Source organism: Lagenorhynchus albirostris, chromosome 9, assembly GCF_949774975.1.
Source record: "Lagenorhynchus albirostris chromosome 9, mLagAlb1.1, whole genome shotgun sequence".
NCBI classification, from domain to species: domain Eukaryota; kingdom Metazoa; phylum Chordata; class Mammalia; order Artiodactyla; family Delphinidae; genus Lagenorhynchus; species Lagenorhynchus albirostris.
The window spans coordinates 5,216,557-5,273,712 of NC_083103.1; the positions used below are offsets into that span (position 1 = coordinate 5,216,557).

The following is a 57,156-nucleotide window of genomic DNA, read 5'->3' on the forward strand; positions in this document are numbered from 1 at the left end:
TCTCAGCCCCACTGGGGCTCCCTTGGGCGTCAGGCCAAAGCCCGGATGGGCTCCAGGCCGCAGTCAGCCCTGCCGCAGGCCTTCCCATGGACGCCCCGCCAGGGTGAGCCCGTGGGCCAGGCAGGGGCAATTCCAGGGCAGCTCGGCCCAGGCCCAGGGAGAGTTGCTGACTTTCTCGGGACCTCTGTCTCCTTGTGGGGACTCCACTGCACAGGCAGCTCAAGGACTCTGGGGAGTGGGCTTTGGGGTGATCCTCGGTGGGGCCTCACTGTCCCAAACCCCAGCTCATGCCGCTGGACTCGGCCTTCATCCGGAAGGAGCCCTTGGGCCCGGGGCTCATCATCGCCCCCTGGAACGACCCCCATACCTATCCCTGGTGCCCCTGGTGGGCGCCCTCGCGGCAGGTGAAAGAGACCCTCCTCCTTCCTGCCCCCTGCCAGTCCCCCCAGCCTCGTGGCCTCACAGCCACCCACAGAACCAAGAAAGAGGGGCACCAGGTGGCTAAGAAGGCCTGGTTCCCATCTGGCCCACCATCCCCAGGCTGTGTGGCCTTGGGGCCGGCAGGGCAACTCTCTGAGCCATATTCTTCCCCTGAAGGTGGAGTGAGGCCCGCACCTGCCCTGCAGGTGTGAGGACTGAATGGAGACGGGGAGTGGCTACAACTTGCCGCCCCCCTCCTGCCCCACCCCGCCCTGCCCCTCAGGGAAATGTGCGCTGCTGAAGCCCTCGGAGGTCAGCGAGAGCACTGAGAAGGTCCTGGCCGAGGTGCTGCCCCGATACCTGGACCAGGTGAGGGTGGGCCTGCTCCTTCAGCATCTGCGTCCCACACCCGCACCCCTGCCGGTAGGAGGTCCTGCAGTGTCCCCTGAGCCGTCTGTCCCCCCTTGCAGAGCTGCTTTGCCGTGGTGCTGGGCGGGCCCGAGGAGACGGGGCAGCTGCTGGAGCACAAGTTTGACTACATCCTCTTCACAAGTGAGGGTGGCCCCGACCAGTGTCCTGGGGGAGAGGGACATTGAGAATGGGATGGAGAAGGCCGTGGAAGGAGGAAGTGGTGGCCAGTGGGGTGAAGCGTCCCAGGTGGCAATCAACCCAGGCAGGTGGGCCTGGCACGGTGGGATCCGGGTGCAGCAGGGCAGGGGGCATAACCCAGGGGGTGAGCCAGGATGGGCTGGGAAGGTGGTGCCTGAACCATCTGGCCAAGGGCAGTTGAGGCTTGGGGTCAACTCTCATGTCCCCAGGAGGCCCCCGAGTCGGCAAGGTCGTCATGGCTGCTGCCGCCAAGCACCTGACGCCCGTCACGCTGGATCTGGGGGGCAAGAACCCCTGCTACGTGGACGACAACTGCGACCCCCAGACCGTGGCCAACCGCGTGGCCTTCTTCCGCTATTTCAACTCCGGCCAGACCTGCGTGGCCCCCGACTATATCCTGTGCAGCCCCGAAATGCAGGCTCGACTGCTGCCCGCCCTGCAGAGTGCCATCACCCGTTTCTATGGCGAAGACCCCCAGAGCTCCCCAGACCTGGGCCGCATCATCAGCGAGAAGAATTTCCAGCGGCTCCGGGGCCTGCTGAGCTGTGGCCATGTGGCCATCGGGGGCCAGACCGATGAAAGCGATCGCTACATCGGTGAGTCCCGCCCTCCCTGCCACTGTGCCCCACTCCCAGCCCACCCCAGCTAAGGCCCCCCCACGCTGGGGGCCACAGCTGGGCCCCGAGTCTGGGCCCAGCCTGTAACCTCGGGCCCTGAGGCTCCCCGACCCCACTGCTAGAGCCCAGCCTGGTCCACGGCTCTGGTGCCATGATTCCGTGACACCAGTGTTCCGCGTTGCCGTGTCCGAGCCTGTGACCCCACGACTCAGCCCTCTGGCCCAGGCTCTGGATCCTCCAAGCTCAGACCCCAGAGTTCTAGGGCTCAGGTTCCAAACTTCAGCCCCAAGATCTGCTGCTCCACGGGGCCGTGACCACAGGTCCTATGAGCCCACGATTCCTGGTTCTGAATTTCAACAGCCCGTCCTGAGCACCCGCTACGCTGTGAACAAAGCAGCCCCAGTCTCCCGGGCCGAACGGCTCAGAGCGTGACGCTGCTCCCCAGCAGGCTGGGACCCGGGACCTCAGGTCCGGTCACCCTCTGACTGTAAGACCAAGGCTGAGGGGTTCTCTGGGCCCCACGGGCCCCGGTCAGGCTGGGGAGCCCCTCAAGGTCACTTCCTGGGGGCTGTGGGGAGATCACCTTCCCCAGAACGTCCCTGAGCCTGGAGCCCTGGGTCCCTGGGCCCTGCCTGCCCGAGGCCCCACCCCTGGGGCTGAGCCGCGCCCTGTGCCCGGGCAGCTCCCACGGTGCTGGTGGGCGTGCAGGAGACGGAGCCGGTGATGCAGGAGGAGATCTTCGGGCCCATCCTGCCCATCATGAACGTGAGGAGCCTGGACGAGGCCATCGAGTTCATCCGCCGTCGGGAGAAGCCCCTGGCCCTGTACGCCTTCTCCAACAGCAGCCAGGTGGGGCTGGACAGAGGTGGGAGCAACAGAGGGGCCCAAAAGGGTGAGACCGGTCACCTCCCCTTTCCCGGCCCACTTGTGAGGGTTAGGGCAGCAGGTGCCTCCTGTGTGACTATAATCCAGGCCACTGGACAACGGCTCCCTGCACACAGGTGCCTGGCAGAGACGGGGGGCAGCGTCAAGAAGCTGGCAACACGTGGCTGGCCAACTGTCTGCCCTGGCCGGGGCAGCTCCCGCCCGGACGACGAGGTGCCCTCTCTATCTGTCCTGCCCCGGGGCGGCCCTCTTGTCCTCAGTCGTGCAAAAGTTCTGTGTGGGCGAGCAGAGCCCCTGAAGGGGGAGGGGGCAGAGCCAAGGTGGGACCCGGCAGGCAGAGCCAGGCTGGCTGCCATGGAGCCTGTGCACTGCTGCTGCTGTGACTCTGGGTGCCGCTTCTCAGGGCCACGGACTCCCCTCTGTGAGCTCAGAGGGGCGACACTCACCGGATCAGCAGCGGCCCCTTTGGAGGCAAGGAGGGCTTCATCTACCCGACTCTGCCGTCCCTGCCACTAGGGGGAGTCGTTGAGCCCTGCCCTCCTTCACCCTCCAGCCCCAACTCCCAGGGAAGCTCAGGTTGGCACCCCAGACCCAGGAAGGCCCAGTTTTGCCTTCCCTCACTGTTGATCCAGGCCCCAGGCCTCTCAAGGCCTCAGTTTCCTTACCTGCAAAATGGCTCTTAGAACGGCCTGGCTTTCCCTGAGCTCCCTGCTGGGCGGTGGGCTGCTGCTGAAGGGCCCTCACTTCCGTGCCCATGCACACAACCGCGGAATGGGCAGCTCCCACGGCAAGTTCTCCTTCGACGCCTTTTCCCACCACCGCGCCTGCCTGCTCTCCCCCTCGGGCCTGGAGAAGCTCAAGGACATCCGCTACTCGCCCTTTTCTGCCTGCACACAGCAGCTGCTCAGCTGGGCCTTGGGCAACCAGCACTGCCTCCTTCTGTGAGCACCCTGTCCATCTCCAGTGCCCCATCCCCACGACCCCCCTGTCCTGCTGTTGCCCAGGTGCTCAGTGGCCCCCCAAAGGCTGGTGTCCTGTCCAGGAACACAAAGATCCTGCTCCTGGGGCTTTGTCTGAACAGACCCCTGGCTGGGCAGGACCTCTGGGACATTAGTCCAGCCCCTTTCAGGGCCAAAGTCCCCTCTGCAGCCTCCTGACAGATTTGTTGACCCTCTGCTTGAACATATCTGATGACAGAGAACTTACCCCCAAGGTTGGGCAGCTCTGGTGGTTAGAAAAGACTCCCTCACGTCAGATCTATAAATAAGCTCCCAAAATACAGAGTGATTTCTAACAGCTCCAGTCACACCTGGTTTGGGGAGCTGGGTTTGTCTCACCTGAAGTGATCTGATCTTGAACTCAGGTCTGGCCAGTCGCTGGTGTTGGCCTGAAGTGCGTTATTTACAAGGACTCTGATGGTGTGTGTGGAATCTATAGGAAGGAGTGCAATGGTTGATTAGTGATGTCTGCTATGGGCACAGGAGGGGGTTGTGCTCATGCTGGCCACATCGTCATTCCTGCTCTAATCTCCCAGAGAGAGGTCAGGGCGGGCAGAATCTAAATCTGGTCTCTTCATCTGACACATGGGAAAACAGATTTAGAGCCAGGATAGGGCTGAACTGAGTTTATACGGTAAAGCAGGGCAGAGCTGAGTGACAGTGGGATTTATGGTCTCGTGGCCCTCATCTGGCTCACCCAGAACCCTACCCGTCCCTGCAGTAGCTCCGTCACCTAGAAAGCTTGGGTTTGCGTCAGTCCATGGCCATATTGTTACTGGGTGCCTTTGGGCAGGTCCCTTAACTTCTCTGAGCCTTACCTTGTAGAATGGGGTTCCCACCTACCTCTTACAGTTGGTGTGAGTGTTAAATGGAATCATATGTGTCTGGGGCCCAGGGGCCCCCACCCCGGACATAGTAGAGTCCAGACTCTCATGTAAGTTAAGCCAGCATTGGGCAGAGGCCCTGGCTGCAGAGGTGCCCCGGCCACACACCTCCCAGAGCTTCCCAGGGCTCTGTCACAGTCACAGTTTTTGTGACAGCAGCCTCTGCTTGTCCAGCAATCATGGCATGCTGCTGTCCCCAGGCTTGGGGGTGGTCCCAGGGTCCCTTAGATGCTGGTTCCACCCTGGGAACAGGCCACAGTCCAGAGTGGGTCATTAAGAAAAACAACAATATGGGGTGATTCCTCTTCCCACCCCCACCCCAGGACACTAGGCCAGCAAGAAGGAGTGGGCAGGGTGGTCCTGGGGTCATAAAGGAACACCTGATATGAGGGTGCTGTGAAAGGCTGACAGGAGGGGGTGAGCAGAGGCCAAAGTGGGACTCAGAACCCGGTCAGGATGGTAGAGGGACAGGCAGGGGCTCCAAAGCCCCTGGACAGGGACTTCCCTGGCAGTCCAGTGGTTAAGACTCCATGCTTCCACTGCAAGGGGCGCGGGTTTGATCCCTGGTTGGGGAACTAAGGTTCCGCAGGTCGCGGTGTGGCCAAAACCAACAGTAGCGGCAACAACAAAAAACAAAGTGGCCCTTGGGTGTGGCTCCCAGGTCACGTGGCTCTCCTGAGCCGAGACTTACAATTCTGTGGGATGGTTCAGGTTCTGACCCCGCTCTGGGCCTCAGTTTCCTCAACTGCAGTGAAGAAGTTGGACCTTTGGATACTCACGATGCCTCTGCCCTCCATCAGGCCAGGGTCTGCTGCGCACGTGTCCGTTCTCCAAGCTTGCACCTGCCCCTTTGCTCCCTTACTCCTCACAGCTGCCCGGACCCAGGAGGGAGCCTCATTCCCATATCACAGGCAGGAGCCAAGGCCCAGAGAGGGCACTGACTCCCCAAGTCACACAGCTTGTCAGGGAGGGGTGTCAGAGCCAGTGGGGGCTGGGGGCCCCCTCTACTTCCTGGGGCTCAGAGGTGTGACTCAGCAGGCCCACCTCCAGACTGTTCTCACTGCTGTGGCTCGCACACATGTTGGTACACGCCTCACAGATGTGAATACACAGACCCTCAGACACCAGCGCACACACACATGAGCTTGCACACTCAGTTGGGATTGGGGGCTGCTGTTCCTGGGAGCTCTTGCCCTGGCTCCCAGATGCCCTCCCATTCTATAAACACTTTCTGAGGGTGTGGAGAAAAGGGGAGCCGCCTATACTTTTTGTGGGAATATAATTCAGTGCAGCCACTATGGAGAACAGTATGGAGATCACTTAAAGAAACTAAAACTAGAGCGACCATATGATGTAGCAATCCCACTCCTGGGCATATAGCTGGAGAAAACTTTAATTCAAACAAATATATGCACCCCAATGTTTGTAGTGGTATTATTTACAATAGCCAAGACAGGGAAGCAACCTAAATGTCCAACGACAGATGAATGGATAAGGAATGTACAATGTAATGTACAAATGTACAATGGAATATTACTCAGCCATAAAAAGAATGAAATAATGCCATTTGCAGCAACATGGATGGACCTAGAGATTATCACATGAGGTGAAGTAAGTCAGAGAAAGACAAATATTATATGATATCACGTATATGTGGAATCTAAAAATTAGTACAAATGAACTTATTTACAAAACAGAAGCAGATTCACAGACATAGAAAACAAATTTATGGGGACCTCTGGTGGTCCAGTGTTTAAGACTCTGTGCTCCCAATGCAGAGGGCCCAAGTTCGATCCCTGGTTGGGGAACTAAATCCTGCATGTATGCCGCAACTAAGAGTTCGCATGCCGCAACTAAGACCCGGCACAGCATAAATAAATAAATAAATAAATTCAAAACAAAAACTAAAAAAACACACAAATTTATGGTCACCAAAGAGGAAGTGGGGGAGGGGTAAATTAGGAGTATGGGATTAACATATACATACTACCATATATAAAATAAAAACAAGGTCCTATTGTATAGCACAGGGAACTATATTCAATACCTTGTAATAACCTATAATGAAGAATTAATTTAAAAAATTAAAATAATTTTTAAAAGAATATATATATATATATAACAATATTGTAAATCAACTATACTTCAATTTAAAAAATAAATTAATTAAAAATATATATATATATACCTTCTAAGAGGGTGACGCTAGACCCCAGCCAGGGGAAGTGAAACTTTCCAGGACCCCCTAAGGCTGTCCTCCCCAGAGCTGGGGTCCCACCACCTCCTGGCAGGAAGCATTCTGGTCTCCAGCACCCCCCAGGTAGCCAGGGCTGGTGCTCAGACCCTTCCTTCCTTCCCAAGAGGCCCAGCACCCAGAGAACAGCAGAATCCCGGCAGCCTGGGGGGGCCTCTCAAAGACTGCGGCTTCTGCCTTAGAAAGCAGGGCCTCGAGGCCCCTAGCCTGAGCGAAGCGGGGAGCAGGGACCCGGAGGGAGGCAGACACCCCACTGACTCCTTCCACCACCCCTGGCCAGGGGGTCGGCCAAGTCGCTCAACCTCCCAGAGCCCAGGTCCAGCCCCACGAACAGAGCGAATGGTAGCTATCCTCCGTTTGTGGCGCCAGGGCCGTTGCCCATGAAGATTCAGTGACCCCACCCCCCCAGCTACCCTACTGAGGTACCAGCAGGCCTGACAGGTCCCACAGCTCCACCTATGGGGGTGAGCAGGAGAGCAGGAAAGTGCAGGTGAGCCCAGCCCTCACGAGGAGTTGCCTGTGATCTGAGCAGCTGCAAAGAGGGCTGGCCTAGAGGGAGCCCCAGCTGCTGGGCCCGGTTCTGGAGCTGGGCTGACACCTCCTGGGAGGACTCAGCCTGGTCGTGAGGAAGGCCTGGGACCAGACGCCTGGGGGAGGCCCAGCTTCAGGGCCCCAGTGCTGGTACACAGGAGGCACTGGTGACCTGACGGTCACTGCCCAGCAGTGCCTCCCTACTCAGGGACCACGGGACCACCCTCGGCTCCGGGGGAAAGGACAGGACTTGGGGCCCCGTGCGGGGGACTTAGCCTTCATCCTTACCCCCTTGTCCCTTGAGAGCAGCAAGAGGAGAGTGGGCTCAGATTGGACACCTCCCAGGTTCCAATTCCAGTTCTGCCTCTAGTGCCCTGGGTACCCTTGGGCATCCTGTCTGAGCCTCAGTTTCCACATCTATAAAATGGACCTGAGGGTCATTTCCAAAACAAAGCAAGTTGAATCACTTGAGTCATACCTGTCCCTGAAAACGATCAAAAACAATGAAATATTTAGAAATTGTTTAAAGCACCAAAGAGCTGTAAAGCTGGGACCCCACAGCTCATAGCCCTTTAGGGTAAAGGGTGGCCCAGGAGTGACCCTGGTCCTCTGAGGGCCGCAGGGACAGAAGCATGTTGCTGAAGGGATGGAGGGAGGGGGATATTCCTCATCTGGGTGGCCACCAAGGCACCATCTCAACAGGCAACTTGTGGTGGCCTGGTCTGGTGGTGGCCCATGGCTCAGCCAGTGGTGGATTCCAGGCCTGCCCTCCCTTGGCTGGACACCTGGGCAATGAATGGTCTGCACTTGGCAGCCCTCCAGGGCTCTCTCTGGGGGAGTACTCTTTTTTTTTTTTCTCTCTGGGGGAGTACTCTCCATCTCAGGCTTTAAAGAGTCCCTACAAGCAATTTCCCAAAGCCTTGTGCAGCTCCCCAGCGGGAGCCCCAGCTGGGCCCAGGAGGCGGGAATGCTGAGATTCCCAGAGGAGGGACCAAGGGCAAGAGCAGGGGCGTGGCCGCAGGACCTGGACTCAGTGGACCACGGCAGCAGCAAGCAACAGTGTGAGGTAGAGGCAGGCAGGGAGACCCCAGCACTACTGACCTCAGGGTGGACCTCAGCCCATCACCCACTCCTGCCCCCTGCTCTCTACCAACTCAGCACAGACACTTCCTGCCCAGGGATCTCCTGGCCCATAAATACCCATCGTTCCAGGAGGTGCACATCCCAGCCCTGGTGGCCCAGGCAGCTGAGACCTGCACTGACAGGTAACCACCCCTTCTTCCCTAAGGCCCCTGCACCAGCTCAGAGGAGCATGGGGGAGGGGCAGGAAGGAACAGGAGTCGCCTGGAACCCGACACTCCACAGCCAGCTCCTGTGACACTGTCCACTTCCCCTGCTGTGCCCGGTTTCCCCATCTATAAAATGGGAGCACAGCCCTCTTGCTATAGGGAGTGTGCCTTGGTGAATCCATCTTCCCCAGTCTGGGCCCCTTTTCTCAACTTGGGAGAAAGAAACCCCTTCTCTCCAAAGGGAGCAGAGAAATGATCTCCTCAGAGAAAGGCAGGGGAGGGCAATGCTTACCCTCAAGGGAAGGGTGCCAATGGAGGGACTGCAGGCACCAGGAGGGACCAACCCGGGCCACTGGAGGTGCAGGTGGGACACTGCTGAGCTAACATCCAGCCACGGCTTTGGACAAGCAACCGCCCCGCCGGGCTTGGGCTCCTCAGGCCTCAGGGCTCACCACCACCAGCCCAGCTCTAACCACTGGGCGTTGTGCTGGCGCCAGGGTTGCCTAAGCAGGTCCACCCACCAGGTGCGCCACCCCACACGGCGACGTGCTGGCTGCTGGTGCCCTGAGAGGCCCTGCACCACGTGGCCGTGACCAGGGCCACTCACGGCAATGAGACAGCTAGCGCCTACCTGGCCCGGCACTGGCTGCGGGTCCCAGGGGAGGTGCAGAGACTCAGCTTCTCCACCATGCCTGTGCTGCTGGCCAACCCGGTGGCCTCAGCCGCCTGCTGCCGCTACGTGGGCCATGACCTCAGTCATGCCTTCACCGGGTCCTTCCTCAGGTGAGCACCCTGCCCAGCTGGGGCTCCCGCTGGGGAGCTGCACAAGGCTTTGGGAAATTGCCTGTAGGGACTCTTTAAAGCCTGAGATGGAGACTACTCCCCCAGAGAGAGCCCTGGAGGGCTGCCAAGTGCAGGGCTGCCAAGGGCCCCCACCTGCTAAGCTGGTCCAGTCCCTCCACCCGGCAGGAGGCACCCTTCTGCCTGTGATGCCCATTCCTCCCTTTTCAGTTTAGAGAAATTCAGATTGATGTCACTTTCTCCAGGAAGCCCTTCCGGATCCCAGGCTGAGACGCGGCCTCTTCTGTGTTCCCCAGACCCGGGGCTTGCCTCAGATCAGCGCCCCACAGGCTGCGTTTATGCAACCACTGTTTATACCTTCCTTCAGTGGGTACTGGCCGAGCCCCACCTCTGAGCCCCATCTCAGGCCAGCTCGGGTGAGACAATGGGGTATAGGACTGAGGCGCTGTCCTCAGCTTACTAAGGACAGAGAAAGGACTCAGCGACCACAAACCAGGAGGCTAAAGGCGGGGCTGGGGGCTACACGAAGCATCTAACTTGGTCAAGGGCAGTCAGGGAAGGCTTCCGGAAGGAGGCGCGATCTCAGCCAAGCCCCAAAGGGTGAGTATAAGTTAACCAGGTGGAGAGGAGAGGAGTTCCAGGGAAGGGCCCAGCAGGTAGGAGGCCTGAAGGCAAGACCAGCACAGTGCTTGGAGGTGTGGCCGGCGAGAGAGCTGATGGGGCGGGTGGGCAGGGCCAGGCCGAGGGTTTGGGGCCGTGCGAGGGGGCGGGCATCCACATGAGCCCCTGAGCTGCTCTGTCCCTCCTGCTGGGTCTCAGGGGCTTCACTCCTGTCGGCGGTACAAGGCTGCCCTCCCCCGCACCACTCACACACTCTGACCCTCTGATCACTGACGGAGACTGTCAGGGGCTGACACTACATCTTCGCCCCTGAAATGCCAGGGCCAGAGACCTGAACCAGCTGCTGGGGCCCAAGGCCTCGGGCCGGGCTTCTACTTATCCCAGACCTTCACAACACTACGGCCTCCCCTGGAAGGCACCTACGTTTATGCCACGCACCTGCGCCACCACCCATCTTCCTTGTGGATGCTGAATAAGAGACATTTTGAGTGATTTCTCCCACAATTTAAAAATTTATTTAATAAACTTTTATATTATATTCACTATGTGTCAGGCACTGTTTTAAGCACTATTAGCTGTTTAATTTAGACTTCAGGATAATAGGAGGAGATAGAATAATCCCTATTTTACAGATGGGGAACCTGAGGAACAGAGAGGTTAAGTGATTTGCTCAAGGTCACACAGCTAGCAAGGCTTTGGACGCAGGCTTCACTATCTGTGCCCGTAACCACTAGGGTACACTTCCACAATGACAAGTGCCTTTCTAAGGTGACTGGTGTCTCCATTTCTAGACACAGAGCCAGTTGGCATCTCAGCAGACACCCTGTTGCATTGATCGAGGAAGTGAAGGAGCAAGTGGGCAGGGCCATAAGTGAGCAGCATCTCTTAGGCAGTCCCTGCTGGGGTGGCCCGCACTGAGGCCAGGGCAGAGGTCAGCCCCAGCAACCTTGGTCCTTGGCTCTTCTCCCAGGACTGAAATTTTGAGCCACTGCGGCCTGGCGTACCCATCTTCCAGATGTTCAGCGGTGAGGACGTGCTCTATGAGGGGGAGTCCACCATGGACCCTGTGTTCATCAACGAGCTTGCCTACTACGAGAAGGGCATTGCCTTCCTCCAGACTGAGAAGCTCACGTTCTCCGTGCCTGCCCTGCCCGCAGTGGCCTCCACCCCGCCAGGGTCCCTGATCCAGGCCACATCTGCCCGGCATCAGCCCTCCCTTCTGAACAGGGGGTCGTGAGGCACAATCTTGAGCCCAGGGCCCTCCCTTTGCCACCCACTGTGTACCATGTTTCTTGCCATATCCCCACACCTCCCTGCCTCAGTTTCCCATTCTATAAAATGGAAGATGTCCAGGGGTCCATGGTTCATGTCCTCTCACCTGCACGGCCCCTCTCTGTGACCTCAGGGTCTGGGGCAGGTCTGGCTCAGGGTGGTCTTGGACATTCTGTGTGTACTGGGGCCGGGGGTGGCTGTCTCTGTGCCCACGCTTTTTCATCAGTGCCCAGGGGGAAGATCCCATAGTGTGTGTGTGTGTTGGGGGGGACTTGGAGAAGTACTGTCCTGGGGCCAGCAGAGGGGCTTCCAGAGGCCATGACCCAGAGGAGGGCTCCAACCCCTCTGCATTCCCAGGGCCAGAAAGTCGATCTCTGTGTGCCCGTGTGTGTGGGTGTCCAGGCGTGTGCCTGCCCCAGGTGCTCCGTGGTTGTGTGTGTGTGTGTGGGGGGGTGTCTGCACACAATGTGTTTCCGAGAGCCTCAGTACCTTGGGCATTCTTCCGGGGGATCCATATGTGGCTGGTGGCACAGCCCAGATGTGCATTTCCAGGTGTGCAATGAGCTCAGGGCTCAGGGGGGCTCAGGGGGCATCAAGGCTGGGGAAGGGGTGCAGCTCGACAAGGCTCTCCCCACCCAGGACAGCCGTCCAGGCACAGGGATGCAGGGAAGAGGTGCAGGGAGGGCAGGTAGGGCAGGCAGAAGTCTCCTGCACCACCCAGGACAGAAGTCAGCGTCGGGGAGGGAGCGGGCACAGGGTCTGCGGCTGGGGTCCCCTCAGTCCTGCCCCAGGCACTCTCTGCAGGGTGTCCACAGCAGGGCTGAACTGGATGGGGTGGGATGACGCCTGGACACAGCCTCACACTTTCCATGCTCCACCCCCGGGGCCCACACCCCGCCCCGCCCCTGTGTTGAGAGCATCGCTCCTGCCTGACAGTGGGGCTGGGGAGCCCAGGGCTCCGTCCCCTCCAGGCATCGCTCTCGGGGCCCTCTACACCCCCGCCGCCTGGCTCAGCCACCTCCCCGCAGGCACAGCTGCCACGCTGCCTTCTGCTATTGAGCAGCGAGATGAGAAGGTGGGAAGGATGTGGGGGCACCAGGGACAGGCTGGCAGGCAAGACGGATGAGGGGGCAGGGGGCCAGCAGGCGCCCCTGGCAGGAAGGGCAGACTGGCCGGGGAGGAGGCTGTAAAGGGAAGCGTGCCTGTGTGCATGGTGTGTATGTGTTTGTGTGTGTGTGTGTGTAAGAGGAGCGTGTGCACGTGTGCACAGGAGTGGTGGCAGGTCATCAGGTCTTGAGTTCGTTTATGCTTTTGGGCTGACATGTGAGTGTGCCCACGTACGCATGAGCATGTGTGTGTATGGGGGGGGGGTCCCAGCACACAGACCAAAGGCATGTGCAAGCACACACACACCAGGAGCCAGCAGAACCCCGGACCCCTGGGAGTCCGGGCTGAGGGGGAGCCACTAGGACTGGTGCAGATCCCCCAAACCCCTCCATCACCTGTCTATTTCTCACCTGCCCCACTGTGCATCTTGGGACAGGGTGGCACCTGGGGGCTGCTGGGACCCTCCATCACAGGCGCAGAGAACTCTCCCCCATCTTGCCCAGCAGCAGACTCCAATGCAGGTGCAGCCTTCCTCCCAAGGCTGGCCGTGGGTCTATGCCAGGGGTCGGCCCATGCTCTCCCCGAGGGATTCCTCCCAGCCTGGCAGGCAGGGACCGGGGGCACAGGGGGAGGAAGCAGCAGGCCTCCCTGAGCTGAAGGGAGGAGAGGTCTGCCCCCAACATGCGACATGTGGCTCTGGGAGGGGCCAGCCCCTCTCTGCCCCCTGTTAGGTATGGCCTCTGCCAACCCCTTGTTCCCAGTGCCAGACTCTGGAGGAGGTGCGGGGGTCCAGCCGCCTTTGGGGACCCCAGTCGAGCATGCCCAGCTCGGTGGGCTCTCACCTAGTGCTCCGGCCTGGGGGCTAGCCTGCGATGCTCCCTCCTGTAGTGGGCTAACCGGGGTCTAGCCTGATGACCCTCCTTGTACCACATGGCAGACACCAGCTTCGGGGAACACCCCTCCTCTGCCTTCCTGACTGGAGATCTGTGTGTTCCCTGAATGCCCAGCCGCAGACAGGCAGGGGCCGCCTGGGGAAGGTGTCTGGTCAGGACACGCCCCAGAGGCCTCTGACCTGGGCCAGCGTCCCCCCCTGTGGGGACTGTGTAGGCACCGTCAACCAGGATGGGGACAGCTTACTGCCCCCCAGGCTGGGTCAGCCCATCCCAGGCAGAGGTGATTATGCACTTAGTTCAGTTGGGGAAACTGAGGCACGGAGATGTCATGGTCCTGCCAGCGTTGCATAGCTCATCGGGCCGAGCGGTCAGGAGGACCTGGCTTCCTGCCATCCAGTCCTGGGGCTCTGCCTCTGCTGGTACTTCCGGCTGCTGCCCCCTTGCCTTTCCTGCTCAAGCTCCCTGGTGATTCCACACCAGCAGCCCCAGGTCAGGTGTCTGGGTCCTGGGGAGAGAGCTTCTCCTCTGCCATTCACCCCTCCATGCTCCTGCCACCACCGCAGCCCCCTGACCTCCCCGAGGCCCTGTCAGCCCCGGCCCCTCCAGTCAACCAGGCGTGGGCCCCTGCAGATCACCCAGCCTGTCCTCGAGATGGGCCCTTACCCTGTGTCTGGGCCCATTGATCAGGAATGGCTGGGGGGGTCCTAGCTGGGGAAGGGAGGAAGCCGGGAGGGGGGACCGGGAGAGGGAGAGGAGGCTTTGCCACGTCAGAGCCTTCCCACCTGCCCTCCTCCCCCACGGCATCGCGCCTGGAGCTGCACCAGCCCAGCCGGGGGCCTTGCACAGTCCAGTGCGAGGGTGGCTTGGAGAAGGGGCTCTGCACACCCCAGAGCCAGGGTCCTGCCTACAGAGACCAGGTGCCTGGCTTGGGTGGAGAACCAAGACCTGGGCGATCGAGGAGGGAAGGCCAGTCCTGCCAGGAGACTGGGGACTGAGTGAGGGCCCGAGAGCTGAGCCGTGCTGCCGAATGGACCAGGAGACCGGGAGGCACTGACCAGAGGCGGGACACGCAGGAGCCGGAAGTCCGGGCTGTCCCCATGGCAGGTAAGGGGCAGGCGGCCAAGGGAGCCCCATGGGTGGGCTCAGGCTCGGGGGTGAGTGGGGTGGGGGGCAGGGAATGGGCGTGGGGACCAAGGAAACACCACTGGACCCAGGGCCTGGGCAAGAGCATGGGGCAGGGGCACCCCAGGCTGAGGCCTCAGATCCCCCAGGGCGGGGTCGATGGGCTCACAGCCACCCAAGTGCAAATATAGGGGTGCTGACAGGCAGGGAGACACAGCCATTTCTGGGAGGTGAAAGCCTTATCAGACGTTGGTGAGCGTGGGCCTGGCTCTACCCCTCTCTGGGCCTCACCCCGTGAGTATCAAGGTTTGGTGGGGGCTGGACAAGGAACCTCTAACTTCCCCTCCAAACCTGACTTCATGCCGGTGGGAAACTGTCAACTCCTGACCCCAAGAGGTGCTGGCTTTTAGAGGAGCTGGGCAGAGGACAGGGCCCTGCCCAGGGTTATTGAGGGTGCCCAGGGGCGGCACATTGACTGGGATGGGCAGGGTGTAGGCTTGTAGAAGACTTGGAAGCCAGTAACCAGCCTGTGAAGGCCCCAGGACCAGCAAAGCCATGAGCCTCCCCGACTTGGGACGCATCACCATGGACCCTGGGGGCTGGCATCGGTTACCGGGATGATGTACGTGCTCCAGCAGGACAGCTGGGTGATGGGCAGTTGCCCACGTAATGGCCTGGTCTAGATGGTGGGGGCATCAGCCCATCCACCCTTCATGCCCCTCATGCCCCAGTGAGACCCACCCACCTCCAGACTACAGAACTCCCAGGGGCTTTAGTGAGGTACCACTTCTCACACGTGGCCCTCAGGGCTGCTAAGGATGGGGCCGTGGGCCCGGAGCCCCACACTCTCACCAGGCACCTACTGTGCACTGACTCTGGCCAGCACATCACACGCTATACCATCCCGGGAACCTCCGTCTACCCATCTATCTATCCGTCTCTGCATCCATCCATCCAACACCAAAATTCTACCTCTGCCCGGAGGATCTCATGGTTTTACCAGGTCCTCAGCCCCTTACGGGGCTGCTAGAAACTGTTTCTCAGGATATTTTTCCTAGCTTTAAAATTGTAATTGTGTTAAAATATACAAAACATAAAAACTATGATTTTAACCATCTTTAAGCGTTCAGTGGCATTAAGTACATTCATACTGTTGTGCAACCGTCACCGCCATCCATCTCCAGAACTTTTTGCATCTTGCAAAACTGAAACTCTGTCCCCATTAAACATTAACTCCCCTTCCCCTCCCCCTGTCCCTAGCAACCACGTTCCTACTTTCTGTCTATGAATTTGACTCCTTTAGGCACCTCTCATGAGTGGAATCACACAGTATTTTTGAGGCTGACTTGTTTCACTTAGCATAACATCCTCAAGGCTCATCCACGTTGTAGCCTGTGGCACGATTTCCTTCCTTTTAAAGGCTGAATAATATTCCATTGTCTGTATAGACACATTCTGCTTATCCACTCATCCATCGATGGACACCAGGGTTTCTTCCACATTTTAGCTGTTGTGAACAATGCTGCTATGAACACCGATGTACACATATCTGTTCGGGTCCCTGCTCTGGATTCTTTTGGGTTTATACCTAGGAGTGAAACTGCCGGATCATATGGTAATTCTATCTTTAATATTTTGAAGGACTGTCAGCAGTTTTCCACAGAGTTTACACCATTTGAGATTCCACCAGCAATGCACAAGAGTTCCAATTTCTCCACATCCCCGCCAACACTTGTAATGTTTCATTTCTCGTTTTTGTGATTGTTTTGGATTTTGGTAATAGCCATCCCTGTGGGTGTAAAGCAGTATCTCGTTGTATCGATAGTTAGGTTGTTTTTTTTTAATCAGAAGGGTGGAGCTGTGGCAAAGTTTTTGGCCAAGACTTGTGCCAGGGCTGCAGATCAAAAGGTGGGCTCCTTAGAAAAACGTGAGGAGGCCAGAGCAGAAGATGTTAGAACCAGCTCCTGGAGGCAGGATTTGGGCCAGTTTGGGGGGTCAGAGATGGGTAAGAGTTGTTCGTGGTAATTCGGGGATCTCCTTCAGCTCAGTATTCCTTAAGCAGCACGAGGCAGCCAGGTCTCCCCAGAGCTGAGAAAGACCCCCCACCCCCATGACCCCACGTGTCACGGCATCCATAACAGATGTCCTTTATGAAGGGCCTACTGTGTGCCAGGCTCGTGTGTGTCCTCACAAATCCTCACATCAGCCCTATAAGGCAGATATTAAGAACCGTTTGTGACAGATGTGGAAACTGAGGCTCCGGGAGGTGAAACAATTTGCTCAAGGCCACTAGGCCTCTTGATGGCTCAAAGATTCCCTGGGGAGCCTGAAAGGTCCTGTCTCTGGTCTCCAGGAGCTTTAAGTGAGCATTTACCTCATGAAGTGATGCCGAGTTGGGGATCCTGTGGGAAAACAGGCCTGGCAGTCAGGGGGAGCTTCCTGGAAGAAGAGGCATCTAGGTGCAGCCTGAAAGATGAAGGCTGGCTGGGTGGAGTGGGGGTGGGTGAGGTGAACAGGGGCCCACACTCCGTCCTCCCTCTCCAACCTTCCTCTCTGCCGGCCTCGGGGTATTTGCCCCCTTGGAGACCTACCCTTTGCCCATGACGAGCTCCAGCTGGAAGTCCCAGCTGGACTCCCTGTTACCATCAGGCCCTTCCACCAGCTCCACAGGGGCCCAAGCCATGGCTGAGCCCACAGAGCAGGGCCCCAAGAACCCACGTGTGTCTGATGTGACGGTTCAGCTGGAGATGAAGGCTCTGTGGGAGGAATTCAACCAGCTGGGCACAGAGATGATTGTCACCAAGGTGGGCAGGTATGAGCAGTGGCGGGGTGGGGGTGGGGCGGTGGCGGGAGTGGGGGGCAGGCCGGAACCACAGTCGAGCTGCTGAGCACCCCCTCCTGCAGGAGGATGTTCCCCACCTTCCAGGTGAAGATCCTGGGCATGGACACACTGGCTGACTACGCCCTGCTCATGGACTTCATGCCTTTGGATGACAAGAGATACAGGTCCGGGCCTGGCTGGGGGTCACAGCTCAGACCTCAGGCACTTGGTCGGGAAAGTAGACCCCCACCAGCACCCTGAGGGAGGCAGGGGCCAGTCGGAGCAGTGTCGGGGGGGGCCCATCCTGGGCAGCAGTGGGCGCACCTGGGCAGGTAGGGTGGGCTAGCCCAGGGCAGCAGATGCAGCAGGTGAACCCAGGCCAGACGGCGCTCTGGAGCCTCCGGTTCTTCATGTGCCGACGGGGCCAGTGCATGGGCAGTAGGAGAGATGCCCTGTCAGTCTTGGCTCCGGGTGGGGGCAGCAGATGAGGTGCCGTGAGCTGCAGTCGGGGCGCCCTCGCCACCTCGCTCTGTCCCCAGGTATGCCTTCCATAGCTCAGCCTGGCTGGTGGAGGGCAAGGCGGACCCAACCACGCCTGGCCGCGTGCACTTCCACCCCGACTCGCCGGCCAAGGGCGCACAGTGCATGCGCCAGATTGTGTCCTTCGACAAGCTCATGCTGACCAACAACCTGCTGGACGACAACGGCCACGTGAGGCCCGGGCCACAGTGGGGAGGGGTTGGGCCAGGGCAGGTGACGCTGGGGCCTGATTGTGATGAAGCCCGAGCCAGGGCTGGCTGGGCCTTTGGTGTCCGAGTTCACCTGGCCGGGGGTCGGACAGCAGAGACTGCCAGGCGGGTGGGCCAGGCCCACGTAGGTGCAGGAACCCGGCACCACTGACACTGTGTCAAACAGACAAAGATCCCTGCCCTCACGGGGGCTCACCTCCTGGGGTGCCAAGCAGATGGTAAGCAAAGAATCCAGACGGCAGAAGGGTGATAAATGCCAGGAGAGAAAGGAATCCAGACGGCAGAAGGGTGATAAATGCCGGGAGAGAAAGGAAACAGGGAGCAGGGCTGAGACGGAGGGGGCCGTTGAGTTCAGGGGGCTCAGGAAGCAGCTGAGGTGCTATTTGAAGAGGGGTCTGATGGAAGTGGAGGAGGGAGCCTGTGCGTACAGAAGGGGAAGCCGTTGCAGGCAGACGGAACAGCAAGTGCAAAGGCCCTGAGGCTGGAGAATGCTGGGGAGTTGAGGAAGCTGTGAGGAGACTCCCGTTTGGCTGGGGTAGAGCTCAGAGGGGCAGTGGGAGGGGAAGGGATCCTAGGGGCATCCAGCACTGCTCTGCAGGGCCAGTTGGCTGTGGAGAGGATTCTGGTCTTTACTCTGTGTAGCTCACGAGGGCTCTGAGCTGACTCACTGGGGCTGCTGTGTGAAGGGAGTGCAGCCAGGAAGCAGCTGCGGAAATCCAGGAGAAAGATGACGGTGGCCCGGCGGGGTGGAGCCAGTGGGGTGGGAAAGGTGGTCAGATCCCGGATAGCTCTGAGACAGCTGGGGCGTGGGAGTGAGAGACACCAAGCAGCCTGGAACCTCCAACAAAGGGGCCTTTGATACAGAACTGCAGACTCTCAAGTTCAGACCTGGCACCGCCACTATCAGATGGGGGCAGGGGGCCCTGGAAGAAGGGCTTCGGCCCCAGAGAGGGTTTGCGGCTGCCCCACCCCTTCCGCACCCCCTGCAGATCATTCTCAGCCCTGTGCACCGCTACCAGCTGCGCTTCCACGTGGTCTTCGTGGACCCACGCAAAGACAGTGAGCGCTACACGCAGGAGAACTTCGAGTCCTTCATCTTCACGGAGACCCAGTTCACGGCCGTGACGGCATATCAGAACCACCGGGTGGGTCAGGCCACAGCTCGTGAGGCAGCTGCCAGCCCACCTCACAGGGGGGAAACTGAGGCGCCAGGCTCTTAGGCCCCACACGCACACAGACCCCTGCCCTTCTCTCCTTCCCGGACTCAGTGGGCATCTACCCACAGTCCTTCCCCTGCCTTCATGCCCACTGGCTCTGTGGCTCCTGGGCTGAGGGGCCCAGGTCCCGGGGCCTCCAGATTGGGGACAGGGTGGTCCAGGGAGGAGAGGGTGGCTGAGCCCGGGGCCCACAGCCTTTCCCCAGCTCAGGGCTGGCCCATAACTATCCTTTCTCCTCTGCAGAGCACCCAGCTGAAACTCACCAGCAACCCTTTTGCCAAGGGCTTTAGGGAGAGTGACCCGGACTCCTGGTACCGTATGGCCCCTGACAGCTCCGCCCAGCTGCCCTAACCCACCCCCTCACCCCATCCCTATCCTCAGGCATCTCCTAAGGCCTCCGACCCTTCCTTCAGGGTCACACCCACTGGCTTGTCCCGGGGTCCCACTGTCTGACTCTGACCATGACCCTTGGCCTGGGTTCTCCATCTTGACCCCCTGCCTCATTCCTGCTTGCCCCACCTTCAGGCCTGTATCTCCACGGCCCCTGCTCAGCGTCCGGACCCGGAGTCGCAGCAGCCTCCGCCCCTGCCTGCCGAAGGGCTCCACAGAGCAGGAGAAAGGTCAGGCCCCAGGCCCACAGACACAGTGGGACCAGAGCCTGCGTAGTGGACAGGGCCACGGGGCCCCCAGGAAGGGGCTTCCGCATGCTCAGCAAGCTCCCTGGGCATCTGTGTGGACAGAGAGGGGGAGGCAGAGAGAACGGTGCCGGGACGAGGTGCTGAGAGCAGGGTCAGGGGCGTCGGGGGGACTTCCTGGAGGAGGTGGTTCCCGAGCTGGGCCTTGGAGGACTGGGAAGGGTTTGGACAGAGGGAGAAGGTGGGGGAGAAATTCCAGGCAGAGGGAAGAGCAAGCACAAAGGCTAAGTGGCGGGCAACTTGGGGTGGGAGGGGCAGGGAAGCGGACGGGAAGGCTGAAGGTGTGAGGGGAGGTCTGGGGCCCACTCACACCATTTCCTCCCGCCCCGTAGACCCCCTAAACGCCGACCCCGAACATCCTGGAGCACTTCCTCTGAGGTCCCGGACCCCCGCGGGCGCGGAGAAACGCGGGTCCCGGCGGGGCCTTAACAGCCAGACACCCCGACTCGCGAACCCCGCGGTCAGCACGGCCGTGCCCGGTCGCCGGGCCAGGCGCGACGCCAGCTGCTCTAGGCATTCGTAAGGGGACACTCTCCAGACCATCCACGCCAGCTCCGCCCCGCCCCAGGCCCGCCCCTCTACCAGAAGTCCAGGCTATCTGGTGACGCCCCTTGGCCACGCCCCACAACTCGCGGAGAGGCCCCTTCCCGGCCTGGGCCCGCCCCTTAATCGGGCCCCGCCCCGTGGGCAAGGCCGCTGCCGCTACGGAGCCCCACCCTGCGGGCAGACTCCTCCCACGGCCCGCCCCCCAGATTCCCGAGACACCCTGGGGTGTGCGCTCTGCCCGGTGACCTCGGTTTCCCGGCCGCGCTGGGCCGGACATGCTGCCCGACTGCCTGTCGGCGGAGGGCGAGCGGCGCTGCCGGCGGTTGCTGGCGGGGGCCACGGCCCGGCTCCGCGCGCGACCTGCAGCGGCCGCGGTTCTCGTGCCGCTGTGCTCGGTGCGTGGGGTCCCGGCGCTGCTCTACACGCTGCGGTCCAGCCGCCTGCCCGGGAGGCACAAGGGTGACGTCAGGTACACCGGCCGGGAACTCCTCTCTCTTCTAGGAAGAGGCCGCTGAACCCGGAGACCACAGGGTCGTGGGCAAGGCACTTAGCCTTTCCGAGCCTCGGTTTCCGCCTCTGTAGAATGGGTCTGGGTCTGAGAGCCCGTCAGGCAGAGGGCTATGGCGGGAGTCAGCAACCCACGTCCCTCCGCCCCGAATCTGGCGCCGCAGGTGGTCCTGCCCGGGCGCCGCGCGGATCGCTCGACACCTCGTTCAGATCTGTGTCCCCGTCCAGAAAGGCAAGACTCCGCCCCCTTCCAGCGACTACTGGGAGATTCGTGTCCCCGAGCCGAGGAAGCGCGCGGGGCGGGGTTACCTGGCTTCCCGCCCTGGCCCCGCCCCCGGCGGGAACTGGGGACACCCTAGAGTCAATGTCAGCGCCTCTGGGGCCACCATAAGCAGAGTTTGCATGTCTGAGCCCCAGGGCCTCTCTCCCTTACTCCCGTTGTTCAGGGAAGTAAACGGCCTGGAGAGGTCGTGTGGCTTGCCTAGCCCTCTCTGCAAACTAGGGGCGGAGGCGTTATTTAGGTGGATCACCGCCACAGCCTCCACCCCCACCCCTCCAAGGCCCCAGCAGCCCGAGAACCAGGCTCCCTGTGCCTGTTCAGTTTCCCAGGTGGCAAGTGTGACCCCGCTGACCGCGACGTGGTGCACACGGCCCTGAGGGAGACCCGCGAGGAGGTGGGCCTGGTTGTGCCTGAGGAGCACGTGTGGGGAGTCCTGAGGCCCGTGCACGACCAGGTAAGCCCGCCAGGCCCTGAAACCACCACCGGCCCTTGCCCCATTCAGCCCCTCTGCTTGCCCCGGGCTAGGAGCAGGGACCCCAGGGACAAGGAGGGTGGTCATGGACTGTGGCAGTCACGGAGTACGGTGGGGACACCTGCCTGGCAGTTGTGTTCCACCCTCACACAGCCCGTCAGGAAGGGGCCAGGGGTATTTTATCCCCTTTCACGAGGGATACTGAGGCTCAGGTCCTGGGGTGGAGGTGGCTCCAGGGTGAATCAGCTCTGCTCTGCTCCGTGGACAAAGGTTGGGGAGGGCTTTGCAGGGTAGGCAGGGACTGAATGACCACTGGGAGATTTTAGGGTAGTAAAAATAAGGAAAAGCGAAGGCGCAGAGGCCTGAATGGGTCCAGTGTGTTTGGGGGGCCTGAGTCAGTCAGCGTGGCTGGGGCGAGTCCAAGGGCAGGGGCCGGGTGGACCTGGCCTGCACTGCTAAAGGCCCCTGGAGTCTTCCTCTCAGGCTCCCTGCCCCAGCCCCAAAGCCCTGTCGAGGGCGTGCCTCCCCTGACTGCCTGCCCTCCTCCTGCCTCAGCGAAAGACCACTGTGGTGCCAGTGCTGGCCGGCGTGGGCCCACTGGATCCCCAGAGCCTCAGGCCCAACCCCGATGAGGTGAGTGGGGAGATGCTAGGGGTGGAGTCTGGGTCGTCCGGATGGGCGGAGGCTGCAGTGGCCAGTGCTCTGTCTACCCTCTCGCTGCCTCCTGCCCACAGGTGGATGAAGTGTTTGCACTGCCCCTGGCCCATCTGCTGCAGGAACAGAACCAGGGCTATACCCACTTCTGCCATGGTGGCCACTTCCGCTACACACTGCCTGTCTTCCTGCACGGGCCACACCGGATCTGGGGGCTCACGGCCGTCATCACTGAGTTCACCCTGCAGCTGCTGGCACCTGGCGTCTACCAGCCCTGCCTGGCCAGCCCTGAGCTGCCCAGGGGCTGATGACCTGGCCCTGAGCAGCCCCTGCCTTTGCCCTGCCACGCCAGCTCCACTCCAGGACTGAATAAAGAGCCTTTGCCAATTCCGTGGCGACTGCACCTTCTGCACTGGAGCCCTGACCTTGGGCAGACCCCATGGGACAGCTGGCCTCCTAGCTAGGCTGCCTCTGGATAATCACACTGTTACTTGCTGTGCCCACTCACCGTGTGCCAGGTGCCTGGAGTCTTTTTTCTCATTTCACTCTCACCACAACCCTGTGAGATGGGGCCAACGCTGTCCCTGGCTGGTGAGACTGAGGCTCAGGGAGGGTAGACACCTTGCCCAAGGTCACCCCGGTTTGGGATTTGAACCAGGCCCTCTGTGACTCCAGAGACCAAACTCCTAGCCACTACCCTGTACGAGCTCCTGTTCCATCTTCCGTGCCTGGCTGACCATGTGCTGGGCAGTAGGCATCCAGAAAGGAGCCTTGCTTGCTACTGCAAACCTCTAACATGCCAAGCTCCCACCATGTACCAGGTGCTATGCTGGGGTCCCATCTGTGCACCGGCCAGATGCTACTCTGCCCTCTGGGGGTGCTCAGTCTGTGGGAGATCTGAGACCAGGTCACACAGATAATCATGTGATTGTATATTAATTACTCACAGATATGTAATGGAATTATGTATCAATCATGTAAATCTCTGTGAGAGAGTTGAAGGGGTGGGCAGTCTAACCTTGACACGGTGGACTGGGCAGTATTAGGCAGGACAAGTGATAGAAAACCCCACCCACTAGCTGACTTTGCCAAAGGAAGAATGGTGATTACAAACTCCAGAGATAGACAAGCTTCAGGTATAGCTGGATCCAGGAGCTCAGGGACTTTCCACTGTATTGGCCTCATTCTCAGGAGCATTCTCTACTCCACAGGGGTGAGAGGTGAGGAGAGGGCAACAGCTCTAGGATGGCACGGTACCAGCATCCCATCAACAGAAAACAGCTTCTCTTTCTGGGCCAGTCTATCCCAGAATTGTACTTTATTGGCCTGCTTCGGGTCACATGCCCTTCCCTGAAGCTGTCACGTGGCTGCTGGATTTGGAATTCATTGATTGGCAGGGTCTGGGGCACAGGCCTGGGGAGCAGGGTGAACCTCCTAGAGTGAGAGTAGCGAAGGTGTGGCCCCCAAAGGACTCCTGGGGAAAGACAGGGAAGGTTGAGCAGGTAAAGGCAGCCACGTTCCCCTGCAGAGAGTGACCTTGAGACCATAGGTAAGCGGGAGCAGGCCAGGTCAAAGGGCAAGGAAGGAAAGTCGGGGCACAAGGAACAGCATGTGCACACAGCTTGGGGTGTTCTAGGAAACCAAGAGGGGCCGTGGGGACATGGGGGGAGGGGCCCAGCACTCGGGGCCCCAGTGAGCGGCCAAGGGGACCAGCCTCAGTGATGGGTTAGGATTTTATTCCAGGCTGGCAGAGGGGGAGAGAGGTGCCGAAGTGATCGGATTCAGGTGTTAAGAAGCTTGAGCTCCAAGGGCACCAGGTTGCGGTGGCACCCCCACCCCGTCTCTGCAGAGCCCTCCCCGCCCGCCCATCTCCCCTCCCCCCAGCCTGCCCTCCACACCCCTCCCCCTTCCCACACGCCTCCCCACACGCTCTCCCCCAACCCCTCTGTCTCACCTACCCCTTCCTCCCCACACTCCCCTCCCATTGCCCCTCATACCCCTTGTATCACCTCTGGCCCTCCAGCCTCACCTGGGAGCAGGGCCACGTGATGGCGGTAAAAATAACTCTCCAGCTGTGTGTGAATTGGGGAGGGGTTGGGGGAGAAGGAGGGAGGCTGGGCCCCAGCACTAGGGAAGGGGCCCTTGGGGTGGAGGGCAGGGAGCTGCTGGTCTCCTGGGCCCCAGAGAAACGTTCTGAGTCCCACCCCTTCCCCCGTCCCCAGGGCCACACTCTGGCTCTCTGGGTCACCTCCGTCAGGCGCACACCCAGCACCGGCAGCGACCCAAACCAGATGGAGGAGCTCTCAGAGTGGTAAGTAGCCCAGCCGGCCTACCTGCCAGCCCACGGGGTCCCCCTCCCGGCTGGAGGCCCCCACCCTGCCGACCTTGACCTTGCACTCTGTCCTCAGGTCCCAGCTGCTGCCCAGGACCCCCCCGCCCCCCGCCAACACCCTCAGTGATGCCTCCTCGCCCTGTCTGGTTGGCCTGATGCGGTGCCCTCATCTCCGGTGCTCAGGGGCTCCTCTGAGTGCCGCCTCCACGTCCAGGCCCCCATGGCGGGCACGGCGGGCCGGGGGCGGTGAGCGTGCAGGAACACGTGGCTATTGACGTGAGCCTGGGCCCCATCCGGCCCATCCACCTCATTTCCGACTACTTCCCGCACTTCTACCCCTTCGCTGAGCCCACCCTGCACACCTGAGACCTACACCCTCCAGTGACCCCCACCATCCACTCTGCATCCCAGTCCCAGCCGGACCCAGAGCCAGAGGGAGACTCAGACAACAGCAGTGAGTGGGCGCGGGGCACAAGGGGGACCCTCTGGGCCCAGTCCAGCCAGGATGGGGTCTGGGGCATCCCCAGGCTTCCGACCTGGGGAGGGGAAGGGCAGGAGGCATGGCGCCGGGGCAGAGGTTGATGTAGAAGCTGACCTGCCGGCCACCTGCCCTTAGCCACCCTCGGCACCCTCAAGTTCACGCTGCTTCTTTTTTTTTTTTTTTTGCAGTACGCAGGCCTCTCGCTGCTGTGGCCTCTCCCGTTGCGGAGCACAGGCTCCGGACGCGCAGGCTCAGCGGCCATGGCTCACGGGCCCAGCCGCTCCGTGGCATGTGGGATCTTCCCGGACCGGGGCACAAACCCGTGTCCCCTGCATCGGCAGGTGGACTCTCAACCACTGCGCCACCAGGGAAGCCCCACGCTTCTTTTTGACACAGACAGTAGCACACTGCACTGCACAGCTCACCGGGCCAAGGTGAGGATGGGGCGGCATCCCTGGGTCCCAGGTGTGGGCCCCGGGCCTGTCCCACATCCACTGTCTCTTCCCAGGGCCTCAAGCCACCGGCCTCGGGCTCCGTGGACACCTATGTCAAAGCCAACCTGCTGCCTGGGGCCAGCAAGGTGAGGGTGAGACACAGGCCCCTACTGCTGTCCCTTGGCCGCACACCCAGCCTGGAACACCCACCTGGCCTGCCATGCCCCTCTTCCCCAAGGCCTCGACCTCAGACAGGGAGCCCCCCGTTGCTGGGATGTGCAACTAGAGGCTATATGAGGGAGGGGGACCAGGCTGGGGCCCTGGGGCCCGACAAGGCTCTGACCCTCCCTGCTCAGCCCCCAGGCCAGCCAGCTGCGGACATGCATGTTTCGGAGCACAAGGGGGCCTGTCTGGGAGGAGGCACTCATGGCTTCACCCTCCAGGACACCCGGTGCAACACCCTGTGGTGAGGATAGGGCCTGGGCCACAAGGGGGCAGGGCCGAAGTTGGGGTGAGGGCTTGCCTGGGCAGGTCTGACCTGCGTGGCCACCAGGCTGTGCGTCTGGGAGGACCCACAGCTGCAGCAACGGCGGCGGGCGCCTCCCCTGCGGGAGCTGCGGGTGCCCCTGGGGAAGCTGGTGCCCAGCCAAGCCAGGAGCTTCGATGTGTGTCTGGAGAGGTGGAGGCTGGTGAGTGGGCTGGTGCACAGGGTGGGGCATGCAGGGAGGGAGACCTGGGCAGTGTGCAGCCAAGGGGACCGGGCTCTCTGCTCTTTCAGACCAAGAGGCCCAAGAGCCTGGACACAGCACGTGGCATGTCTCTGTATGAGGAGGTGGGTGGGACGGCGGATTCCAGCGAGGACTGGGGGGGCAGGTCTGGGCTGGCCCAGGCTGAAGTGTGTCAGGCAGGGATTTATGTGGGCTGGACAGGGGTCCAGGCCCAGGCAGGCTTGGAGAAACTGAGGCCATCTCGCTCACCGGCCCTGTGAGCGCTCATAGTCTCAGGGAACAGCCAGGCCCCAGGGGCTGGGCAGAGGGTGACTTCCCCTGCCAGAGCAGCCCACGGGAGCTGTGGGGCACTGGGACAAGCCCTCAGGGGGCAGAGACACAGGCCAGCTTGAGGCAGAGCCAGTGGCTGGAGCCAGTGGCTGGAGCCAGTGGGATTTGTCCCTGGCCTGAGCTGGGAGGGCAGGTCAAGGTCCGGGAGAGAATGGATATGGTGGGGCTGCACGGCTGCTAGGTCTGCCCGAGGCAGTGTGGGTACCACACTTCTGGGGCTGGTAGTCATAGACACAGGCCCTTGGCAGGAGGCAGTGATGGTGACCGTAGGGGATTTGCAATAGGAAACCAAAGACCCGGGCAGAACCCCTGCAGCCCAGCAGGCCCCCGGCACCTGCAAGGCTGAGGCAGGGCCCTCCGCAGCTCCTCCGGGCCAGAGGGCCAGGTGCTGCTGCCCCGCCCCCTAGTGGAGCCGCATGTTGCTGCGACTGTCAGTCAAGGCGAAGCTGCGGAGCCCTACTGGGTGGGGCAGGGACCCGCCACAAGCACTTCCTGGCCCAGACCCCGCACAGCAGCCCCTTGGCTCACGGAGCACTCCGTTACTGAGAGCTGAACGCTGGCAAGGTGGCTGGGCTTTCGGCAAATCAAATCCCTCGTTAAGTGTGGGAGAAGCACATTCTCTCCAAGGCATCCTCCCAAGTCCTTTGGAAGCACCAGGGGCCGAGTGTGGCAAAGGATGTTCAGAATCTGGCCGCTTGGGCTGCGGGGTGTGAGGAGGGTGGGCTTTGTAGCTGAACAGATCTGTATGTCCTTGGGTGGAGAACAGCCTCTTGGAGCTGCTTCTGTGGCACCAGGCTTACCCAGCGGGAGAGTGGTGATGGGTACCTAATGGCAGGCCACCTAGGAAGCTCCTAGCATGTTTGTGGCCCTTACGGACATCAGTTCCCTTCCCCTCCATGACAAAGATGCCCCGAACTGGCCAGTCACGTGGCCTGGCGTCCCCTTCTCAGGCCCTGGAGGATAGAGCTGAGCTGGAAGTTTCCTTCCAGGGCACTAAGCCAGTGATTGTTTTTGTAAATTGAATCATGAAATCAAACCACTGGCCCCTGACTTCTCTGCAGCCAGTTTGCATTCTCGCGTCCAGGCCAGCACTGGTGGGTGGTGGGCTACGGGCCACACGGGAGCTGACCCCAAGCCTACCCCCTGCCCGAGGAGGTGGAGGCTGAGGTAGCTGGGGAGGAGCGTGGGCGCGTCCTGCTGTCACTGTGCTACAGCTCTCAGCGGGGCAGCCTGCTGGTAGGTGTGCTGCGCTGTGCCCACCTCGCCCCCATGGATGCCAACGGCTACTCGGACCCCTTCGTCCGCCTGTGAGTGTGAAAAGGGGTGGACAGGTGGACAGTGAGGGTTCCTCTGAGCCGCTCGGGGCTCAGCTCTCCAGGGCCACACCTAAGCTGACCCCGTTCTTCCCGATCAGTTACCTGCATCCGAATGAAGGGAAGAAATCGAAATATAAGACCAGTGTTCAGAAGAAGACCCTGAACCCTGAGTTCAACGAGGTAGGCCAGGGCTGGGGGGAGGCAGTCCTGGCTGCTGGGGGCGGGAGGAGGGGGTCAACATCCTGCTTCCGAGAGCACAGGCCCCAGCTACCCTGAGCCATTCACCTGTCTGAGTCTGTTTCTGAGGCTGTGAAGGACCCAAGGCTGCCTCCCTCCTGCCTTTCTGCCCCCTTCCCTGCAGGAATTCTTCTGCACAGGCCCACGGGAGGAGCTGGCGCAGAAGACACTGCTGGTGTCTGTGTGGGATTATGACCTGGGCACAGCTGACGACTTCACTGGTGAGTGGGAATGTCGGGGAGCTGGGGGGTGGGCCCAATGGACTCCCACACGGCTCCTGACCTGTCCCCCAACCCAGGCGGGGTGCAGCTGAGTAGCCAGGCCAGCGGGGAGCACCAGCAGCACTGGCGCGAATGGCTGGGCCGCACTGACCACCAGCTGGAGCCGTGGCACCCACTGGACGGCGCGCGCCTCCAGCTCAGCGAGTAGCGGGGGCACCCGGCCTGGCCCTGCTCACCACCCGTCCCCGAGACTGACCCGCGGCCGCCTCCATGGAGCTGCGAGGACCTAGGGCTGCCTCACCCACCATGTCCACCCCTAGTCAATTGCTTCCTTCCTTCCCCCCTTTCAAATTCACCCCACTGCCAAATCATGAAGCAAGAATAAACCTCTCCTCCAAACCAGACCGGACAGCCGGTTCTTTCCCTGCCCATCGCCTCACAGGGCAGACTGGGCCCTGTCCTCCTTCACTCCCATCCTCCAGAGGCCTTCACTCCCATCCTCCAGAGGCCTCCAGAGGCCAGGCCCACGTCTGCACCCCAGGCCACAGTTTCCCCCTCCCCACCCACTTCTTGTACTGAGGGGTCAATGCTCAGGATGGTCTATGACAGACTGACGCACAGGAGGCCAAGTGTAAATTCACAACGAAACCTTGAGCTGACCTATCCCTCCCAAACCTCCACCTCCGTCTGGGAAACAAGCCTCCAGGAATAATGGGCCGCAGAGGCAGAGTGAAGAGCAAGGCCACAGAGAAGACGCACCGAGTGGGCAGCACTTGCTTTATTGTCCAGCCGTCCAGGCAGATGGATGCCGGCCCAGCGCGGCGGGCTCAGGAAGCGGCTTGCCTGGCCTGGTGCTGCTGGGCGAACCGCTGCATCCGCTCCTCGAGCTCCGGCCGGAAGTGTCGGATCAGGCCCTGGGGGTGAGGGTCAGGGTGCTGGGTGCAGCAGGGCCTGAAAATCCCCCAACGCCCAGGCTCTCAGCACCGCCCCCAGCACCACGCAGCAGGGCAGCGAGTACCTGCACGGGCCAGGCAGCTCCGTCGCCCAGGGCACAAATGGTGTGGCCCTCTATCTGCTTGCTGATCTCCCACAGGGAGTCGATCTCAGCCGGCCGGGCGTCCCCCTTCACAAAGCGGGCCATCACCTTGTTCATCCAGTCCACACCTGGGCCATGGCAGCAAGAGAGGGCCTGGTGATCTCCCTAAGCCGGGGTGCGGGGGGATGGAACTCGAGGGGTGCGGGCCACAGGGAGGGTGGGGCTCAGAGCAGCCACAGCAGGCTGGGAAGCAGCAGCTGTTTATTCAGGGTCCAGTGCCCGGCCCAGGCCTGGCGCGAGCCACAGAGAAAGCCCCAGCCTACCCAGCGCGCTTACCCTCGCGGCATGGGGTGCACTGGCCACAGCTCTCGTGCTTGTAGAACTCGATGAGGCGGGCGATGGCTTTCACGATATCCGTCTGGGGAGACAAGGGACAGTGAGGAGGCACCCAAGGCCTGAGCCTCAGCGCCCCCCGGCGGCACACCCTCCTGATTCCAGCGGCACTCTGGCTGTCTCCTCCCCCTGCCGTGGGCATCCCGCCCCGCCCAGGCTCCACGGGCGTGTCCCCCAGAGAAGCCTTGCTCCCCACCTCTCCCACCTCACTGTATCTCAGGTGACACGAACCAGGACCCAAGAGCTGGCAGGAGTTCTCCGAGAGGCCCCGGAAGGGTTACTAACCGGGCTGGCATAAGGCAGGGACTGGGTGGGGAGCATGGGCCAACCCTTACCGAGCGGTCCATGACGATCACAGCAGCCGTGCCCAGGCCCGTCTGCGCCTGCACCAGCGCGTCGAAGTCCATCAGCACCGTCTCACACACGGACTTGGGGATCAGTGGGGTGGACGAGCCGCCAGGAATCACAGCAAGGAGGTTGTCCCAGCCACCCGAGACACCCCCTGGGGCCCCAGTCAGTCCCCAAAAGGATGGATGGTCAGGGCTGGGGCTGGCACACCTGCCTAGCCCTGAGCCCAGGACCTCTGCCAGCCCCAGCCCCAGCCCCAGCTCCTGAGGCTCTCCCACCCTGCAGGCTGGCCCCAGGCCTCACCGGCGTGCTTTTCGATCAGTTCCTTCAGCGGTACAGACATCTCCTCCTCCACGGTGCAAGGGTGGTTGACGTGGCCAGAGATGTTGAACAGCTTGGTGCCTGAGTTGCGTTCGCGGCCAAAGCTGGCAAACCACGCACCCCCTCGGCGGCAGATGGTAGGGGACACGGCCACTGTCTCCACGTTGGCCACGGTTGTAGGGCAGCCGAACACTCCTGTGGGGGAAATGGGATGAGAAATCGGTGGCTTCCAGTGGGTGGGGACAGGTTGCGGCGGGATTCCTGGCGATGGGGTATGTCCAGGGTCCTGCTCCGGTGGCAGAGAGCCCTGCTTTCACCCCTTTGTTATTCTCGTCCCCCACCGGACCCCAGATTCCAGCAGGAGCTACGCTGCCTTTTCACCATCCTGCCCCGAGTTCCCGGAAGGTTGGAGAGGACTTGGGTATCTGACATGGGAGCTGAGGCAGGATGAGGGACTGCAGGTGGCACTGGTGGAGCCTCTATGTTGTTCCCACCCTGCTCTCTGTGTCAGGCGCCCAGTGCAGAAGGGACTCAGAAATTCCCTAAGAATGACCAGTGGGGACCTGAAACCAGATCCCGGACTCCACAGGACACAGGACAAGGCCCAGGATCGGGCCAGGTGCCAGGTCTTACCCACGTCTGCAGGGAAGGGAGGCTTTAGGCGGGGCTTGCCCTGCTTGCCCTCGATGGACTCGATGAGCGCTGTCTCCTCCCCGCAAATGTAGGCCCCAGCCCCACGCACCACAAACACGTCGAAATCGTAGCCGGAGCCGCAGGCATTCTTGCCAATCAGACCAGCCTCGTAGGCCTCTCGGATGGCTACCTGTGGGACAGGGGTGTGAGGACACGGTCCCCAAGGGCCCAGGAACACTGTGTGTGGGAGGGAGGGGCACTGGCCCAGTGAGCCCATCACCAAAGTCCAGAGCAAAAGCTCCCTTTGGACACAAGCAGAGGACGCTCTGGGAGGGGGTGGGGATTTTTACGATGCACGTGCTACTTCTGTAATAACATTTAACAAATTCTCCAACTATATGTATTTTTAAAGACTTTAGGACAATAATGAAAATTTCAGCAAGTAGTTTCTCCAGGTGGTGGATCTGTGGGAGAGTTTCCTTTTGTGTGTGTGTGGTTTCCTATCTTCATAATGAACAAGTACTGCTTCTGAGTAGAAGAAAAGACCCTGGAGGCTTATTTTTAAATATGTAATAATAATAATAATAACACTTACACATAATGCTACCATGTGCCAGGTTATTACTCCCACATCCTTCATCACTGTTGTGTAGCAGCCTAATAGAAAGGTGAGGCTTTGGCCCTGGACCGATTACTACAGGCATCACTGAGCTGAGAATTACTGAAATGACCCCCTGACCCTCCAGGGAAAATGCCCATATGGGAGTTCTCCAGCCTACCCCTGCCCCAGGAGCCATGGAGCCCTGGAAAGAGTCATGGAGCCCAAGCAGAAGCTCTGGAACATCCAGAAAGAGACAGAGGCACTGGGGGCCACGTCCCATTCGGGACACAAGGCATGCAGGAGAGATCACCACTCTCCTAGTGCGACCCCAGACAGATCAGGAGCTAAAACCTAAGAACAACTCTGCCTAGGATTGGGGCATGTAAGTGCACACTGAGCACCTTCTCCTCTGTTGACGCCCCACCTCTGCCCACCTGTAGATTGGACGCCTCATTGTAGAATTCCCCGCGGATGTAGATGTAGGCGGCACGGGCACCCATGGCCCGGCCCCCCACTAGGCAGCCTTCCACCAGCTTGTGGGGATCGTGGCGCATGATCTCCCGGTCCTTGCAGGTGCCCGGCTCCCCCTCATCTGCATTCACCACCAGATACTTGGGCCTGTGGGGGCCAGCAGGTCAGTCAGGCTACAGGGCCACCAGGGTTGGGCCTTCAACCACATGCCACCCCACTCCACCCAGGGAAGCCTCCTCTGACAGCCAATCCCTCTTTGTCCTCCTGACATGTTCCCAGGGGCTCTGCTTGCTCACCACCGATGACAGGGAGCTCACTGCCTATTCCCTATTTGGGTGGGTATGACCACAGGAAAAATCTTTGCTTTCCCAAGAGCCCCAATCTGCTTTTGGTCACAAAGAGCATTCCGTGAACCTCCACCGTATCTCTGGAGCCAAAAGGAGGCAAAATAGCTGACATTCAGCCTTTGCTTTCTAGGCGCCAACCACAGTGCAGGCCAAAAGCTGTACGAACATTATCTCTTTCATCCCTGCACGATATAATATCCACTTACAGAACAGAAACCTGAGGTTCGGAAAGGCCAGGAGACTGCCCAAAGATATATGACTAAAAGGCAGAGCTAAGCATTGACCAGTTAAGTCTGACTGAGTCAAAGTTTTGTGTCGATTCTGCTTCCCCCCCAGTCTCCCCTGAGGAAGACCAGAGAGAACTGGATCCCACCTACCTGAGCTCTGGTTATGTTTTCCCATTTCATTCACTCTTAGTTTCCAAGGAAACAGCCCAAAGGCCCAGGTAAGCCACAGCCACCCCCAAGGTCTCTCCTGAAACCCCATTTCTGCCTGCCTACACACACCTGCCATCTGAGGGCTTATTCATGAAGCTCCATTTAAGGCCAGTTGGGAAGCCAGCACCTCCACGGCCCCGCAAGCCCGACGTCTTGACCTCACCCAGGATCCAGTCAGGCCCCTTCAGCAGAATCTCCTTTGTCTTGTACCAGTCACCTCGACTCTGGGCACCTTTCAGCCTGGACAGAGTGGGGAAGGCAGTAAGGGGGAGGCCCTGCCTCGGGAACCACCAGCCTAAGGGCACCATCTCACCTCCAGTCATGGCGGCCATACAGGTTGGTGAAGATCCGGTCTTCATCCTTCAGCGAGCCAAATGAGGTTTTCTTGGGCGCTGTCTGGGGACACAGAGGGTCAGCAGGCCCAGCAGAGCTCTGGGGTCATGAGGGGTCAGGCCAGAAGGTACAGAGTTTTGAGTCCCCCTGATTAGAGGGAGCTGAGCTGGGAGGAGGGCAGGGGCCTAAGCCTCAGAACCCTTCATAGCATCATAGCTGCCATCACCACTTAGTAAGCACTTCCTGTTAGCAGGCACGAAACTAAGTTTTCTATATCCAAGACCCCATTTCATCCTCATAACCTTGAGACAGGAACGATTTCCTCCATTGTACAGAAGAGGAAACTGAGGCTCAGAGCAAACTGAGCTTATGAAAGGCACACAGCCCAAAGGAGCAGATGGAATCTAAGCTCAGGTGTGTCCGTGGCCAAAGCCCACACCTGAACTGCGCACAGCACATACTACACCCCTGAGCCCAGTGTGATGCTATGTCCATTTACTTGTCTGGCTGTGCTGCTGGACCCAAACTTGGTTAGGCCAAAGCCTTGTGTTACTGAACTCTGCTGGCGACAAAATGCACTTTCGGAAGGAAAAGAAATGCCTCACTGCGGCTGGGACACAAGATGACGGAGGGAGACCCGCTCGGGATAAAACTGTTGAGGAGAGATGGGTCTGGAATTCCACGTGACCCAGTGAGGAGCACCTCAGCTGAGGGCTAAGGGGACCTGGCTTCCAGACACCCAATCCCTTAAAAGCCAATATGGGGATCGGAGCGCTGAACGAAGAATGAGGAGGCGCACGGCCCTCTCCAAAGCTATTGTCTGCATCTGTAAAATGGGTCAGTGGCCCCTTCACGCCCTACAAAGCTGTGGCGGGAAAGGAATGAGATAAGGACGCTTTGCCACCTGCAAAATTTTCCGTTAAGTCGTGCGGCTGTTAAATAAGAGAAGCCAAGGGGCCGGAGGGCTGGGGGCGGGGTGAGTCAGCCTCCCGTTTGGACCCGTTCCCCTTCTACACCCAAGCCGAATCGGCAACCTTCCTGCCGGGCTGGGGAGATGAGAATGTTCTCCAGAAGGCACTACAGACCCAAGGGATGGAGCGCGCATAGGCGCGGTAGCGAGAGCCGGCCCGCGAGCACCCCTGGCCCGAGCCAGGTCAGGCCTCACCGTATCGCCGCTGAATCGCACAGACACCCGTGCGGGGAGCGACCCGCCGAGCAGCCGCCGTGCCGCCAGCATCGCGGGGGCCAAGCCGGTCAGCTCCAGCTGTCACCTTCACGGCTCTGAAGCTGAGGAACCGGCGCGACCTAGACGCTAGGCGGCGCACAGGAAGAACGTCACGCGCCCTGGCGCCGGCGACGCGCCCAAACTTCCCTGCACCGCTCCCGCCCCGCCCTTGGCCCCGCCTCCTCGTAGGAGGGCGGAGAGGCCGGAAATGCCCTGTCTGGCGCTGAGGCTGCTGGGAGATGCAGTCCCACGGGCTTTCGGACCTCCTTTCTACCTTCGCGGGATTGGTATTTACTCTCTTGCTCGCCTGCGCTGCTCCATCACATTAGCCCGTGGACCCTCAGCCTTTCAATCCCCAAGTAAACAAACCTCGCATGTCACCTTCTGCTGGTTCTGGTGTTTTCTGCAAGTTCCGCATTTCGCGTGCTCTTGTTGTATGCACAAGCGTATAGGGGAAGGAGGAGAAATCAGATCGGTGACAGCCCGACTCTCATGACCGCCTTGTAATTATTCTGTCCCCGTCCAAGCCCTCCCAGACTATGACTTTCTCCTCACCCACTACGGGCACCCCTGGGCTCAGAAAAGGATTGCTCATTAGCCACAGGGAACCGGGGCAGACTGGGGGTTGTTGGCGGAGGTCTCCCCAGAGGAGGTGTGTCTAGAATCCTAGGTTGGGGTGAGGCCAAGAGGGTGGAGATAGTCAGTGGGTGGCACATCCTCTTGCTGTAGTGCTGCTACACTCTCCCAGCCATTCCTTCCTCAGCCCCTGTCAGGAGAGGTTGGCACCTGATGCTTCTGCACAAAATCCTGGAGCGGCTCCTACTGCCTCGGCAACCTGGCATTTAAGGACTCAGCCGCTATCGTGCAGGTCGTCAGGCCCAGGCCACATCATGCCCACTCTCCACAGGACCTCTTCCTCTTGGGGCTTTAGGGCATTTCTGCCCACTCCCTCCCCACACCGCAATGCTCCCATGACCTGAGGAGGGCCTCTGTTCTTTGCCTTCTCTTGAAGTCTTGGAAGACTGATTAACTCTTGTTAATCAGTTTGTCAGTTCTCTGGAACCCTTTGGCTCTGAGTCCCATGATAAGCATGTCCGTTTTGGTCTGCCCTCCCCAGCTCCTCTATTCTCTTGTCCTGTAATCATCCTTCCCTGTCTCTCGAGAGATGTACCATTTACAAAGTAATATGCCCTTATTTTCTCATATATTCCCCACAGTAGCCCTGGATAGTGTTAACTCCATTTTCTACATGAAAAAAATTGAGGCCCATGGAGGTTTCATCTCTTGTCCATGGGTATGAAGCTGCTGAGTGGTAGAGCTAGAATCAAACCCAGGCCTTTCTTCCTTCCCAAAGTGCCCCAGACACAGCACACATATGACAGTCATTGCAGGATGTCAGTGGTGTTTCCAAAAGAGGCGGCAAGAGCCTGGGCACCTTGTCTGAGGGCTCACAGATGGGTAGGGCAGTACCAGGTCCAGGGCCCAGCAGTCCTGACTCCCAGCCCCAGGCCCCCTCTCCTGGGCAGGGAAAGAGATTGCCCAGACAGAGCTGGGGATTACACAGCTAATCCGGAGCTTAGACCCGAGTCCATGGATCCCTCCCTTTGGGGTGGCAGAAGGGGGGCAAGATGGAGCCAGAGGGTGGATTCTCTCCTCATCCCTATCTAACGGGGTCAAAAGGGAACACAAGGCCATGGGGAGAAGGCAGCCGGGTGATGCTGTGGATGGGAGATGCTGGGCATGGGCCCGTGGGAAACTAAGAGTGAGGGGCAGGAGCTCCAGTTCGTCCAGCGCCAGGCTCTGTGCCAAGCACTTACCATGTGTTATCTTCTTAATCCTCCCACAACCCAGGGCATGGGAATGATGAGCCCCCATTTTCAGAAGAGGACAGAGTATATTAGCCACGCTGAGTTGCCTGCCCAAGACGGCACAGCTGCCAGAACTCGGCCTGAGGTCTCCTGACCCTCAGTCCCCCACTCAGTCCCCACCCATCTAGAGCACCCACTTGCCAGGCTCCACTCAGTATCATCTCCTCCAGGAAGCCCTCTTCCAAGGCATCCCAGACACTGGCTCTCACCTGTCTCATCCTATGCCACTGTCCATGTCTGTCTCCCCTACCAGCCTCCAGGCCAGAAGTTGGGAGGCATCCAGGATGCCTCCCTGTCCCCATATCCACTGCAACCTGCCAACTCTGCCTTCTGAGCACACCCTGTTCCTGTGCCTTTAGGCCCCACCCCATGGCAGTGACCCATCAGCTTTCACCTGGAATTTTGCAAAGCCTCCTTGAGGTCCCCCAGCCTCAAGTCTCGGCCCCCGCAATCACTTCTTTGCACCATGGAACGAGCAGGATTGTTGTAAACTTCGGATCCATTTTGCCCCTCTCCTGCCTGAGACCCTTCGTGGTTCCCTCGTGTCCTCAGGGCAAAGCCCAAGTCCCCGGGCCTGGCACTCAAGGCCCGTGCTGACCTCTCCAGCTCCAGCTCAGATTTTCTCCAGGGGATCTCTTCCAGTTTTGTTAAAATGAGCTGTGCCCCTTCCCATCTTTTCCTATACATTGCAGGAGTTTTCTGAGGGTAAAAGTTATCATCTCCTGAAGTGTCACTAGAACCCACCGTAAGGCCGTCTGAAACTGGGGGCTCTGCTTAGGAGTGATCTGATCACCATTTCCATTTCTTTTAGGGCTGTTTGTTTATTTCCGTGAGCCAATTTTGGACACCTATACTTTATTTTCGTTTATTAAATATTATTTATTTATTTGGCTGCTCGGGTCTTAGTTGCGGCACGCGGGATCTTTGTTGTGGAATGCGGGATCTTTCATTGCAGCACGTGGGCTTCTCTCTAGCTGTGGTGCGCGGGCTCAGTAGTTGCAGAGTGCGGGCTTAGTTGCCCCAAGGCATGTGGGATCTTAGTTCCCCAACCAGGGATTGAACCCACATCCCCTGCATTGGAAGACAGATTTTTAACCACTGGACTGCCAGGGAAGTCCCTGAACACCTATATTTTAAAGAATGTTTTCTTGATGGTTGTTCCTTTTTCTAATATAAAATATTTCTCTGCATCTCTTTTAACCATTTTGCCTTGAGGTCTATGATCTCTGATATTACTATTGCTACACCAGCTTTCTTTTTATTAGTGTTTGGGGGTTTTTTTCTTTTTATTTTCAATCTTTCTCTTGTTTTAGGGATGGCTTTTAAAACAACATCTAATTAAATTTCATTTTGTTTTATTTTAACTCAATCAATCTCTGTCTTTTAAGAAGAGAGTCTGGGGCTTCCCTGGTGGCGCAGTGGTTGAGAGTCCGCCTGCCAATGCAGGGGACGCGGGTTGGTGCCCCGGTCCGGGAGGATCCCACATGCCGCGGAGCGGCTGGGCCCGTGAGCCATGGCCACTGAGCCTGCGCATCCAGAGCCTGTGCTCCACAGCGGGAGAAGCCACAACAGTGAGAAGCCCACGTAACGCAAAATAAATAAATAAAAAGAGAGTCTGTCCTGTTTACATTTATTGGTATTGCCATTGGAACATATATCTGCCATATTATATTGTGTTTTCTATTTAGCATTCTTTCTCTTTATTTCTTTTTCCTCTATTTTCCGGACTTCTACTGAATTAACTGAGTTTTCTTTGTGCTATTCCCTTCTTCCCCAGTATTGGTTTGAAAGTTATACATTTTATTTCTATTTTTAGTGGTTTCCCTTACATTTTTTTCCTTCCTTTTTTCAAAAAAATTATTTATTTTTGGCTGCATTGGGTCTTCCTTGCTGCGTGCGGGCTTTCTCTAGTTGCGGCGAGCAGGGGCTACTCTTCATTGCGGTGCACGGGCTTCTCATTGCGGTGGCTTCTCTTGTTGTGGAGCACAGGCTCTGGGCGTGCAGGCTTCAGTAGTTGTGGTGTACAGGCTTAGTTGCTCCGCGGCATGTGAGATCTTCCCGGACCAGGGCTTGAACCTGTGTCTCCTGCAGTGGCAGGCGGATTCTTAACCACTGCGCCACCAGGGAAGTCCCCTCCCTTACATTTTTAACAGTCATGCCAAAATTTCTTTTTCCAGCAAAAGCTAGTTCATATCCTCCTGCTGGATATGAAACAAAACCAGGTATACTGCTTCCCTCTGTACTTACTTACTTACTTACTTCCCTCTGTACTTACTTCCATCCCCAATTCTGCACTCCTGATTTCTGGGTTGGTCCTGTTTGTGACCCGGCAGGGAGGGCATTTCTGGCCCCCTGCCTCACGCTCCTGGTGGAGACCTGGCCTCAGTCACGGAAGGCTCTCAACCTTGCTCTCCAGCCCTGGCCCCAAGCCTGTGCATTTGGCTTGGCTGTGTTCCTGCTTCCTGGCTAAGTCACAAGGCTTCAGCTCCCGCCCCAGGCTGTGGGTTTCTTCCTATTTCTTTCCTTCAAAGAGAGCCTTATTTCAAGTCTACACAGAATTCCCCTTTTCATTTCTATGTGGTTGGAATGTCATTATTAACGCTTTTTATCCTTCTCTGATTTTGATGTGTTTGAGAAGGACAGGGTGCATTTCAGGTTCTACTCTAATATCTTGAACTGGAAATCTCTCTCTTTTTTTTTTTTTCCATTAATTTAAATTCGAGAAAGTAAAGTCGATCAGTCATGGCTGGTGAGGTACACACAGGACAATGTGACTGCCTCTGGATCAAGCAACACACTTAACGATGCATGTGACCCAGCCTCCTTCCCTGCTCTCCAGGGCAGGGCGCCCTCACATGCTCTGCAGACTCTCGTCCTGGTGTGAGAACCACTCCCTGTCAGGCTGCCAGTGTCTCGGGGTCCTTCTGTGGCTCATACTGGTCCTGAAGCACTGGGCAGCATCTGCAGTCTCCAACACGGAGGACCTGTGAAGTCTCCGTTGGGCACAGGTCCCAGGGACCGGTGCAGTCCGCTCAGCCCACCCACCCTGGCACCTCCCTGGTAGCAGATCCAGATCTGCTGGATCTAGTAGATCAGGTCTAGGTATATGGACTGTCTCCATGCTGGTCATTTGCCCATCCCCAAGTTGTCCCTTGGCGTTCTGCCTACACCCCCTTTGTCCCTTAACACAAAAGCTCTAGTCTCTTCTTTGCCCCGTGTAGCCCTTGACGGCTACTTGGGAGGACAGATACCAGGAAGAGCTTACACACCGCTTGACTAATCCCAAGCTGTTAGAAATGTGAGACTCAAGGTTCAGTTTTTAGAAACGCCAGGCCCTACCTTATAAATCAGCACAAAGAAAAACCAGTTGAGTGTTTATTAGAGACAGGTTGAGCTATTCATCTTCTGGTACATGTTCTTCTTACCGCGACCACTTTGCACCTTCCAAAGACAATTTCCTCCCAATACACAAAACTCAGAGCCACAAAGGACACGTGGAGGGGCGCCGCTTCGGCAATGGGTCATGACGTCATAGCCAGTATTTACGGCTGCCTCCGTCCTTCCAGAATCCCACATTCCCTTTGCCTCTAGCCAGTACTGCAGCTGCCGAGGGGACTTTACCAGGTGGGTGACTTAATGCCATAAAGATGTCACATCTTTCCAAGTTAATTTACAAACTCCAATCAAAATCCCATCAAGGCCTTTCATGGAACTGGGAAAACTGATTCTAACATGGATATAGAAGAACAAAGGGCCAAGAAGGGCCAAACCAATTTTGAAGACGAACGAGAGGCTTGGGGGGAATCTGCCCTGCCAGAGAGCAAGATTAATTATAAAGCTAGAGTAATCGAGACAAGAGGACCAACGCTTCCGATTTATGGTGCTTCTTTATCATAATTTGCTAGAAGTTCTGCAATTCTGGTTTTGATTTCTTTTTTGACATGCCATTTTGTTTTCTTTTTTTTTTTTTTTGGCCTCACACACCGCGGCATGTGGGATCTTAATTCCCCAACCAGGGATCGAACCCATGTCCCCGGAAGTGGAAGCGTGGCGTCCTAACCATTGGACTGCCAGGGAAGTCCCATGCCATTTTAAGAGAGATGTATAAATACACTTATAAATATAAATATTATAACTGTAAACATTACAGTCTCTTTGTTTCCTGGGTTTTGCTATTTTTCATTTTATTGCCTTATAATGAGAGACTGTTGTCTGTACTGTTCCTCTCTCTCCCTCTGGAATGTTCTAAAACTTTCTCTGCACCATGACATATGGTTACTATAGTAAATGTCCCATGAGCAATTGAAAGGACAGTGCCTTCTCTGTTTTCTTATTTCAGAGTTGGACATTTGTTGTTTCCAGTTGCCTAAGTCCCTGTCTTCCCATCAGCTTTTGCTTTGTGAACGTCAGGGTATGTTATTTGGTGCATAGAAGCTCATAACTGTAATCACTCCAGATGTCTCCTACATACATGAGAGATGGAATGTGTGTTTGGTTTTTTATGGTCTTTGTGGCTTTGGTTTTTTGTGGTTTTTTTGGCTGTGTTGGGTCTTCGTTGCTGCGCGGGCTTTCTCTAGTTGCGGCGAGTGGGGGCGACTCTATGTTGCAGTGCACAAGCTTCTCATCGCGGTGGCTTCTCTCGTTGCGGAGCACGGGCTCTAGGCGCGCAGGCTTTGGTAGTTGCCGCACGCAGGCTCAGTAGTTGAGGCGCACAGGCTTAGTTGCTCCGCGGCATGTGGGATGTTCCCGGACCAGGGATTGAACCCCTGTCCCCTGCACTGGCAGGCGGATTCTTAACCACTGTGCCACCAGGAAGGCCCCCTTTGGGGGGATCCTGAAAGATTAGTGGGAACACCATCTCCAACATTATAAACCACTGGTCCTCTCTCCCCCGTCAGATGTTGCAAATATATTTCCTTTGAGTTTATCATCTATCTGATAATCTGATAAATAGTAACCATCATTGTACAAGAGAAATCCTCAGTCTTGATGTAGTCAAGTTCATTCATTTGGGGGCCTTGTTTAAGGAATTTATCCCCAGTCCAAGGTCATAAAGAAATCTCTTACTTTTTTCCTGTTATTATTTTATTTTTCTCGTTCACATATAGGTGAACCCTATGGCAGGGTTTCTAAATCTTGACACTGTGGACATTTGGGCCTCTTCAGTTCTTTGCTGTGAGTGGCTGTCCTGTGCATTGTGGCATCCCTAAGTGCCAGCAGCACCCCGTAAGTTGTGACAACAAAAATATCTCCAGATGTGGCCAAGCATAATCTGGGGGACAAAATCACCCCCAGCTGAGAACAACTGATCTATCTGGAGTTTATTGTTGTAAATGGCGTGAGATGAGAATCCAGTCGTTTTTCTCAATACGGTGAATCAGTTTTACTAACCCTAAATAACTTTTCAAACTTATTCAGTATTTGTGATGTCACTGCTATCACACATCAAGTTCCTGTGTATGTATAGATCTGATGTTGTATGTGGTAGGGACTGACTAGATATGACAAACTTATTTCCTCCTCCTGGGCAGAGAGCCCCCTTGTATCTGGATGGGGCAGAAGTGAAGAGTGTCATTTCCAGGGCTGGGCAGCTGGGAGCAGGTGTGTCTTCATCACTGCTCCTTCCCTCCCTCCCTCCCTCCCTTTTTCTCCCCATCTCTGGTCTCTCCACATGGGCTCTCTCTGTGGCAGCCTCAGGGTGGCTGGACCTTTTGCACAATGACTGAAGCAAGTGTCTCGAGAGAAACTGCAAAGCTGTGTGACCTTCTCAAACTTAGCCTGGGAAGCCCCATCGTGTGGCTTCCACTGTTTTCTCTTCACTGAGGCAGCAGCAAAGTCCTGCCCAGCTTCCACGGGAGGCCATAGAGATGCCGGAGCGTCAAAGTATTTGTGGACATGTTTCATCACCACCACAAGATATCTGACACGATTTCAAATTCTTTATCCCTCGTGTGTGGTGTTTTTCTCTCTCTGGAAGGTTGCAGGGTCTTCATTTGCCTCCTGGGGGCTCTGGAATTTCATGATCTGCTTTTGTATCAGTCTTTGGTCCTTCTTCATTCAATGTGCTGGGCACTCATTGTGCCTTTCAACGTGAAAGCTCATCTTCTTCAGTCCTGAGAAAATGTATTATTCATTTGATAATCTGCTCCCTACGATTTTTTTTTTTTTTTTTTTTTTGCTGTATGTGGGCCTCTCACCGCTGTGGCCTCTCCCGTTGCGGAGCACAGGCTCCGGACGCACGGGCTCAGCGGCCATGGCTCACGGGTCCAGCCACTCCACGGCATGTGGGATTCTCCCGGACCAGGGCACGAACCATGTCCCCTGCATCGGCAGGCGGATTCTCAACCACTGTGCCACCAGGGAAGCCCTCCCTACGATTTTTTTCTACCCTCTTCTCTCCCTCTCTCTAGACTTCCTCGAATAATACTCTGTTTTTCTCATCTTTCCATGCTTTTATCTTTTTGTTCTATTTTCATATGTATTTTTCAACTTTACCTTCTGAGATTTTTCTTTTTCTTTTCTGATAAATTTATTTATTTTATTTCTTTATTTTTGGCTGCGTTGGATCTTCGTTGCTGCACGCGGGCTTTCTCTAGTTGAGGCGAGCAGGGGCTACTCTTTGTTGCGGAGCCCGGGCTCTAGGCGGGCGGGCTTCAGTAGTGGTGGCTCGCGGGCTCTAGCGCGCAGGCTCAGTAGTTGTGGCACACGGGCTTAGTTGCTCATCGTCAAGTGGGATCTTCCCGGACCAGGGCTCGAACCCGTGTCCTCTGCAATGGCAGGCGGATTTTTAACCACTGCACCACCAGGGAAGTCCCTGAGATTTTTCATTTCTGCTCTCATATTTTTAATCTTTCCGGGGAACGCTCTTTTTAATAGCCTCCTTTTATCCTCCAGATGTAATAACTTTTCTTATCTCCGTGAAGATGCTGATTAAAGTTTATCTGAAGTTTTCTCATGCACAGCCGGCACAGTGTCTATCTTCTCTGAGTTCCTTTGCCCCCTCCTGTTTATTATTGTTTCTCTCTTTTACGTTAGAGATTTCCCTCAAATATCTGGCAATCGTTTGTTGTCTGTTGATATTTGTCGTGTTAGGAGCGAGCAGGAAGTTTGACGGAAGCTCTGGGTGACTGAGGGGACTGTAAACTTCGTGGCAGGTTTGCTGGCTACAGACCCTGTCATTGGATCAGTTTCCACTGCTCGCGGAGGCCTCCGATGCTCTCCCAGCCGGGTACGGACCTCTCTGCGCATGCTCCGGAAGCTGGGCGGGAGGGCACGCCGCTAGCCCCGCCCACTGCATGTGGCCAAGGGCGGGAGGCCAGGCCAGGCCTGTGCAGCGTCAGGCCTACGCCCGGCGGCCTGGATTCCTGATAGAGAGTGATGCCACCAAGTTTGTTCTGCAGCAATAGGTGCCTGGAAACCCACCGAGTAGGCACAGGGTCGGCTGGGGTAGGAGGAAGCAGCGAGCCTTCTAGAGGTCAGCACCCCCGGTTGTTTGGAGCCTTCCTTGTTCTGCAGCAGGGTCATCCCACTGGCCACCCTAAGGCCCTCCCTTAATCCTTTATGCCAACAACCTCAATGCCAGCTCCTACCTCCCCCGCTCCCCCCCCGCCCCCCCACCTCGCATCTTGCCCCTTTCAAGTTCCTGAGCACCAGCCTCTGCCCAGGACTTTGGAGGCTGACCTTGGCCTTCTCTCTTTCCTGGCAAAGTGGGCAGTGAGAGGTGCCACTCAAAGTTCTTCCCTGGGGAGAACTTCCTTCTCCAGGGCTTTTCAGGGCTGCCCACCTCGGCCGGAGGCAGCAGCCCTGCTGCACAGAGCCCTGGGGAAGCCCAGCTCCTGGTTAGCCCCCAGGGCCCTCCAGGCCAGGTGTGGCACATTGGCAACGGGAACCACGAACTCCTGCAGTTTCCCGAGTCCCTCACGTGTCCTGGAAGCAGTGCTGTTTGGCACACCATCTCTGACTCGCTGTTCTCATGGGCAACTCAGACTGATCCTCTGGTGGCCCCCGAGTGTTCAGTCTCCTCCAGGGCCCAGAAATGAGCCAGGGACCGTTCCTCAAAGGAGAATGAGTGGGCTCCTGCTTTCCCCCTACAGGATTTCTCCACTCAAGGTAAATGCCTGAGGAAAAGGCTTCCAGTTGCTGTAGCTGGGGTCGCTTCTCTGCAAGAGGAGACTGAACACATAACGGACAATGGCCAGACCGTGTATGGATAAAGAGCTGACCCACGACCTGCAGCAACCTGCCTGGAAACCAATCTCTTACCTACAGTAACCGGACAGGAAGCCAGCCCATTAGAGGTCAGACTTGTAGGAAGTCAGACTGCTATCTCTAGGAACAATCCAGGAAGCCAACGATAACCCTTGCAAATAATCGCCCCAAATGTCCAGGACTTGATTAATAACTGACAGCTTCCTTAATTTTTATCCCTTTTCCAACTTAGGACCAACCAGAGGAAGCCAAATCTGCTCCCCTAAGCAGTGACACACGATGCCCCCACTTCCAGTCAGCCCGCCTACAGCTCCCCGGGCCGACAGCCTCCATTCAGGGCACAGCTGAAGTCTCCCTTTTCCCCTGTAAAGCTTCCTCACTCCTCTGCCTGCCTTTGAGCCAGCCTTTGGCAGTGGCCGGTTCCCTTGCTGGAGCCAGCTCTGAGTATACAGCCTGCTGTCATTTGCTGGTCTCTATTTTCACAGAGGGCAGCTAGAACCAGCTAGGAGGGAAGTGGAGTTTCCAAAAGAGAGGTGAGGGCGGTGCTGAGGTCAGGAGATGGTGGAGTGCAGAAGGTCTCTATCAGTCCGTGGGGGCGGGCCTTCGGGATGCAGTGGACTAGGTGTGCAAGTGCAGTGTGCTCCCAGGCAGAAGGAGCAGGCCCGGCCCGGCTCTGAAACCATCCTTTGCTCTCCCCGGTGGCCAAAATCACCTAGCCATCGTCTCCAGGTCCAGGTGCTGTCTCCAGGAGAATCTGTCCCACTTTGGCCCTGCAGCCAAATGTCCAGGCCAAGGAGGGGGCTGGGCCCTTTAGTCTCTCTCTGATCACCTCCCCCAGCTTGGGTGTCTTCCTCCACTCCCAGATGAAGACATTTTCTCAGTTCCCCATCACTGACAGCTCTCAGGGGCTGGTCTGGGAGAGCCAGAGGGGCCTACTGTTGGCGTGGGGAGAATACCCCAGAGTCATAGCCCCCTCCCCTCGCCTGATCACCTTCAGAGGCAGGACAAAATTGGGAGGTGACTGGATTCCCTTAGCCTGAGCTGAGAATAAAGCATAGATCAGACAGGATGGGTCAGGTTATGCTGCAATAACAACTGTAAAATGCCGGCAGTAAAACCACAAGGCCGCCGCTCAACCACACCACGTGTCCCGCTCCATGTTGTCCTTGGAAGTGATTCACCCACTCTGCCCACAGTCCAGCACGACCAGAACATGCTATATGGCCCCTCCCAACTGCAGAGGGGTCAGGAAAGTGTCATTTTCCCAAATATCATCGGTGAGCAATAGAAAAAAGTCTCTTGGGAAGAGGGCTGCACTCTGTTGGCTCAGCCCCGTGCTCCCAAAGGCCGGATCCAGGCCTCCTTGCTCTTTTTCACAGTGCAATCCACTGTGTGTGTGTGCACCCAGTGTACGGAGGCAGTCTCCTGTTGATGGACACCTGTTCTGTTTTCAACCTGCTGTGATCACAAGCAATAATATGATGATAACCTTGCTGCTGCCTCTATTCACTCTTCGGCAAGTTAAACGTTCTGTGACTCCTCATTCATAAACAGGGATGAGAGCACCTACTCAAGGGTGGTGAGGACTAAGGAAGGTAATATACTAAAGCATTTAGTATAATGCCTGGCATCGAAGGTACTCCATTAGCTTTAGCAATTATGATCCTTACTTGCAAGGGCAGCTATAGATGGTTCAGGGATACATACCTCTTAGTTTTTGTTTTTGGGGTTTTTTTTGCGGTACACGGGCCTCTCACTGTTGTGGCCTCTCCCGTTGCGGAGCACAGGCTCCGGACGCGCAGACTCAGCGGCCATGGCTCACGGGCCCAGCCGCTCCGCGGCATGTGGGATCTTCCCGGACCGGGGCACAAACCCGCGTCCCCTGCATCGGCAGGCGGACTCTCAACCACTGCGCCACCAGGGAAGCCTGCCTCTTAGTTTTGATCCACACTTCCTGAAGCCAACGTCCCCCACAGGCAATGTCTGTTCCAGCCTCTAACCCATTTCCCCAGCCACCTGCCCAATGGCACTGCTCTCAGCTGTTCTGTGCTCCTGGGGTCCTCCGAGGGTGTTCAGGCATGAACTGAATCATGGCTGCCCTGATGCTGGAGCCATGATTGCTCCGACACCATGAATGGCCCCTAAACTGGGGCTCTCTATGTGGGATGGGTGCAGATACCCCTCTGCCAACCCATCAGCCCTGCAGCATGCAGGCAGGACACCTTAGTCACTGCAGAGCTGCTTCCCTCTGGGCCCTCAAATAACATTTCCTGGAAGTCTCACCTACTTTGAGTTCTCTCAGCAATGAGAGAGGTTGACTTACTGAGAGGTTCCCCGCTTTGGGCCGGAGGCTCTGATGCTGGGCAAGGCTCCCCAGAGAAGGGTCTGCTCCTCCAGGCTGCACCAAGGGGGCCTCCCACAGGCCCTCCCCTCCAGCCATCCGTGGGAGCCCCGAGAGCCACAACCTGTTTGCACCCCAATGCCTCCCCACTGTGGACACGCCACAGCCAGTTCACCTAGGCTGGGTCATTCTCTTCGCCCAGCTAACAAAGGTGGTGAGAGAAGGCAGGAGGCGAGCCACCCGGATCGCCCAGTGTTGTTCCCGTGCCCACGACGCACAAGGAAGAAAGGAGAGCCCCATCTAAGCAGAAGTGACTGACCCTCCCACCGACCCAGCCGGGGCTGCTCTGAGCGGCTCAGCTCCTCCCCACGCCCCTGCTCGGCCAAGGGCCCCTCAGCTCCTGCAGTCCTGGATGGAGGCCCTCTGGCAGGTGGCCTGCTGAGAGCAGAAAGCATGTTTATTTAAGTGAGCCTGTTCTCTGTAGACTGTGGGGATCTCCAGGGCAGGGACCATGGTTGATTACTCTTCCTGTTTCTTTGGTTTTTTTTCTTTGTTTCTGGAGTTCAGTAAACACAGAGCTGGTTGAGGGCTCCAGGAAGACACTCTGTGTTTTAGGATTCAAGTATCCTGTCCAGCTGCCTGTCCCTCCCCCAGGCGTGAGAGGATCAGGGAGCCCCCTCCCCAGAAAACTCAATGCTCACAGCACTGCTTCTCTCTTGGAGACTTTATTGGTCCTAGGGAAAGGGAAGCAGGCAGCTCCCTGCCTCTTGCTGAGAGTGCCACAAGCCCTCACTGTTTCCTGTTGCCATTGATGGGGCGGTTCACGTGCTCCGGGGAGGCCAGGAAGGCCTGCAGCTTGGGCCGGGCGCTGAGGCGGGCCACGTAGGCCGAGAGCAGGGGGAAGGAGTCCAGGCAGCCGGGGGCCAGGACCTGGTGAATCCGAAGCAGGTCCAGCAGGTTGTAGTCGGCGAAGGAGATCTGCAGGGCAGAGCGGGGCAAGGGCTCGGTGGGCGTGGGAGGTGCGAGGCAGGGAGCCCGAGCCAGTCCCCTGGTCTGCCCAGCTTTGCTGAACCAATGGCTCACGTGCTCGCTCTGCACCGGTTTGCCATCTGTAAGAAGAGGGTGGTGGGGAAGGGGCGGGACAGGGCCAGCTCACCTGGTTGCCCACGATGAAGGCCTGGCCGCCCTGGCTCTGGGACAGCAGGGTCTCAAAAGGCTTCAGGTGCTGGGGCAGTGCCTTCACGTAGTCCTCCTTGCCCGCCTCCTGCCAGAGAGATGCCACCGCACATCATCCTCCTGACCCTCACACTGCTGCCCCTGCCCTGAGACGTCCGCTACTGTCTGCCCCGTCTCAGCGAATCGCCACTCACCTGGCCCCCGCCCCTCCTCTCCTCACTCCCCACCCCAGGCTATTGCCACATTCTGTCCATTTCAGCTGCTGATCCTTCACTAGGCCACTCTTGCCACAATCGCTCTCCAGACTGTTGCAAAAGCCTTGTAGGATCTTTCCGGATCACAGACACCGCCCTGCTTAGACTCCCCAAAGAGAGCATCCAAGCCAGCTGGTTCAAGGCCTCCAGGACCTGGGCCCGATGCCCCTCCAGCTCTATCTCCTGCTGCTCTTCCTCCCTCCCTCCCTCCCTCTCACACACGTAGGCACACACGCCTTGCCTCTGCTAAACTGGTCCCAAGTCCCTGAATGTGCCCCATGCCTGATACCTTGTGCACCTGACAGTGCCAGCACCCCTTCTAGAAGCTGACTATAGACCCTCCTCCTCTGCACCTGGTTCCAGGAAGTGCTCCGGACCTCCCCCAGCTGTGGATCAGGGACCACCTCTGGCTGGGTGTCTCCTGTCCTCATGCTGTTCTGCCATTGCCTGCCACTTGACTGGGTCCCTCCCCCAGGCAGGGAGGCTGAGTCTTGTGTCCAGTCCATAATGGCTCTTGACACACACACACACACACACACCCCGCAGAGCCAGAAGCAGCCCAAGGGAAGGGTCAGTCAGAGCTGCATGAGGGGTGTCGTGTAGGGTGAGAAGGAAGCCAGCCCCTTTCTTTCTTTGTCTTCAGTGACCATCCCCATGTCCCTGCTTACGTAGTTTGTGTAGATGAGGGTGACGTATTTGCAGCGAAGGTCCTCCACGCCGTCATTCACCACGTCCACCAGGGCCGCCTCCCGCTGGTCCTTCCCATACAGCCCTGGGGTGGCGGGAGAGCAGACAGCATGACGGGGAGCCTGACTAGCCACTACAACCTGACCCACCAGACAGGCCACGTGGCTGCCTGTGAGCCTCGGCCAGGGAGGAGGGAGGAGGATGTGGAAAAGGACCGTCTGAGTCCATGCTCAGAATTCAGTGGGAGGTGGCCTGCTACAGGGCAAGGATTGCTAGACAGACCCGGGCCTGACCTTAGGGAAGATAGGTAACCTCCACTTGCCTCCACTCCACAGGGTTGCAGGACAATTTGATTTAAGTGGAAGAGGCTCAAGGGGCCAACACTGAGCAGATGCTCAGGAACGCTGACTGATGCCCGCACACCCCTGCCCTGGACTGGGCCACCTGCAGCCTCAGGACTCACCGAGGGAGCGGCCCAGGTGACGCAAGATGGCATTGGACTGGTACAGGGTCAGGTCTCCATCCTGGAACTTGGGGAGCTGCCCGTACAGCTGGGGGAATGCACAGCTCTGTCAGAGGTGCTGAGCTTGGCTGCCCCCCACCCTAGTTTTGCCCCCCAGTGCCCAGCCCCTGACCCGGGATACGACAGAAGTACTGACACAGGAGGCCTTGAGTGAAGGCCAGGTCTCCATGGTCACCACCTCTTCCTTCCAGCTCTGGTCCTGGTCGGCCAGCAGCATGCGCATGGCCTCGCAGCGCCCTGGGGAAGGGGAGGACGGGGTGTGGGGATGGGCAGAGACCCCAGCCTCGCAGCGCGCTGGGAAAGAGCCAAGGAGGTGAGGACTCCTCCGATGATCTCCCAGCACACTGCGGGGGGCGGGCCAGGCCCGGGAAGTTGCGTACTCTAGCAACGGGCAGCTCCGGGGCACAGGGAAGGCGGAGCTAGTAGCCACGTGATGGAGGGAAAAGGGAGGCTGGGGACTCCCTCAGGTGGGTGAGGGGCGTGGGCTGCTGCAGCCCCCAACCTCTGCCTCCCCTCCCTCCCGGTCACAGGTCCCTACCTCGAACAGGGAAGTAGACGATGGTGTAGGGCGGCACTGCAGGATGAAGAGAAAAGTCTGTTAGCGTCTGGGAGAGGCGTGTTACGGGGGAGAAGGCGCCCGCTCGTCCTCCCTGGGGTTGCATCCCCTGTTCTGGGCGCTGTAGGCCCCCCCGAGAGCCCCAACTGCTCCCCAAAACCCTGGGAGCCCCCTCGGAATCCCCCAGGGAGTTGCAGGCGGCGGGGACTCACTGATGGCGACGGGGACCTCTGCAGCGGCAGCAGCTACAGAACTCCGGCGCCCGCGGTGGCGGCCCCGAGCCTTATACGGGTGGGCGCGCCCCGCCCCGCCCCGCCCCGGCCCACCCCACCGTGCTGAGTCACCGCGCTGGCCGTAAGCCGCTCCTCCGCCCCCCGCCCCGCCCCTCAACCACGCCGCGCAGCCAGTCCCAGACGGTTGCATCCGATTGCCGAACGTCCAGCCTGGGCAGATGGGCTCACAGCTAGGGCTGGGTTCCAGAACCTTCCAGAGGCCTGAGAGGGAGCGCAGTCCAGCCCCTTCCCCTGCTGGGGTCACAGACCCCAGAGACACAAACCCTTGCATGTAGACACTTGTTCCCAGGTGCTGTACAAAGACGGACACACCCCCTGGGCCCAGATGCTGTACAAAGACGGACACACCCCCTGTGCACGTACGTGCAAACACTCAACTCACACCCCAAGTTGGGTTTTCAGACCCATCCGCCGTTTGGAGGCCACCTTCGGGTTCTTGTATGAGTCACGTACCCCGCTGCTCCCTTCTTACTTTTTCTCTCTAAATTACCTCATTTCTTCAACTCAGGTGCGCTTACCTTCACGGAAACCTGTTTCACCCCCTACGTGGAAGCGGGCGCCACCTGCGACAAGTAGGATGGTAAAAATCACGACAGGAGGACGATATGGTTTCTGAAATCTATCTAGACAATGGGACACTGGACCCTCCGTTTTCAAAAGTATCACTGGCAAGGTTACACATTTCTGGCACGATAACACTAAGTTGATCACTTGTCCTTCACTTCCATCAGGATTGAGGGCAATTTTAAAGGATTCCAGGACGAGCACCAACGCTGTTGAACCCCATCTGTCCACCGGGCAACCCCTTTCTGGGGGTTCAGGCCCTACTCTGGGTCCCCCCATGGCAGTGATGGAGAAAGCCTCAGTGAGGGTTGTCCAGGCGGTATTTCATAAAGACCCGTCTCCCTCCCCCAATGCTGACTGAGCTGGCTGAGACTGCGGGGGAGCCAGGCCCCACGTGGGGCCTGGGCTAGGCCCTGGGCAAGTTCTCCAAACACATCCAGGAGGAAGCTTCTGGACTTGGTGACTGCGTGGGGAAGGAAGCCTCCAGGGAGACCAAGATGGGGACCCGGGAGGAGAGGCAGTCACTGGGAGGACATCGTATGTCCTGTGTTGGACCTAGTGAGTCCAGGCGTCTGTGGGATTGGCAGGGAGGAGGGGGCGTCCAGAGGGAGAAAGAAAACCCAGGCAGGAGTTCGGCGGAGTCAGGAGATCCACACTCCAGCTCAAGGACTAGTGCCCTTCTCCTTTCATCACTTTTGACATCTCTTACACCGCCCAGCCCTTCCCACCCCAGCAGTGATTCTTCAGGGGCGATGCAAAGCTTGAAAAACACCGTCAATTGATAACTTTCTAAGTGGATAATGAAACGATCATTTCCTGACTGCACCTTCTGGGACTGGTGCAGGCAAAGGCGGTAGAGGCAAGGACAGGCACTGTTCTGAGGCCGACGGTTCTGGACGCAGGGAGGGCTGGGCCGAGCGGGCAGCAAGTGCCTGGGCCTTAGAACAGGCTCCAGGTTCCCGCCCAGGGGCCAGGACTTAGGGTCTCTGCCCCTCCCCCATTCACAAACCTCTTCCCTCAGGTCCCGCCAACACCCTTTTTATCCCTTAACACACAAACCCCTTTTCCTCTTTTTCTTCCAGAAGAGCTTCCTTTGCTCCTTTGACCTGAGCTAAAAGCAACCTGAAATTTGCCTTCCCCAGTTCTGAACGTCTGGTATTCAATGAGCTACCTAGAGCCAAGAACAAAATAAAGCAAAGAGACAGTTGCAATTTTATATCAAAAATATAACCTGAACAGTTCCCTTCCTGCTACATTCTCTCTTTGCAGCAAATTCCACAGCCTTGACAAAGACAACACGCCCCCGTCTCCAAAGACACACTCACACAACCCTTTCACACCCCGTCACACACATTCAAACACACCTGCACACACACACGCAAAATGCTAGGAACTGAAGTCTCACCAGGCAGCACTGAGGCCTTCTCCTCTGAGCTCTCCAGGGCCTAACAGGGACAGCCAGACCTCAGCGTCTTCCTGTGTAGGCAGGGTGCTAGGTCTGGGCAATTGAAGGGGAGGGGGGGGGAGGGGAGGGGGGGAAGTGGAGGAGGGGGCGGTGGCCCTGACGGGTGCTCCCCTCCCCCACCCGTCCTGCTGTGGCCGCAGCTCCAGGTCTCTGTCCCTTTCCCATCGCTCTGAGTAGACATTAGCCCAACTCAACCTCCCTGATGGCCCTGGGTGTGCAGGAGCATTTGTCTACTCCCACCCTCCATCCCTGTGCCCTGTGGACCATCAGAGACCTCCAGGGTTCATCTTAGCTTGTCTTGTCCCTCTGTCCTCCCACAGCAAGGTTGCAGGGCAGTCCTGGACTGTTCCTGCATGCTGGACCACGGCACAGGGTGTGTGTGTGTGGGGGTGTGTGTGTGTGTGTGTGTGTGTGTAGCACGCATGCTCCTCAGACTCTAGTCCGTTGTCATTGCTAGTCCGTGCTGGTCCTGCCCTCACCATTTGTTTAGTTAGTTAGTTAGTTCTATGTTCCCTTTATCCCCATTCCCCTATGTTCCCTTTATCCCCATTCCATTCTCACTTCCTGTGGGAATAGTGGGACTGCTGCGTCCCAGGTATGTGAACACTTGGGTTGTGTAAGTAGCGCCAGGTGGCCTTCCCCAACGGCTGCACCAGCCTACTCCACAGCCCAGTTACCCTTCCAACTCACTCCAGCCCCACATGCCCCCAAGACGTGGCATTAGCAGCTTTGGAATGTTTGCCAGTCGAATTGGTATAAAGTTGTTCTAAATGGCGTCTCTCATTACTAAGATTTTGCATCAGCTCTTCATGTGCTCCTTGAATTTTGTTTTCCTCTTCTGGGAATTGCCTCTTCATATCTTGACCATTTTATAGTTGATTTGCTGCCTACTTCCTGTTGATTTGCAGGAGTTCTTTGCTTATTCGAGATTTTAATGTTTTGGCTTCAAACATTACAAATACCTTCTCCGATTCTGTCCACCCTCTCTCTTTACTTTGTCCTAGGTGTCTTTCATCAAACAGTGTCGTCAAATTCATCAGGAGGCTTTTGGTGGGGAGGGGGCGATGGAGTGGTTGTGTTTTGTGCTTTCAAAACTTTGTTTAAAAGTCTTTTATTACTGGGAACTTCCCTGGTGGCTCAGTGGTTAAGAATCCACCTGCCAATGCAGGGGACACAGGTTCTAGCCCTGGTCTGAGAAGATCCCACATGCTGCGGGCAACCAAGCCCGTGCGCCACAACTACTGAGCCTGAGCCCTAGAGCCTGTGAGCCACAACTACTGAGCCCACGTGCCACAGCTACTGAAGCCCACGCACCTAGAGCCCGTGCTCCACAACAAAAGAAGCCACCACAATGAGAAGCCCACGCACCGCAACGAAGGGTAGTCTCCGCTCACCACAACTAGAGAAAAGCCTGTGCACAGCAATGAAGACCCAACGCAGCCAAAAATAAATTTTAAAAAAAGTCTTTTATTACTGCATGTTTTAATGATAGGAGAGAATATATGGAACATTTATATCTATGTAACTTATAAGAGGCAATATTTTCTAGTTAGGTAGCATAGCTTGGGGATTAATAATAAAAACAAAAAGTCTTTAATTACTGCCCTGAATCACAACAAATGGCTCCTATGTTGTCTTTTATTAACTTTTTCAAGTTACTTTCACATTCACACCATTAATCCACCTAGAGGCCACCTTGCACGTGCTGTCAGGTAGGAATCCACTTCCCCAACATCATCTACTGAACATTTTGACCTACATGTTAAGCTCCTGAAGGTATTGGGTCTGCCCGTCAGTTCTCTATTCTCTTCCATGTCTGTCTGTTCCTATGCCAGTACCATAATTGTTTTTTATCACTACGGTCTTATAAATGTGGTCGGGAAAAATCACACCCTCCTTCCTCCTCCCCCCTCCCCCTTCCCCTCTCCCTCCTCCTCCTCCTCTTCCTCTTCCTCCTTCTTTGAAGTTTTTCTTAGCTGTTTATGGGTCTTTATTCATCGCTAAAAATGCTACTGTGAATTTATCAAATTTCTCCAAAAACTCCAACTGGAATTTTGATTAAGACTGCATCACATTTACAGATGAATTTGGAGAGAACTCACACCTTTATAACTTTGTCATCTTACCCTACATTATGATCTATTTGTCTACTTATTCAGATTCTCTTCTATATCCTTTATTAAAATTTTCTACCAAGAGGTTTTACATATTCTTATATGTTACAGATACTTTGTATCTAGCAACGTATCTAAGATCCATTTTTTAATTGGGTATTAGAGATGCAGAGAAATTCTAGAAATACTATTGATTTTGTAGGTTTCTATCTAGCAATGTTGCTGAAATCTTATTGATTCTAATAGTCTGTTGCTTCCAAAGGGCCTTCTAAATGAATGCTCACATCATATGCAAATAATGAGAATTCTGCTTCTGATCTTTCTTTTTTTTTTTTGCGGTACGCGGGCCTCTCACTGTTGTGGCCTCTCCCGTTGCAGAGCACAGGCTCCGGACGCGCAGGCTCAGCGGCCATGGCTCACGGGCCCAGCCGCTCGCGGCATGTGAGATCTTCCCGGACCGGGACACGAACCCGTGCCCCCCGCAATGGCAGGGGGACTCTCAACCACTGTGCCACCAGGGAAGCCCTCAATATGATGCATTTTGATAAATACATGTACTCATGTAACCACCAGCCAATCAGGTTACAGAACATGCCCACCACCTTGGGAGTCCCCTGGGCCCCTTCCAGTTCACCCTCACACTCTGTAGACAATGGTGCTTTGTTTTCTGTCACCATAGATTAGCTTTGGCTCTTCTTGAACTTCACCTAAAGGCAGTCAATCAGTAAGTATCTAGTTTCTTTCACACAACATAACATTTATCATTTTTTAATATGAAGAGATGCTTTACACTTAGTTAAGTTTATCCTTTTGAGTACACAGTTTTATGAACTGGACAAAAGCCATCATTACAATGAAAATATAGAACATTTTTCGTGTACTCTTTTGCCATCCATACGTCTTTGTTGAAGTGTCTGTTCAAATCTTTTGCTCATTTTTACTTTGTTTGTTTTCTTATTACTGACTTTTGAGAATTCTCATATACTCTGGATATGAGTCCTTATCAGGTATAGGTTTGCAGATGTTTTCTCCCCATTTATAGTTTGCCTTTTCATTTTCTTAACAGAGGCTTTTTTTTAATTTTGAAGTTTTTTATTTTGATGAAGTAAAATTTAGCAATTTTTTTCTTTTATGGATCATGTTTTTTGGTGTTGTATCTTAGGAATCTTTGCCTAACACAGAAAGATTTATGTTATGCTTTCTTCAAGAAATTTTATAGTTTGAGGTTTTATACTTATGTCTGTGATCCATTCTGAATTTTATAAATGATGTAAAGTAGAGGTTGAAATTCATTTTTTTGCATATGTACAATTGTTGATGTCCAGTTGTTCCAGCACCATTTGTTGAAAAGACTATCCTTTCTTCATTGACTTGCCTTTGTAACTTTACCAAAAATCACTTGACCATATATGTGTGGGTCCAGTTCTGGACGCTCTATTCTGTTCTGTTCATCTATATATCAGTCCTTTCACCAATACCACACTATATTTATTTCTGTAGTTTTATAACTGCTTGAAATCAGGAAATGTGAGTCCTCTAACTTTGTTCTTTTTCAAACTTGTTCAGGCTATTCTAGTTCCTTTGCTTTTCCATATAAATTTTAGAATCAGTTTGGGATTATTGTTGAGATTATATTTAATCTCTAATTCAATTTAGGGAAAGCTGACATTTTAACAATATTGGTACATCACTTCATTTATTTAGATCTTGTTTAATTTCTCTCAGCAATGTTTTGTAGTTTCATAGCACATGTCCTGCATAAAATTTGTTAAATTTATCTCTATTTAATGTTTTTGGATGCTACTGTGAATGATATATTTCAAATTTTATTTTCCAATTTTTTTGCTAGTATATACAAACACAATAATTTTTTTTATATTGACTTTGTATTATGTTACCTTGTAAAATTCACTTTTTAAATTAGTAGCTTTTTTAAAAAATAAATTTATTTATTTTTACTTTTGGCTGCGTTGGGTCTTTGTTGCTGCGCGCAGGCTTTCTCTAGTTGTGGCAAGTGGGGGCTACTCTTCACCGTGGTGCACAGGCTTCTCATTGTTGCGGAGCACGGGCTCTAGGTGCGCGGGCTTCGGTAGTTGTAGCACACGGGCTCAGTAGTTGTGGCTCGCGGGCTCTAGAGCACAGGCTCAGTAGTTGTGGCACATGGGCTTAGTTGCTCTGTGGCATGTGGGATCTTCCCGGACCAGGGCTCGAACCAATGTCCCCTGAATTGGCAGGTGGATTCTTAACCACTCCACCACCAGGGAAGCCCTAAAATTAGTAGCTTTCTTAAGCTTTTTTAAAATTTGGAATTTTTTAAATTTCCTTTTATAATCTTAGTTACTAGCATATAGACTTACAATTGTTTTTTGTATATAGACCCTATAATCTGTGATCTTGCTATACTCATTTATTAGTTCAGATTTTTTTATAGATGTTGTAGGGTTTTCCATATTGTGTCATCTGTGAATGAAGACAGCTTTACTTTTTATTTTAAATGTGTATAGAATAAACTACATATATATACACGAATCTCCTTTCTTTTTCCTAGGTATTCTGAAAAACTACATTTCCCAGACTCCACTGCAGTTAGGTTGAGGCCATGTGACTGGGTTCTGGATAATAGAATGTGGGCAAAAGTG

General features: G+C 56.8%; 7 protein-coding genes across 10 annotated transcripts; 5 read left to right on the forward strand and 2 right to left on the reverse strand.

Annotated features, from left to right (window-relative positions):
• The first annotated feature begins 287 nt into the window (after positions 1 to 287).
• ALDH3B2 (aldehyde dehydrogenase 3 family member B2) lies at positions 288 to 3,476 on the forward strand. Its single transcript, XM_060159783.1, is given in 9 exon segments — positions 288 to 354; positions 357 to 404; positions 704 to 789; positions 891 to 972; positions 1,239 to 1,625; positions 2,329 to 2,511; positions 2,726 to 2,744; positions 2,989 to 3,055; positions 3,267 to 3,476. Coding segments are annotated over 9 exon segments (1,149 nt in total).
• A 4,689-nt stretch (positions 3,477 to 8,165) lies between these two features.
• Positions 8,166 to 11,146, forward strand: ACY3 (aminoacylase 3). Its single transcript, XM_060159791.1, is given in 5 exon segments — positions 8,166 to 8,264; positions 9,059 to 9,270; positions 10,231 to 10,281; positions 10,283 to 10,310; positions 10,880 to 11,146. Coding segments are annotated over 5 exon segments (657 nt in total).
• Positions 11,147 to 14,920: 3,774 nt separating this feature from the next.
• On the forward strand, positions 14,921 to 20,416 carry TBX10 (T-box transcription factor 10). Its single transcript, XM_060159792.1, has 8 exons — positions 14,921 to 14,950; positions 16,820 to 17,115; positions 17,208 to 17,309; positions 17,664 to 17,835; positions 18,863 to 19,018; positions 19,334 to 19,401; positions 19,616 to 19,710; positions 20,118 to 20,416. The coding sequence occupies exons 1-8, from the start codon at positions 14,921 to 14,923 to the stop codon at positions 20,306 to 20,308; spliced, it is 1,110 nt and encodes a 369-aa protein (XP_060015775.1). The 3' UTR covers positions 20,309 to 20,416.
• Positions 20,417 to 20,557: 141 nt separating this feature from the next.
• On the forward strand, positions 20,558 to 22,631 carry NUDT8 (nudix hydrolase 8). The gene is made up of 4 exons (XM_060158393.1): positions 20,558 to 20,800; positions 21,440 to 21,572; positions 22,146 to 22,223; positions 22,325 to 22,631. The coding sequence occupies exons 1-4, from the start codon at positions 20,607 to 20,609 to the stop codon at positions 22,550 to 22,552; spliced, it is 633 nt and encodes a 210-aa protein (XP_060014376.1). The 5' UTR covers positions 20,558 to 20,606; the 3' UTR covers positions 22,553 to 22,631.
• On the forward strand, positions 22,629 to 28,722 carry LOC132525564 (double C2-like domain-containing protein gamma). Of its 4 annotated transcripts, none has more exons than XM_060158389.1 (11): positions 22,629 to 22,762; positions 24,467 to 24,555; positions 24,653 to 25,030; positions 25,246 to 25,491; positions 25,566 to 25,637; positions 25,848 to 25,957; positions 26,045 to 26,180; positions 27,705 to 27,856; positions 27,964 to 28,045; positions 28,227 to 28,323; positions 28,401 to 28,722. In XM_060158389.1, the coding sequence occupies exons 4-11, from the start codon at positions 25,318 to 25,320 to the stop codon at positions 28,529 to 28,531; spliced, it is 954 nt and encodes a 317-aa protein (XP_060014372.1). In that variant the 5' UTR covers positions 22,629 to 22,762; positions 24,467 to 24,555; positions 24,653 to 25,030; positions 25,246 to 25,317; the 3' UTR covers positions 28,532 to 28,722. The 4 variants fall into 4 exon arrangements, with proteins under 4 accessions (XP_060014372.1, XP_060014373.1, XP_060014371.1 ...); XM_060158388.1 differs by having other exon boundaries at positions 22,716 to 22,835; XM_060158391.1 differs by lacking the exon at positions 22,629 to 22,762 and adding an exon at positions 22,787 to 23,065 and having other exon boundaries at positions 28,412 to 28,722.
• Positions 28,723 to 29,083: 361 nt separating this feature from the next.
• NDUFV1 (NADH:ubiquinone oxidoreductase core subunit V1) lies at positions 29,084 to 34,559 on the reverse strand. Its single transcript, XM_060158387.1, has 10 exons — positions 34,409 to 34,559; positions 33,224 to 33,306; positions 32,980 to 33,150; positions 32,090 to 32,273; positions 31,055 to 31,244; positions 30,404 to 30,616; positions 30,088 to 30,254; positions 29,696 to 29,777; positions 29,342 to 29,487; positions 29,084 to 29,237 (listed from the first exon to the last, which is right to left on the reverse strand). The coding sequence occupies exons 1-10, from the start codon at positions 34,478 to 34,480 to the stop codon at positions 29,151 to 29,153; spliced, it is 1,395 nt and encodes a 464-aa protein (XP_060014370.1). The 5' UTR covers positions 34,481 to 34,559; the 3' UTR covers positions 29,084 to 29,150.
• Positions 34,560 to 47,594: 13,035 nt separating this feature from the next.
• Positions 47,595 to 50,423, reverse strand: LOC132525083 (glutathione S-transferase P). The gene is made up of 7 exons (XM_060157579.1): positions 50,294 to 50,423; positions 50,064 to 50,099; positions 49,662 to 49,762; positions 49,466 to 49,553; positions 48,984 to 49,087; positions 48,042 to 48,149; positions 47,595 to 47,863 (listed from the first exon to the last, which is right to left on the reverse strand). Coding segments are annotated over exons 1-7 (627 nt in total). The 5' UTR covers positions 50,295 to 50,423; the 3' UTR covers positions 47,595 to 47,674.
• Between the last annotated feature and the right edge of the window lie 6,733 nt (positions 50,424 to 57,156).

Bases quoted from the DNA above. Each gene is read 5' to 3' on its own strand.
- LOC132525564 (XM_060158389.1), top strand. From the start codon at position 25,318: ATGGCTCACGGGCCCAGCCGCTCCGTGGCATGTGGGATCTTCCCGGAC. The intron at 25,958-26,044 runs GTGAGGATAGGG...CGTGGCCACCAG, and splicing joins ACCCGGTGCAACACCCTGTG to GCTGTGCGTCTGGGAGGACC. The intron at 28,046-28,226 runs GTAGGCCAGGGC...CCTTCCCTGCAG, and splicing joins TGAACCCTGAGTTCAACGAG to GAATTCTTCTGCACAGGCCC.
- LOC132525083 (XM_060157579.1), bottom strand. The intron at 49,763-50,063 runs GTAGGGACCTGT...CCCCTTCCCCAG, and splicing joins CGTCTACTTCCCTGTTCGAG to GGCGCTGCGAGGCCATGCGC. The intron at 49,088-49,465 runs GTGAGTCCTGAG...CCGCCACCCCAG, and splicing joins TCACCTGGGCCGCTCCCTCG to GGCTGTATGGGAAGGACCAG.
- NDUFV1 (XM_060158387.1), bottom strand. From the start codon at position 34,480: ATGCTGGCGGCACGGCGGCTGCTCGGCGGGTCGCTCCCCGCACGGGTG. The intron at 33,307-34,408 runs GTGAGGCCTGAC...CTGTGTCCCCAG, and splicing joins TGCGATTCAGCGGCGATACG to ACAGCGCCCAAGAAAACCTC. The intron at 33,151-33,223 runs GTGAGATGGTGC...CACTCTGTCCAG, and splicing joins TATGGCCGCCATGACTGGAG to GCTGAAAGGTGCCCAGAGTC.
- NUDT8 (XM_060158393.1), top strand. From the start codon at position 20,607: ATGCTGCCCGACTGCCTGTCGGCGGAGGGCGAGCGGCGCTGCCGGCGG. The intron at 20,801-21,439 runs GTACACCGGCCG...GTGCCTGTTCAG, and splicing joins AGGCACAAGGGTGACGTCAG to TTTCCCAGGTGGCAAGTGTG. The intron at 21,573-22,145 runs GTAAGCCCGCCA...CTCCTGCCTCAG, and splicing joins TGAGGCCCGTGCACGACCAG to CGAAAGACCACTGTGGTGCC.
- TBX10 (XM_060159792.1), top strand. From the start codon at position 14,921: ATGATGTACGTGCTCCAGCAGGACAGCTGG. The intron at 19,019-19,333 runs GTGGGTCAGGCC...TCTCCTCTGCAG, and splicing joins CGGCATATCAGAACCACCGG to AGCACCCAGCTGAAACTCAC. The intron at 19,402-19,615 runs GTACCGTATGGC...CCCCACCTTCAG, and splicing joins GAGAGTGACCCGGACTCCTG to GCCTGTATCTCCACGGCCCC.